The sequence below is a fragment of the Eulemur rufifrons genome, chromosome 30 (genome assembly GCF_041146395.1).
Source record: "Eulemur rufifrons isolate Redbay chromosome 30, OSU_ERuf_1, whole genome shotgun sequence".
Taxonomy (NCBI): Eukaryota; Metazoa; Chordata; class Mammalia; order Primates; family Lemuridae; genus Eulemur; species Eulemur rufifrons.
Window position 1 is genome coordinate 96,039,232 of NC_091012.1, and position 72,089 is coordinate 96,111,320.

The 72,089-nt window shown below is 40.1% G+C and overlaps 1 protein-coding gene and 1 pseudogene across 1 annotated transcript; both read right to left on the reverse strand.

Moving 5' to 3' along the window:
* Nucleotides 1–1,881: 1,881 nt before the first annotated feature.
* On the reverse strand, nucleotides 1,882–21,952 carry LOC138378983 (Y-box-binding protein 1-like; annotated as a pseudogene).
* A 12,694-nt stretch (nucleotides 21,953–34,646) lies between these two features.
* On the reverse strand, nucleotides 34,647–37,293 carry LOC138378531 (zinc finger and BTB domain-containing protein 44-like). Its single transcript, XM_069463860.1, is given in 3 exon segments — nucleotides 34,647–34,720; nucleotide 35,220; nucleotides 35,944–37,293. Coding segments are annotated over 3 exon segments (1,425 nt in total).
* Nucleotides 37,294–72,089: the final 34,796 nt, after the last annotated feature.

The following is a 72,089-nucleotide window of genomic DNA, read 5'->3' on the forward strand; positions in this document are numbered from 1 at the left end:
GCTAGAAGAGATTTTGAATGTTCTCACCAGAAAGAAATAATAAATGTTTGAAGTGATGGGTTTTCTAATTACCCTGATATGATCATTACACAATGTATACATGTATTGAAACATCACATTGTACCCCATAAATATTTACAATTATGATGTATCAACTAAAAATAAAATAAAACTTTAAAGAGATTATTGTGTTAATATTAGTAATTATTACATTTCTGTGGCACTTTAATAGTCCACAGAAAACATTTCTCAAATATTGAATTATTTGATCCTCACAGCAGTCTTATAAGGTAGTTCACATATGTTCATTAAACACCCGCTATGTCCTTTAGAGATGGAACATTTAGATTCATTCATTTATCAAAAATATGTGCCTCCTATGGGTCTGACCCTGTTCGAAGTACTAGGAATTCAAGAATGACCAAAGAAGGTCTCTGCTCTCATGGAGTGAAGGAGACAGCTAATAAAAAAATAGGAAATATATATGTGTATATATATAATATTAATGATTATTGCTATGAAGATAAAGGAAAGAAGTTAATGAGATAGATAGTGAGTAACTAGGGTTGCTATTTTAGATAGGGTTGTCAGGGAAAGCCTCACTGAGGAGGGAACATTTAGCAGGAACTGAGGTAAGAGGGATCATTCATTCATTCAACAAACACTTATTGAGGTCTACCATGCACCAAACATGGACATACACAGTGGTAACTCAGTCACTATGCTCAGCAAACTTAGTCTAGTAGAGAATATGGATGTGTAAGCAAATCCAGCAATGCAATATGGTACATGCTGTAGGAGAAGTGTTTTAAAAATCTTATGAGAATCTAGACAAAAGAACAATTCATTCTACTTGAGGTAAAGATGGGAGTTCTAAGGAAGCACTTCAGAAAAATGATATTTGAACCTAACCTTTAAAGAATGAATAGGGGATTGCCAAGTGGACAGGGTTGGAAGAGGAGAAAGCATTCCAGGCAGCTGGAACAGTATGATCAAAGACCCAGGGTTGTAAAAAGTATCATTTTGATGAATATTTCATTCTGCATGAAGTGCTTGTTAGAAGAATAAATAAGGCAGATTAGGTGTGGTGAAAATATCCCTTTCTTAGCTAACTTGAGAGAGAAAGAGAGAGGGAATCTCCTTCCTCCCCTCACCCCACCATTCCCACACAGTTTCTTTACATACACGTCATCCACATTCACACACTTAATCCATTTAGGTTGCTGTAACAAAAATCCCATACACTGGGTGTCTTAAACAGCAAGCATTTATTTCTCACAGTTCTGGAGGCTGAGAGCCCTAGATCAAGCTGCTGGTAGATTTGGTGTCTGGTGAGGGCCTGCTTCTTGATGCATAGACACTGTCTCCTTGCTGTATCCTCACATGGTGGAAGGGGTGAGAGAGTTCCCCAGGGTCTCTTTTATAAGGGCACTAATCCCATTCATGAGGGCTGTGCTAAATCACCTACTAAAGGCCCCACCTCCTAATACCATCACCTTGGGGGTTAGGATTTCTTTTTTTTTTAAGACCTTTATGAACAAGTGATTGCAGTTTGTTGACTTTTTTGAAAAAATCAAGTTGTAAACTTTTATTACAAATTAAAAGTGAAGTTCTTAAAAATCTCAACTTGACCAGATATAAAACAATTTAAAAACCTTTAAAGGCATATTGAGAAAAAGCAGACTTTAAAAAAAAAGTTTGTTATTAACAAAAAAGATGTCCTTAGGTAAAAATAATAAAAACACTATGCTGTATAGATAATGCAGATACTTCTAGTTATCTGGTCAACGGGCAAAAAGCAAGCACTTAGAGTCTTCAGCTCCAATCTCTTGTTCATTTCTTATTGCTGGAATTTCATATTCCTTTCTTCATGTTGGATGACTACATCGGAGGATGGTAGAGATGGTAAGCCAGCATTTGCCCAGCCCTGCCCTGCTCAGGTTAGGGAGCAGACGAGTTCTCAGCTGGTGGATCGGCTGCTTTTCTCTCTTTGCCATGTTTTGGTTTAGGGTTTTCTGGGCATCTGTGTGTTGGTAAGTGAAGTTGTGGTGGTACCAACATTGAGGCGGCTGCTGATCTTGGGTCTCATTTCCTTGATCCTCTTTATCATTGCCGTCCTCTCTGGACAGGCTTTGACAAGGAAGGCTCTGTGGAATTGTGGTCTATAACCCTGATACATATTCTGTCTTAGTGGTCTACCTTGTTTTCCTGCACCCTGGTTGTCAGCGTCCACTTCTCCCTGCACAGGAGGGTGGGAATACTGTGGTGGACGCCCACAGGGTCTCCGCATGTAGTAAAGTGGGAACTTTTGCCTGCCTTAGGGGCAGTGGCGTTGTTGGGCCTGGCCTTCAGGAGCATTCTCTGATCCCTCGTTCTTTTGCCCACTCTCACTATGCTGCTAATTGCGTGGAGGACCCTTGCGATGTGGATAGCATATATAATGGTTATGGTCTGCTGCATTTTTACTGCCTTGAACTGGAATTCCACCACGGCCTGTAAGGTTTGCTGCCTCCACACCCTTTTCTCCTTCAACAACGTCAAACTCCACAGTCTCTCCGTATCCTACACTGTGAAGGTACTTCCTGGGGTCATTCCTTTTTATGGCAATCTGGTGTACAAATACATCTTCCTTGGTGTCATTCCTGTAGAGGTAACCATATCTGTTTCTTGCATTGAACCATTTTACCCTTCCCAAAACCTTCTTTGTGATGATCTTCTTGTCTCCGCCAGCAGGCGGCGCCCAAGCCACTGCTTTCTGGGCCACTGGCTGAGGTGCCGGGCTTGGCGTAGGCGCAGCGCTGAGGGTGAGGGCGGGGGCGGCAGAGTAGGTGGGGCCCCGGGCGGCTGCTGGGTCTGGGCCTCATGGTTGCGGTTATGGTGACTGGGGCCGGCTGCAGCAGCTGCGGTTCCGCCCGATGTGTCATGGTAACTAGGCTGGCGGCTGTGGGGCTGCTCGGGGCTCTTTGAGGTCCACTCTCTGCTCCCACTCCCGGTGGAACTCAGGGGTTAGGATTTCAACATATGAATTTTGAGGGAACACAAATCAGTCCATAACACAGACACACACATGCACTTTTCCATATTTTGTAACTCACTGGCTAGATTCCCCATTCTTGATAAACGGTGTGTGTCCGGGCGGGGGGAGAGAGGACTTCATAAGCTCCAAACTGAGGAAACTGTATAAATAGATGGAAATTAAATATCACTTTTATGCTTCTTCTGAGTAAATAATCTCTAAAGCAGGTAATGCACCCCTAAAAACAAGAGGAACAGAGAAAAACGGAAAATTGAGAAGTCCAGAAAGGGTCATTCCAAAGTCACAAGACTTTGGCTGTTGGCAAAGCTGGAAAGTATGCATTTGTAAGACCCCCTAGGCTGCCTATATAATGGCTCCCAACTGCATACCAGAGGTGCTACAAAATGGGATGTGGGGCAAGCCATGAGCCAGTCTTCAGAGAGCATCTGTTTGCACCATCCCTTGCTAGTTGCTATTTGTAATAAGCAGTGGGGTAAAACTATTTCATAATTTGTGTAGACATTTGAAAGCCCAGAGGATCAAATATCTTAAAGGGTGTTGGTGGATCTCAGTCAGCTATAATCAGGTAAATAAAAATAGGGTGAGAATTAATTTATGTTAAATTATATTTGAAGGTCAGTAGTGGGGATTATCATTTCAAAGTGCTGTCAATCTTTTTTGTAAAGTGAAGAGTTTTTAGAATGTGAGCATATAATTTTTTAATTTATCTTTATGCTTTAAAAGTCTGGGTTCTAAGGGTGTAGGTCTTGGAAATAAGGACTGAAACCTCAGTAATGTTCTTATTCACATTTCATACCCAAAGGTCTTGCTAAATGTTACTTGACCAACTGAAAGAACCACCAACAGATTTCAAGATCCATCATTTGAAATTGAAAGGACCTTTTGAATTAACGGAGCTTGTAGTTTTCAAAGTCTTTTTGGGTGGTGGGGCACAGAATCCTTTTCTCAAAAAGAGGCCTGATGTGGAAATTTGATATGTAAAACAGATAAAAACAGAACTATTCTGAAACAGCAGGGAAAGCCTTCTCACCCAACCCAAGACACCTCTTTGAAATTCCTCTTGCAGATAAGAGAAACTGAAATCCAGAGAGAGAAATGTCTCACTCATGCATTCACAAATTTACTCCTTTGTCAAATGTTCAGTGCTTGTCTGCTATGTGTGTGGCCCTGTGTACTATACGCTGGGGATACAAAAGGGAACAAGAAGAGATGGGATCCAGAGCACAAGTGATCTTAGCTAAGAGCTAAGACCTTCTTATTTCGTAGCATAAGAGAAGGCAGAAAATATGGCTGAAGAGGCAGTAGGGTGTTGTGGGAGGGAGAAAAGTTTGCTTTATATGGCTTCCATTTTCCAAATCAAGTATGAGGCAAGGTCATCAGCTGAAATTGAGGGGGTAAAGATTTGCGGGGGGTTTGAGGAAAGGGAAAATAGGATGTAATCTTCTCAGGGAATAGAAAAGTCAGCCTACTAAAAACACATTCCACAATTGCCAGGCAGAAGTCCACATCAAACGTAAAACTCTTCACTCTTTAACTGAGCTTGAGCAAATGCCCGCAAAGAAGATCAGACAAGAGAAACTGCTGACAACTAGCTTTCCACCAGCCTCATACTTGGGCCACGGGAAGCCCTGTTTTCCTCCTGTAGGCATCACTCAGTGACAGTCCAGTGCAGGGGACATCCATCTTGTAGGTCTTAATGCCTAACTCACATTTAGCAGGGCTACTATCTCAAAGAAATAGTCATGAATAAGTTTATCAGATGCCTTATTTTTACTCTCCCCTACAACTCTTCGCCTAGTTAAGTATATAAAGATTACTGCCATGGATCCATGAGTTCTGGGTTTAAATTCTAATTTTGATGCTGGATAGCTATCAAAAATTTCCTTTTCCTCTCTAGATTTTAATTTCTTTGTCTGTAAAATGGGAGATAAGGAAAGGAAGTTTATATTAGATCTACGCTGACCAATTTGTCCCTGTTTGCCCAGGACTTTTACGGTTTTAAAACCCCACATCATGGGGACCTCCTCAGTACCAGGCAAACTGGATGGTTGGTCATCTTAATTAGATCAGCCTTTTCCAAAGTGATATTAGATACTATAGGCATTTTGTAGAAAAAGGGTTCCAGCTTGAAAGAAACCTGGAAAAATTCTGCCTCCACAGGTCTCTTTCCTGAAGAACTTTGAACAACGTGAATCTCAGTGAGAGAGCTGGTGTGTAGTATTTTCCAATCTTATTCAACCATAGACCTTCTTTCCCGCAGAGTATCTTGGAAGATGAGCGTTCTATGGAATATATGTTGAGAACCACTGGATTTGATAGTCGGTAAGATTGCTTACAGTTGATAAACCAGTGTTTATGATCTGGGGGTAGCAAAGTATGTGGACTTCCACAGGAACTAATATGGGCAATTTGAAGACTGGCCAGCCCTTTGGAATGTATTTGGGAAGATTTTTTTAGTTCACAGATTCTATAGATTGACCACATATTTCTTTTGAATCATAGGATTGAGGCTATAGAAAGTTTGGTTCTATCACAATATGGGGAAATAATACACCAACATACTAAGTCAGGGTGGTAGGGTTATGGTGATTTTTATTTTCCTTTTTCTATACTTTTTTATGTTTTTCAAATTCTCTAACAGAAAAATGCATGACATTAATATCCACCCAAAAACTTACTTTAAAAAAATTGATTCTGCAAGCCCAGACATTTATTTTAGAGCCCCCATAAGGCATTTAGAACTAACCTCTGGCTTGATTTGCCTGGTATGTATTGAGAGGCAATAGAGCATAGTGGTTAAGAACAGAGGCTTTGGAGTCAGATCTGGGTATGAATCCCAGCTATGATTCAGAAAAATAGCCTCTCAAATTCTCAATTTCTTCATCTATAAAATGGAGGCTGTAGTACTGTGTACCTCATAAGGTTATTCCAAAGCTTAAAAAGACTATACTTAGCACAATGCCTGGCACATAGTAAGTACCCAATAAATAATAGGTAGCATTTCCATTCTTGTTTTTTTTTTTTTTTTTTTTTTTTTGACAAAGTCTCACTCTGTCACCCTGGCTAAAGTGCAGTGGCATCACTATGCCTGGCTAATTTTTCTATTTTTTGTAATGATGGGGTCTTGTTGTTTCTCAGGCTGGTCTCGAACTCCTGGCCTCAAGTGATCCTCCTGCCTTGGCCTCCCAGAGTGCTAGGATTACAGGTGTGAGCAACTGTGCCTGGCCTAGAATTTCCATTCTTATTGTTGTTATTATCATTGTTCTTCCAGAGGAGTGGAAAGATTGTGGCCTGAGAATCAGAAGACTTGGTATTTAGTCCTGGCTTTAGCACTGCTGAGCTGTGTGACTTTAGGCCAGACACTTACCTTCTCTGAGACTTTGTAAAATGATGTGATATGGAAGGGAAAGTGTTGGTTTTATAGTCAGAAGACTAGAGTACTAGCTCTGCCACTATCTGGCTATATGATTGTATGCAAATCACTGCCTCTTTCTATGCCTCAGTTTCCCCATTTATAAAATGGAGAATGGAAAAGTGATTGGATGGTTTCTAATGTTCTTTCTAGCTCTAACAGTCTAAGAGCAAAGGGTGTTGACTAGCTACTTCCCACCATTGTTCACATCAGTCAGTCTGTATCAAGCAGTCACTGTGTACCTGTTCATTCATTTGACAATCATATATTCAGAATTAAATAAACACTGCCACCCTTTATAAATAAAGATGATAGCTTATCATCTGTAATGCTTGTTTTAAACATTCTTTGGTGTTCCTAGAGACTGAAGTGTGTGCTTACCAACTTTTTCACTATTACAAGCAATGCTGAATCCCAGGTGCCCACTCTCCTTATCACTCCTTTATCAGATATAGCAAACCTTGCTCCCAACCCTCACACTCACTCTTTTTTATTTATTTATTTATTTTTTGAGACAGACTCTCACTCTGTTGCCCAGGCTAGAGTGCCATGGTGTCAGCCTAGCTCACAGCAACCTCAAACACCTGGGCTCAAGCAATCCTCCTGCCTCAGCCTGCCCGAGTACCTGGAACTACAGGCATGTGACACCATGCCCAGCTAATTTTTTCTACATATATTTTTATTCATCCATATACTTTCTTTCTATTTTTAGTAGAGACGGGGTCTTGCTCTTGCTCAGGCTAGTGTGGAACTCCTGAGCTCAAACATTCCGCCGGCCTCAGGCTCCCAGAGTGCTAGGATTGCAGGCGTGAGCCACTGCACCAGACCCACACTCACTCTTTTTATCACCTGTGCCTCCTAAGCCTTGTGCCCTGGATGGGCCTCTGTTTTACCACCTGTACAGTGAATAGAGCTAGAGCCAAAGGGCTCTAAGGACCTTTCCAGATCACTGGCCCTAGGAAATGGCCTGTGCTGGATGTAATCATTTATTACCAAAGAAGAAACCAAAATGAATCCTCAGTGGTGACAGAAATGGAATCTTCACGTCCTGGTTCATCTCAGAACACTCTCCAATCTCCGCAGATACTAAAGCCAGGCCAGAGGTTTCACAGCCTGCTTCGTACCATAAGCATGGCTGATCTTACCTGGGCCCGTAGGTTGAGGCCTTTTCTGGAGCCAAAAAGGCCCCTGGACTCCTCAGATTCCTCCCTAACGTGGCTACACAGAACCTGAAAACACACCATTCAGATGATTCCTTTGGGGTGAGACACTGTCCCCAGAAACATAAAAATAACACTTCGGGGCAAGTCACTGGCACTACCTCCTAGAGAGCATGCTTGGGATCTCCGAGATTACTGAGCAGTGAGGAGGCTTGTTAGATTAGGTAGCTGTGATATTTTGTGGAAAGTCCCCAGCTGGGAGTCAGAACACCTGGATTGTCTCTGCCTCTAAATCACTCTGAGATGCTTGACAAATCACTCCCCAGGACCTACTTCCTCTTTAGGGAAATATGAATAATACCTGCTTTGCCCAATGTCTCTGAAGTTTAAGGAGAATCAAAGGAGAGAATTTCAAGTAATTTGTCAACTAAGTGCTCCTAAGCACCTGTGAGATTCTTTTGCCAGAAGCCCCAAATCTCATAGCTTGGGACTTTAACAGTTCTTTCAGCAGCGTGCGTGACCTGAGAGTTCTGCAAATGCAGTCTCTAGTCAGCGATGAGTTTGGAAAGTAGAAACTCTGTGGGCATGAAGCAGGAAAATTAAGGAAACCACCTTTATTTTTCTTAATTGAAAACTAGGCCTGAAGCTTTGGGGATTGTGTTTACTTGTAGCCACAGATGGCCTTTCTTTCTTTTTCATATTAAGGGGAAATTTTTCTTGCACCCTCCTCAGGAGACTGCATCTGCAAATCACTGCAATCAGTTTTTGCAAAACCTCCCTACTGTCTCTAGTCTTCTTCCTGGTAAACTCTTGTTGGGGGAGGGGGAACCCCTGGAGATTAAGAGCCCAACAGTAAACATTCATCTTCTTGGGAGGGCAAGGTGAGTTAGCATGCAAGTTGTTTTCTGGCTGCTCTTAGAAACTTTAAGAATGCAAAGAGCTGAAGAGAGTTAATCTCCACTCCCTATTCAGATTCCTTTTTCGATCTAGTAAATCCATTGTCTTCAACTGCATCACCAAATCAGGCTTGTGGGCAGTGCTATTTCTTATTGGGATTGTGTCTACAATAGTAGTTTGTATTGATTCTACCACTCTCCCTGAGGGAACATCCTCTACTTCACGGACCTTACATTGTTTCTTTCTTTCTGCCCATCTTCCTTTAAAGCAATGTTCATTCAAATTAGTCTTCTAGAGCCGAGGAAAGGGAGGGGTATCTGGCAATTACTGTTCCCTTTACTTGGACTGGAGCCAGGCCTCCGAGTAAGGTTTCAGTTGTCATTGTTAGCAATAGCTCTCCAATGAGGACTTACTGAGAATAGATGACATGGAGTGTTCACTGGGTGCTCTTCACTGTAAAATTGCCCTCTACGGTGTATAGCCTTTTGCTATGTATAAGGAATTTTCGTATTCATTATCTCATTCGATTCTCATAACAGCTTCCCAAGTCAGGGCAGGAATTCTGATTTTCATTTTACAAATGAGGAAATCAATCGAGGTGAAGCCAAGTTAACTGACTAACTCAAGGTCACAAACAGCCAGTACATAAGACAGTTAGGACTCAATCTCTCATACTTTCCAGTCTACCTTGCTGTCAGCAAACTGGTGAGGCAGGGTAGATGCTATAGGGAGGCCCATTGAACTAGGAGCCAAGATTTCTGGGTTCTAGTCCCAACTTGATTGCCCAATTTGTCTGTGCTTTTGAAAAGTCACTTCTTATCCCTAGGGTCAGGCTCTCTGTCCTGGAAAATGAGAGTAGTAGCTGAGAAAGTGTCACACAAACCTGAGTTCACATCCAGGCTTGGTCACTTACCAGTTGTGTGACCTTTGACAAATTGCTTAACCTCTCTGAATCTATTTTCTCATCTGTGAAATAATAAGATAGTACCCATTTGTAGCTTTGAGGTGAGGATTCATTGAGATACTGCATATAAAGCTTTTAACAAGGTGCCTCAGTTGGAGTAAGCCCTCAGTAAATGTTATCTGCTATTATTATAATTATTACTGTTGTTATTACACTAGAGCTGACTTACAAGGGCACATCCACCTCTGAAATTTTCTAAGTCCAAGGTATGGTATGCCTGCAAAAAGAGAACCTTAGAAGAATTAAAAATATTGATCAGCATAAGACATTATTACTATTGCCAAGGAATTTGCAGATTTTTACAAAATATTAAGACCCCTGCTTTCCAGAGGTGGAACTTGGTAGAGCCAAGCAGCTGTGTGACCCTAATCAATTAATCGCCATCAAGTACCTACAGGCCCCATGTTGAGTGCTGTAGTCAGTTCATTGCTGTTCTCCTGGGACTAACTGGATTCTGACAAAGACTCTATTCTTGCCAAACTTTAGTTAGGCTCCTCTGAGCCTTATTTTCAACTTAGCGTTGTCCTGGGCCCTATCTTCTGCCTGTCTAGTCCAGTTGTAGCAAGAATCCTGCTAGATTAGCTTAGAGAGAATCCCCCACCCTTGATATCTGATCACCCTGACCTGCCTTCAGCAAGAATTCCGTTTTGTCAGGTTTAGCAAGAACTCCCCTTAACCTTGTTATCTCCTTTTAGTAATGTTCCATCCACTGACTTCTTCATTCTTCTTGTTGGTCATAAATCTCCACTTGTCCCTGCTGCATTTGGAGGTGAGCTTGACCTTTCACTGATATTGGGAAAGTTTTGACACCTATCATGATAGCCCTATATGAAATAGTCCTAAATAAAATTTTCCTTACCATTTTGACAGAATAGTTTTTTCTTTAGCATTTCTGGCTATCTCCACTGTGTTCATAGTCTGTACTATACCATGTAGCACTTGATGAAACCCTGTTTGGTATTCTCGATTGCCTCTTGCATGTAAGTCCAAAACCATTGCCTTGTACAGTGTTCAACCCCTATTAGAATCCTGCACTCAGGGACCTCACTTCATTAGCAGAGATGCCAGTGAAAGGCCCTTCATTGTGTCTAGAGGAGAGGTAGAAAGGGGCAGGGAGTGGGCCAGGAGTGGTGGTTCTCACCTGTAATCCTAGCACCCTGGGAGGCCAAGGCGGGAACATCCCTTGAGCTCAGGAGTTCAAAACCAGCCTAAGCAAGAGTGAGACCCCGTCTCTACTAAAAGAAAAAAATAGAAAAATTAGCTGGGCATGGTGGCATGCGACTGGAGTCCCAGCTACTTGGGAGGCTGAAGCAAGAGGATCACTTGAGCCCAGGATTTTGAGGTTACATTGAGCCATGATGATGCCACTGCACCCTAGCCAAGAGTGACAGAGTGAGACTCTGTCTAGAAAGAAAAAAAGAAAGAAAGAAAGAAAGAGAGGCAGGGAATGAAAGAAGCAGGCTTCTTTCTTAAGCACCCCAGTAAAATAGGCATCCAGTGATTCAACCAGCTTTGGTAAGTGCTGCTCCTTACATTTGGACAGAGAGAGATATAAAGGAGGAAGGTATCTTAGCATAAAATGCTCCAGGCCAGGATCTATTAATATGAACAGCTTGGAAGCCTACCCCATCCCCTTCTGTTTTCTTCTGGGTGGGGTGGGAGACTGTGGTGGGGTATCTTGTTAGGAAAGGAGGGAGGGAATCACTAAACTGTTTTCAGTTCAAATTCAGGGGCAGACACAGTTGGGAACAAGCTTAGGTTGCTGGTACTTCTGCTAGGAGTGGGCCTCTTAGCAGCTAAATTCTAGCCTCTGGCTAAATCAGTGGACTTTCCCATTCTACAATAAGACTAAGAGAATGAGAAGAGTGTGTCCTTAAGAGTGTCTAGTACTATCGTGGAAGCAAGGGATTGTTACAAAAAATACAAAATAGTTTTCCATCTTTGTGGGCAGAAAGTAAACTGGACTGGAAGTTAGGAAGAACTGAGATCCAGCTCTAGCTCTGCCTCTCACACATATGACTCTTTCCTACCTGGGCCTCAGTTTCCTGTAAAAGAAGAGAGGGGTATCTCTGATGTACAGCCTGCCTAGTCCCTGTGGCCAATTCCATCATAGTCCATACATAGGATCTTCTGGAGAGACAGTAGGAATCCTGGCGGTCATTCCAGGATTCAGAGCTCTGGGGGTTGGTTCTATCCTCCAAGTTCTCAGCAACTTGCTTCACTCACCTCCTCAAATTCTTTTCTGGACCAAGGCAGCTGCTGTGTACAAATGAGAGAACCAAGTCATTTCTTCTCAGGCACCCCATCTCTCCATCTCCATAAGTGAGAGGCAGAACAGCTGGTTCATAGGATCAGCAAGGCCGAATTACCACACTGAGATTTGAAGCCTGCAGGAAGGAGGCTTTAGGATGAGAACATCCTAGCTCTGGGAAGCCAGGGGTTCAGACAAAAAAGGTCTCATCTTATAGACGTGGCAGCAAGGTCTATGTGAGGTGCGAGTAAAGAGCTGAAGAGATGAATTTAAGGAGCTGGGAAAGGGGGAAAGAACTGGGATCTTGAAGAATGTGGAATGTCATGGGGGCCCAAGTTGAGGATAAGAGGAAAGAGCAAAAGATCTAGGGTTCAGGTGACCATGGGCAAGTCAGTGACCTTTCCCGGGTTTGACTCCTATCTGTAAGTGGAGATTCATAATGACTGCTCTGCTTGTCTCTTGGAGGAGGAAGTTTATTTTGAGGAGCAAAGTAAATAATATATATGTCAAAGGGCTTCATAAATTATAAAGCTTTATAAAAAGGAAAGTTTTAAAATACCACTGATAGTGGACGTACTAGTGAGAGGATGGTACCGTGAAATAACAAGAGACAGCTGGAGTATAATGGAGTGAGCACAGCAAGGGGGAGCTGCCAGGTAAAATACAGCATGCCCAGTTAAATTTAAATTTCAGATAAACAATGAATACTTTTGTAGTATGTTCCAAATATTACATAGGACATATGTACACTAAAACAAATGTGTGACTTATCTGAAATTAAAATTTAATTGAGCAGCTATCTGTATTCTTATTTGTTAAATCTGGCAACCCTATACCAAATGCTACCTCTTTCACTTACTTTGGACATCTTACTTCATTCCACCCAGCCTCAGCTAATCCTACCAACCTCCTATGCTGATTGTAAGGATCAGAGGAGGTAATGGATGTGAAAGTAAAGCATCACATAAATGGAAGGTGTTCTTTTATTTCACTCTTATACACTTTCTGCTTTTCTCTTATCAAGACAATCCAAGCTAGAACCAAATATTTTCTCTGGCACTTAAATCAGTGTATACAGTAGGAACAATGGAAGATTTCTGTGGTAGACTCAATAATGCCGCACCTCACACATCCCCCTATATATGTCCATGTCCTAATCCTTGAGACCTGGTAATATGTCACCTTGCATGGAAAAGGAACTTTCCGATGTGATTAAGGATCTTGCAGTGGGGTGATCCTCCTAGACTACCTGCATGGGCCTGATGTGGTGACAGTGGTCCCTATAAAAGGAAGGCAGGAGGAGTCAGAGCCAGAGAAGGTGATGTGAAGACAGAAGTGGAGACTGAAGTGATGCACTTGAAGATGGAAGAAGGGCTCACAAGCCAATGAATACAGGCAGCCACCGAAAGCTGAAATAAAAAGAGATTCTCCCCTCAGAACCTCCAGAACGGCCCTGCTTACACCTTGATTTTAGCACAGTGAAAGTAATTTTGGACTTCTGACCTCCAGAACTTCAGATAATAAATTTGTGTTAGTTTAAGCCGCTTAATTTGTGGGTAACTTGTTACAGCAGCAATGAGAAACAAATACGCTTACCTGGAGACTGCTTCTAAGTTGGATCAGATCTAGTCTGAGATGGAAAGGCACAGATCAGAAATCAGTGGCTATGAGCCCTAACTGCATATTACATGATACAGAGAGCTTTTAAAGAAAATTTCAATATTTGCTCTCCTATTCAGATGTAGCTGGACTGGAGTAAGACCCCATCTGTATTTTTTCCAAGTTCCCAGATTATTCTAAAGTACAATGAGAAATAACCACTGTTGGCTGGGCACGGTGGCTCACTCCTGTAATCCTAGCACTTTGGGAGGCTGCGGTGGGAAGATCACTTGATGCTAGGAGTTCGACACTAGCCTCAGTGAGACCCTGTCCCCACAAAAAACAGAAAAATTAGCTGGGCATATTGGTGTGTGCCTATAGTCCCAGCTACTTGGGAGGCTGAGGCAGGAGGATCATTTGATCCCAGGAATTTGAGGTTACAGTGAGCTATGATCATGCCACTGCACTCCAGCCTGGGTGACAGAGCAAAGACCCCATCTCTAAAAAGAGAAAGAGAAATAAGCACTGTCATAGATGGAGGTGGGAAGGATCATCACTATCTAGTCCATCTTCCTATTCTGCAGGAGAAACTGAGGCCCAGAATGGTGAAGTGACTTGCCCCAGGTCACACGGAAAGCTGATAACCAAGCCTATAATAGAACAAAAAAGTGACTGATCAGCCTGGGTAAGGACTGCTGACAAAATCACCAAACTGGTGGTAGGCAAATCAATATCTAAGGAGGTGAATAGGATGGACATCTTTAAATTCAGTGTCTGCAGTGGCCTTTCTTATTATTCCAAAGATCTGATCTATACTAAACCTACAATCACTTCTGGGTCCTTGAGGTCTCTAATTCGGGCTTCAGTGGCTACAAGGCCAGAAGAAGCTATTCATGAGTAAATTACGAATAACTCTCCCCACCTGATTGTCTGGTGTCAGAGGGAGTTGTTCACTAGCAATTGTAAGAACACTGGAGTATTAAACCATTGATATCACTCTGGGGAGGCTTTGCACGTTTACTTCCTTGCAAAGTATTTTAGGTTCATTATCTCAGAGGTCAGACCATCTATTAATACCAGCAGGCTTCAGCCCTGGGGAAGGGACAAGGAATTCTTTCCCACTGCCTTTAAACTTCATAACCTGCATTCCTTTTCTAGAAATCCTACTTTCTCCTGTGAGGTGCAGGTGCAGTCCCCATTGACCTCTAGCTGTCTTTAAAGTTCTCCATTTAATACTGCTCTGAAAAAGGAGGAAATATGTATGTATGTATGCATGCATGTATGTATGTATTTCACACTGATACTCAAAGTCCCACAGCTCTCAAAATGAGCTGAAGCCCCAGACTTCCTCATTAATCTTACAGGTAGCCAGCCTCCAGAATGGGAGCTTAAATGGCTAACACTGCAGTAAACATTAACCAGCACAAGTGAAATACTGCCTTCTTATCAGTTTCCCTCAACATATAAACATAGGACACATATTTTAATGTATTCAGAAACCTTAAGACCACCTTAGGACTGATGAGAACACTCCCACTGAAGATATAATTTTCTCAACTGATCAGCTAAATCACACTCTTTCTACGTGAAGCCTCCTCCTCTTTATGAAAAAGCAATGACAGCAGTCACAGTGTGCTGTTATTAAAAACCAGGCAGAAGAGACACTTATATATCCAAAACACAACTCTTTTTTTTTTTTTGAAAGCAGAAAATCACCTTTAAGCTTTATGACAGGGTGTGAGCTTTGTTTTCCCATTTACTTGGTGCTATCCTGAACAATGAGCTTCAGGATACGGCAAGAGGTCCCAGACTAGCGTTCTTGGGGGATATGGACCAGAGGATGGTCCATATGAAGAGTTGCCAGCCAACGGGGGAGGAAGGGGAAATAGTTATACTGGGATATAAGGGTGGTATACAGGGAGGCCCAAACAGGCCAGTGCAGAGGCCTAGTGACTGGTGTAGGGATGGTAATGATGCTGCACCGTGGGCATTCGTGGGTGGTGAAAGGCAGGACTAGGGTGACATCAGGTTTGGAGTGGAGCCGTGGGCCTTGTGAGGCATTTCTTCTGGGAGTGGGATTACAGCTTGACACAGTAGGTTCAGCGTTTTCAGGTTAATCCTTTCTCTGACACCGAAGGCACCGGAAGCAAACAACGCCAGCATAGGCTCCGAAGACGATGACGGTGATAAAAGACAAACGCACGATGACAAAGGGCAGGTCGACGGATCCTAGGATGAAGAGAAGAAAGAGTTAGGTAGTTACACATTTCTGAGTCCACTGCCAACCTGTGCAGCAGAGGGAAGACATTTTATATCCTTGGCAATCCCAGAGCATGTCCCAATGCAGGCACCTTTCTTCAGGAACTTATACTGAACCTGTCCAGGAAGGAAGATGCTATGTCCACAGAAGAAATCCTCAGGCCGTTTGAGTCAAGGGAAATGAATTTTGGTGTAAGTAGGCATGAGTAATACAAGTGCTCAGAGGGAAGTCATCCAAATGATATTTATGGGACAGTGAGATATGGCTTACCAGTAATTACCCAGGAAAAGTGGTAAAGCATTGTTACGGACCGAAGGCATCTGTCCTATAGCCCTAAAGAGCAAACGCTATGCAGAACCTCTCTCAGGAAGGGTATCATATACCAAAAGGCAATAGTAGTTCCTTTGAAAGTCACTATGGTAAGTGGAAAGAAGACTTGAGATGAGCAGCTATAAGCCCTGGGTCCTACTCACTGGCGGAGCAACTTATAGCTTATGTGGCCTTGGACAAGTCAGTTAATGTCTTTGAGCTGCAACGTATACCTCAGTAAAACTGGGACAGCATCTACTTCATAGCTTTGTCTGGACTGAAGAAGCTAAAGTGTGTGAAAACTTTTATAAACTGTAAAGTAATTGTAAGGAATCTTTTCCCTTCATCTTTGGGGTACTTGAGATGGGGTGTTCACTTCTAAGAATAGGGAAAAAGGAAAGGATAGGCTTTTACCTTTAGTCTTGGCTACCGAGAAGGTCAGAGCCAAAGTCGGGTGTCCTGAATAGAGTAGCACAGGGTTGTCATTACATTTTTTTCCCAATCTGTCTAGATTTTCATCTTTTACTTTAAATAAAATGAAAATGAAAGGTTAAAAGGAAAATTAAAGGTAATCTTGTTGCGTAAAATCTGTGGTGACTGAACCTGGAAATAGTATGCTCAGTTCTTGTCCCTATCCCCCAAGAGAGATTTAATTGGACAAATGGAGGTCTTGAGAAGAGCAGTGATGGCCCACCAATCAAAGGACATACTCAATATATGAAGACTCTAGTCTGGAAAAAATGAAGGTTTAATGAAGCAAGATCAAAATCCTCAAACTTACTGAGCATTTGGAAAATACAAGGGCTTATCTCATTACAGAGCATTGGAACTCTCCACACTCAGAAAATATTCACTTGGCACCACTGCAAGAATGGTTATAAACAGACTGTTGAGAAGGGGTAGCCGATTTGTATGTCATCCTTGTCCCAAGAGATAGTGCAGGAACTGAGATTTTGGGGTGTGGCTCAATTTTTGTATGGCAAACCCATAACAGGTGGGGAAGAGAAGAATAAGCTTTTCAGGGGTGAGGCTCACATTTGGGGTTTGCCCTTGGGGAGGCTCTGCAGGCTTCTATATCCCACGTGCCTGAGCTTTCTGGAGCCTGGGTCTCACCCATCATAGCTAGTCTGATGCTCTGGTCCACTGTAGGATCAGACGTGACAGAGACATGGGTCCTGTCCTGCAAGGAGCTCTGTCCAGTTGGGAAGATGACTTGAAAACAACCAATTACAATCATGCCACAACCAGGTCCATGTACAAAGATATATCAGAGTGTGTGAGTGGGCAGCTCTATCTGAGATGGTTAATGTGTGGTTCCCTGAGGACAGGTGTAGCTTTCAATGGGAAGAAAATGGTGAAATTAGAAATCAGAGTTAGTGAAGATAGAAGCAGAGTTACTCTAAAACATAAATTGTACAATACAGAAGACCATAATGGTTTTAGGAAGCTACAAAAAAGTTGCTATTGCTAGCACAATGTTCATAGTTTTCTAAGTATTTTTGTAGAAAATACATTCAAATGATTAAAAAATAAAAATCATAAACAATGATATGCAATTGAGAAATCTCATTCCTTCCTTCATCTCTGTTAACACAGTACCACCTTGAAGCCCCTCAAATATAATCACTTATTTTTTTTTTTAGACAGGGTCTCACTCTGTGTCCTGGGTTAGTGTGCAGTGGCATCATCATTATAGCTCACTGCAACCCCCAGCTGCTTGGCTTAAGTGATCGTCCTGCCTCAGCCTCCAGAGTAGCTGGGACTACAGGTGTGCACTACCATGCCCAGCTAATTTTTCTATTTTTAGTAGAGACGGGGGTCTTGCAGTTGCTCAGGGTGGTCTCAAATTCCTAACCTCAAGTGATCCTCCCTCTTCGGCGTATCAAAATGCTAGGATTACAGTCATGAGCTACTGTGTCCAGCCTTGTAACTTTTTTTATTGATGTCCTGTGTATCCCTCCAGTGTTCCTATGCGTAAACATAGGCAAATACAAATCTATATTCTCACATCTGACCCACTCCACAAAAGGTAGCACATACTGTTTTGCACCTTGCTTTCTTCTACCAAACAATATATCCTGGAAATCTTTCCATATTAGTTCATAGAGAACTTCTTCAATGTTCTTTTTTTTTGGCTGTCTGCCATTGTGTCTCTGTGTCATGATTTATTTAACCTTTACACTACTAATAGACAGATGGTTTGTTTCTGATTTTTTCCCATCATTTATTAATTCCTTCAAACACATAGGTACTGTTATTATATCCATCTTATAAGTGAAGAAGTTGATACTCAGAGAGGACAGATGAAATGCTGATGGTCTCCACTGCTAGTCAGTAGTATAGCTGATACTCAAATCCAAATTTGTTCATTTGGAGATTGAATGAAAAACCCTACTCTTGCCACACCACCCTTGAATTAGATATGTTTACCGGCCCATACAACCACCATAGCAGGCCAGGCGAGGTGTCTCATGCTTGTAATCTTAGCACTCTGGGAGGCTGAGGAGGTTGGATCAATTGGGGTCAGGAGTTCGAGAGCAGCCTGAGCTAGAGCAAGACCTTGTCTCTACAAAAAATAGAAAAATTAGCTGAGCACAGTGATGGTGGTGCATGTCTGTAGTCCCAGGTACTTGGGAGGCTGAGGCAGGAGGATCGCTTGAGCCCAGGAGTTTGAGGTTGCAGTGAGCTATCATGACACCACTGCACTCTGGCCAGAGTGACAAAGTGAGACTCTGTCTCAAAACAAACAAAAAAACAAACAGCAAAATAAAACAAAACAGAACAGAAGCAAAAATAACAACACAAAACAAACAAATAAAAAGCCACCTGAGGCCGGGCGTGGTGGCTCACGCCTGTAATCCTAGCACTCTGGGAGGCCGAGGTGGGCAGATCGTTTGAGCTCAGGAGTTCGAGAGCAGCCTGAGCAAGAGCGAGACCCCATCTCTACTAAAAATAGAAAGAAATTATATGGACAGCTAAAAATATATATAGAAAAAAAATTAGCCGGGCATGGTGGTGCATGCCTGTAGTCCCAGCTACTCGGGAGGCTGAGACAGGAGGATCTCTCGAGCTCAGGAGTTTGAGGTTGCTGTGAGCTAGGCTGATGCCACGGCACTCACTCTAGCCTGGGCAACAGAGTGAGACTCTGTCTCCAAAAAAAAAAAAAAAAAAAAAAAAAAAAAGCCACCTGAGCATGTTGAGGTAATTGGAAGTGAGTACAAATGCAATCTCTTTAATAAAAAACCCTGATAGCATGCAAGGATTCCAGACGTCTGTGGCAGCTGTGGTGGAATGGGGAAGCCACCAAACTAAGAGACTTACTAGTTATCAGTAAATATGAGGCCTACTAGTTATCGGCAATTGTGAGTACCACATGAACTAGTGATGATAAAAGTTCTTCAGAAACTATAAAGTTCCATATTCTTATATGAGGTGGTTTATGTCAGCCCAACATTCCAAGAGCAATATCTGTATACCCTTTTTAAAGCTTCAGAGTGTCTCGACTCCAGGACAAGACTGTTTTGAGACATGGCAGATATTGGCATAGTATCATCTAAGTGGCACCAAGCAGGCACTCCTCCCCAAAGCAATCTCATTTTTACGGCCTGCCATTGTTCCAGAAATGCCATCAGGAAATATTTCAGCCTTGGGGAGAAATACCTCTAGCTTACACCATCAAAGAAAGTTATGACAACTGAGAGAAAGGCCATGAAGAAATGGGACAAGTGACTGTCTTTTCGTGGGAGGCAAGACAAATCTGATCAATATTTCCTGAGTATATTTATGCCAGGCACTGTGCTCCTCCCTATTGTAGGAAATGCAAAGATGATTAAGACGCTATCTCTGCCTCAGTCTAGTGGAGACAAGTAAAGAAGCAGCTGACGACTAGAAAGGTGACTCTGACAAACACGTACTAGAAGTTTGGGAATTTTGAGAAGAATGAGTTTCATTCTGGCTTCTTGGAAGGGCCAGAATTTAACCAGGAATTTCAAGGAAAGGCAATACCATTTATTTAGCACTTATTGAATGCCAGATGCTGTGCTAAGCGTTTTGCACGCGTTCATTTAATCCTCACAATAGCCTTATTTTGCAAATGAATAAACCGAGGCTCAAAGATAAAGTAACTTGCCCAGGTGAACCAGTTGCTAAACAGCAAGAGACAGGATTTAAATTCAATTCTGACTCCAGCTCTTAATCGCTGTGACTTCCTGACTCTTGAGAGACAATAGAGGTAATGGAAGTTCCAGGCAAAAGGACAAAAAGATGAGGAGGGGAGTAAAAGAAGAAAGGGTACATTCTGGAAGAGGTAGGGTCTGAGAGGGAAAATAGGCAGGACTTCTTAGTACTTCTGCCTAGAGGAGTGGTGGGGCAAGCTCTGCAGGGGTCGAAGTGAGCACCTCTGCTCTGCTTTGTGGGTTACAGGAGGGATCTTCTTGCACTTCAGAAGGGACCCTGGAACGGGAGCTCAGCCAGCTAGGCAGGCAGTTTATAGTAGACCCTCTGGGAGGGGGGCACCAGAGTGACAAGGGAGACATTATCATCTAGATTTAAAATATATGCATGTGCGAGGCATAATGTCAGGTGTTGCCCCCTCAGCCCTCACCCATCCTGCAAGGCAGGGTTAGAACTGGTTTACACAAGGCCACTCATGGCTGTGGTCTAGTATCCTCCTAGGCCTGCTGGTCCTTTCCAATACTTTTTTGGGCTGCCCTAAGCCCTAAGATCTGGGGACTTGCGCAGTGAAGCCACTACACAGAGGACACGTTGGGTTGGAGGAAATCTGACACTGAGAACCCCCACCACCACCACCACCTCTATGGGTACTTAATTTTCCTGGCTAAGGACATCCTAGGCCAAAGGAATGCATAGCTTCCAGGGCAGCCTTGGGTTTGGGGACTGGGGAGAACTGCTTTGCAGGCATCCTAGGACTTTCGGTCTATTTGGGGGCATGGGAGACAAATAGGAGTGTGTAGGTCAGGCAGGGGACCCCAAGATGTGCTCAAGAGCACCAAACAATTTTCCACTTGAGAAAAATTATCTTAAAATTTGCTTTGTGGGAAGAAGGGTCAGATAACCCTTCTCCTCCATATCTTGTCCCTGTCCCAATTCCCACAATCCTCCCTTCCCCCACAGATCCTTGGAGTGGGGGAAAGGGCAATGTTTTTCAGCACGAGGTCTCTGCTATCTGGCACAGAGTGGGTGCTTCATAAATATTTGTTAGACAGACAAGTAAATGATACTTTGTTAGACAGACAAATAAATAAACTGAGACCAGTCAGGAATACTGGTGAGGGGTTTCTCATCAATAGTGGTTTCCCCTAGCCCAGGCAGTCCAAGGCCTCCACAAGAGCTCAGGTGAGGGTGTACAATCAGAGAACTCCAAACACCTGCCTCACAAGCATTTAAATTAGAAAGGAAATTTATGAGGCAAAGAGTCTTGAGGTTTAATTTTTCAAAGTAGGCCAAGGTTGCAGGGTTCAAGACCACCCTGAAGCCCGCTCCTCTAAGGTATAAAAAAAAAAAACAAAACCTTGTATTTTATAGGAACCATGTGATTTCCTCACAGCCCCCTCCCAACCTGATGAAAGCAGCAGGCTTATGAGAAAGCAGCTTCTGAGAAGCAAAATGCCTGACCTAAAGTCACACAGTTGGGATGTGGTAGGACTGGGGTTCCAACACAAGTTGTCTGACTCTCCATCTACCATTCCACCTACTTTGAATTCTTCTGGCACAGATACATAAACCCAGTAGAAAGGGGACATATCCCTCCCCAACCCACAACCCGTATCAACTCCCCTCTGCTCCGCCATCAGACCCGGGATTACCTTCTGGAGGTGGAAGCGTAACCTCATTGGAGTCCCAGGGCACGTCCTCTGGACACACTCCCTGATCCAGCCGAGCCGCGAGGGTGTCACAGCAGTAGCGCACAGAACATTTCCCACAACAGTAGATGGCAGTGGGATCATCATATCCCCTTGGGCACTCGAAGCCCTCATGCAATAGCTGGGCACTGTCAATCCAGCTGTGGCAAAACTCGCCGTCAGGCCTGACTCCTCCGGGCATAGCCAGCAACAGGATACTGGCCCAGAGTAGCAGCCCCAAACCTGACCACTGAGTCTTCCCCATAACAAATAGCCTAGGCAGTCTCCCAGACACGTGGCTCTGGTCCCCCAGTGCTGCCCTGCTGCTCAGCAGACACAGCTTGCCTTGCTTGAAAGCTCAGGGTAGATCCCAAGTGGCTCCTTGCTGAGCGGCCTGAGCTACTTATCCTGCTCTCCACCCCTGCCCAGCCCCCACCTCCACCCCTGCCCTGGCCACCTGCTGCCTCCATCCGCAGCTCAGAAGCTGGGTTTCTGCACACTGCTCTCCCCTCCCCCCTCCCTGTGCTGGCTGCCTCCTTTTTTCCCACCAGTGCAGGCCAAGGGGGTGTGAATGTGCTTGCTTGGGAATTGCTGGAGACCCAACTGTTAAAACCAGAACTGTGAATATTTTTAGCACATTATGAGATCTATAATGCTTATTGAAATCATTTTCAAAATCTATAAAATGGGAAATAGCAGTAGATGACCTCCCAAGTCCTTTCAGCTCAAATGGCATATGATTTGGGACTTATTCCATAGTAAATACATGGTAACAAAAATTCTCACCTGTTCTTTCAGTGACCCCCAATTCTTGCTTCTCTGTTTCCTGACTCACTACCCCAGTCCCTCTACCCTCAGACTCCCCCCACCCCACCTATCTGTCTCCACTTGGCTCCTTCTGGGGTTTTGTCTTTATAACCCTTCCCCACCACACGCACATACACACACCTTAATCCTCACACAGCTCCTTATCACAAACATTAATGTTTGCTGAGTGTCTTCTAGGTCATAGCACTGTGCTACCTGTTAGAATTGACCCCCATTTTCCCTAATTTTGCCAGCATACCCTTTCTTTAGGGGCCAGAGCTGCTTATTCTGATCTTTGCTAAGAAAATAAAACTGTATCTCTTCTTTCACCTATTGCCTTAAGTGGAATGACATCAAATTTTCCTCCAGATATTCAGCTTCCATAATAATCCTTTCAACTGTGTGGTGTTGGCCATTTACAAAGCATCTTCCCTTCAGTTATCTCTTGCAATCCTTACAACAACCCTGTTAGGTAAATGATCTTCCACTTTACAGATGAGAAAACTTAGAGAGTTTTCTCTCTAAGTTTAGAGGCCGAGGCACGATAATCACAAGCTCAGGACTATGAGACCAGCCTGAGCAAAAGTGAGAGCAGGTCTCTACAAAAAAAAAAAAAAAAAAAAAAAAAGAAATGCAAATTGGCTGCATGTGATGGTAGGTTCCTGTAGTTCCAGCTATTTGGGAGGCAGAGATAAGAGGGATGCAGAGGCAAGAGGATCTCTTGGGCCCAGGAGTTTGAGTTTGCAGTGAGCTATGATGATGCCACTTCACTCTAGTCTGGGAGACAGAGTGAGATCCTGTCTCAAAAAAAAAAAAAAAATCACATGGCTCCATGACTAAAGTGTAAAAAAGGGTATTAAGAGAGAAAATATTGGATGCATTTTTAGTAATCTTTCTAACAATGACATAGAATCCAGAAGCCTTGGAAAAATGGATAAATTTATTTGTATAAAATTCAAATTTTCTGCATGGCACCAGAAGGCACAATGGTACAATAAATATTTGTAACTCTTATCACAAAGAGTTAATTTCCTTAGTGTTTAGAAAGCTCCTAGAAGTCAATAGGAATAAAACGAAAAACTCAGAGAAAAAGTACAGGAATAGAATAGTTCATACAAAAGGAAATGCAAGTGGCTTTTAAATGTATGAAAGATGCTTATAACCTCACTCATAATCAGAGGAAAGCAAAATCTAACTGTGCTATAACATTTTTCACCTATCATATTGGCATAAAAGAAAAGATTTGTAAGTACTGTATTAGCAAGGATGTAAAGAAATAGGCATTTCTCATACATGGCCTGCGGGAATATAAATTGGTAACAACCACCAAAGTGGGCATTTTGTCTATATCTATCAACATTTTAAATGTGCAAACCCCTTGACCCAATTCCACTTGTGGTAATTTATCTTATAGATATACTTGCACATGTATAAAATGGTAGATATACAAGGAGATTCATTGCAGTGTAGTTTGTAAGCAATCTAGATGTTTACCAAGGGGCTCATTAAATAAATTATGGGACATCTATATGATAGAGTACTATGCAGTCATTGACAAGTATGAGATGATTTCTGTCCTGATACAGAATAATTTAACTTTAAAAAGCAGGATGCAGAACAACATGTATAGATATGCTACCATTTGTGTGGAGAGTCAAGAAACCCGTAATAGTAATCGTCTCTAGGAAGGTGAATTTGGCGGTTCAGAAACACAGGACGGAGAGAAACTTTCTCTTCACTATATAGATTTTTGTAATGTGAATTTCATGTTATTGGTATTCATTACCTATTCAAAATATGAATTTAAAAAGTAGCGGTGTCTTAGCAGGAGACTGTAGGTATTCTTCCCTCTGCACCATGGTGCAATTTCCAACTCCCACTCCACTTACTTCTTGCTCAGTGGCTGAATTTACCCTTGAACTTGAGAAGGAGGGAATCCTCCCCAACTCATTCTATGAAGCCAGTATCACCTTGATACCAAAGCCAGGAAAGGATATAACAAAAAAAGAAAGCTATAGACCAATATCCCTATATCCCTTATCAGTATAGATGCAAAAATCCTCTATAAAATAGTAGCAAACAGAATTCATCAGCACATCAAAAAAAAAAAAAAAATCAATCAGGACCAAGTGGGCTCCATCCCAGGGATGCAAGGTTGGGTCAACATATGTAAATCAATAAAGGTGATTCACCACATAACCAAAAGCAAAAACAAAGACCATATGATCATCTCAATAGATGCAAAAAAGCATTCGACATAATCCAGCACCCTTTCATGATAAAAACCCTCAACATACCCTTTGACTTGAAAATCACACACACAGTTCAATACTCCGAATCTCATATAATTTTTTTGAGGAGGAAAATATAATGTATGTGGAGTGCCTAGCAAAGTGTAGGCATTCAATAAATGATGGCTATTGCCCAGGCACATATGTTCTGAATCCCAACGACCCAGATTTATACTCTGCATCCCTTCTGTTTTTTCCCTTCAGCTGTCATCAGGGGAACCTGCACTTGCCCATTAGGTGGCTTAGTCAGTCTTTATGCCATTTTCCAGTGTGTTCCTTTCAGCAAGTAAGGGGAGCAGCCGGCAGAAGCAGTACCTCTTTAATGGAACTACCTCTCTCAAGGTAGCAGAAAGAGCCCAGACCTGGGAGTCAGATCTGGCAAATCCCCTCCCTGGCCACCAGGAGCCCCTGGGCCCAGATTTCTGTGTGAGGAGATCCACTGAAAACTCTCACCCCGCTGGTTGCTGGCACCTGAGCAATTATAGCTGTCATTTATTGAATGCCTACTCTTTGCCAGGCACTCCACATACTTTACCCCCTTTCTCCTCAAAAGAATTGTATGAGATTCATAGTATTATTCCCATTTTATACATGAGGCAATATAGTCTCAGAGAGGCAAAAATCATCTACCTGAGGTCACACAGCTAGCTGATAGCACCACACGGTATTCAGTCAGAAATGTCTGACTCCATCATGGAAATTCCTCTCCTGTGCACATCAATCCTTGAATCTCACTCTACCTGCATCCTGTGGGGGTGGGGTCTTTCCTGAGCCCTGCAAGCTCTAGCTCACACATGCAAGATTTTATCACCTTCCTGCAGAGACCACCTAGTTGGCAAGCTCTTTCCCAACCCCTGTGGCTCTCCTGTCTTTTCCTGCTGCTTGGGGGCAACCTCAGAAGCCTCTGAGCAAAGTGGCTCAGTCTCTTCACCTCCCTGAGCTTCATTCCTCATCAGTTAAATACAGTTAGCCATACACGTCCTCTGGCCGCCACGTGGGATCTTGTGAGGATCCTTTGATAAAATGTTGGGGAAACTGCTTTGGAAATTCTTAAGCACTAGACTCTTCCTGAGGCTTTCTGGCTCTTCCCATTTCTTTCTTTTCTTTCTTTCTTTCTTTTTTTTTTTCTTATCATGACCAAGTGCAATGTATTTCAGATACTCAAGTTTCTATGTATTTCCTAAAAGTTTTTGAACATTTTAAAATTGATCAATGTAATCTATCATATCAACAGGCTAAAGAAGAAACATCATATGATCATATGAATTGATGCAGAAAAGGCATTTAACAAAATCCAACATTCATTCCTGATAAAAAACTCTCAGAAAATTAGAAATAAAGGGGAATTATTTCAACTTAACAAAGAACTAATAAGTGAGTTTGGCAAAATCACAGGGTACAAGTTCAACACATGAACATCATTTACAATTTTATATATTAACAATGAAGATTAGGAAAGTGAAATAAAAAACACAATATCATTTATGATAACTCCAAAGATAATGAAATATTTCGATCTACACTTAATCAAACAGGTATAGGTCCCGTATGCTGTAAATTACAAAATTCTGGTAGAAGAAATCAAGAGACCTCAATAAATAGAGAGATCTATGTTAATGGAGTAGAAGGTTTAACATAGTAAAGATGTCAATGGTCCCCAAACTGAGCTGTAGATTTAATATAATTCCATTATTCCTATTAAAATTTCATTATGACTGTATGTCTGTAATCTCATTCATGCTAGTTAATAAGATTATTTTTAATCTTTGTAAAATTTAATAGGAAAATGACATCTTCTTACATTTCCTTGATAACTACTAGGGCTGATTTGTGTGTGTGTTGACCATTTTTGCTTAACTTTGAAATTATCTCTTTCATATTGATTTCTACTATTTTTGTATTCATTTGTAAGAATTATTTCTATACTGGCTTATAAGACTTATTTACATAGTAGGGGTATTAACTCTATCACACATTGCAAATATTTAACAAGTACAGAGCACAACATTTTCCCAGCGGGAGAGGAGAGGAAGAAGCAGGAAGATGTATTAGTCATTTTTAACATCTTCCTGCTTCATCCTCTGCTCTCCCGCTGGGAAAATGTTGTGCTCTGTACTTGCTCTCCCTCTGCTGGCCTGGCAGCAACATAGCTTCTGTTGGTACTGTCTAGAGCTAGGTCCTACCTTGTGCCATGGTAAGGGGATTAGTTGCATGCTTCAGCTTGTACTTTACATGGACAAGGTGGTCTATAATCCTTTGAGAATCAATACTCTCCTTAGCAGTTGCTTAGTACTGGCTGAGGTAATGACACTGTGCCAGCCATTGCCATAAAGGTACAAAGATCCCATTTCTGTAAAAGATCCCTTTTCAAAGACAGTTCCAACTTGTGCAACTACTGATTTCTTATGCAAGTCTAATAAAAAAAATGGGACAGTCTTCAAGCACTGCTGACAAGATCATTTTTTTCATATAAATGAGATTCATTTTTTATGTAAAATATGCCTTTGGGACAAAATCTTCAAGGACCACTTTCAAGAAGTGTGTAGCATTGCATTTCAACAGCTTTGCCTTTATAGGGAACATCCTGCTCCCAGAGCTATTTTCTGGGTTAATTGGGCCTTGCAAATAGCTTAAGACTCACTCAGCAGCTGAAATGCCTTCAGAGGCCACAGAATGTTGGCTGGCCCCAATCATCATTTTCCGGTCTACGAGATCTACGAGGTCTGTCCAGAAAATATCCAGCCACATAATACGAAAAATAGAGACATTGAAGAAGATACAAGATACAAGGAGACATTGTACCTAGGACAATGACACCTCATTCCCCTTCCAAGTAGGCATTTTGGGACCTCACATCATCCTCCCAGTGTCTCTTAACCTAACCCGCACACGTTCAACATTCTCAGGTGTTCTGCTTGTTGCAGGTATTCCAGAGTGCTGATCCCTTTCAAGAGATTCTTGACCATCTTTGAAGCATTTGTACTACACTTTTATTTGCACTGCACCCATTGCATGATCCCTGAAAGCCTTCTGAATTATCCGGATAGTTTCCAGGGAAGAACAGTCAAGCTTAATGCAAACTTTGATGCAGATTCATTGCTCTACTAGCTTAGGCACACAATACACATGCTCAATTAATGGTGTCTAGCGCCCCACTGACTAGTAAGGTCAAGTTGCCATCGTTCAGGCATGCGCATTACAGTCCACGCTCCTTGGCTGCCAGGTTACATAGATGGCACACAAGCTGTTCTCATTAGATTAACAATGGCTCGATACTTTCCGGACAGCCCTCAGACATGTGTCCTATCTCTCCAGCTCTTTCTACTGATCTCTAAAACAGTTGCTCCAAAATATGCCTACATGAAATGGGGTCTAGTTGCCACTAAACGGATTCAGTGTAAGGCCTTCTGTGACTATTTTCCAACATATGCTAGACAATTCAGGAGAAATCAGGAATATGAGGAGAGCATAAATTAATTTGAACCATTAGAAATTGTTGGTATTTGACTGCTATTGACCTACAAAAATGACAGTTTCTTATGGCTTGATATAATAGTGAGGTAAAATGTCTTGAAACAGCAGCAGTTTTTCACACTTTTACTTTATTGTTGATATTAGCAGACCCTTTCTTTATTCATATAAAATTTTTTTTTCTTTTTTTTTTCAATTTAATTTTACAGAATCAAAGAGTCTAACAGTATATCTTGTTAGATACAGTATGTCCTCATAATGTATACATTATTTCTTGTACAATGATATGAAATAATATGGGAAATATTCATGATAAATTATTAAGTGAACAGTGCAAGTTAAAAACAATAGTTTCATATTTTTTCCCCACCCCCCTTTCCCGAGTCAGCACCTTCAAGTGTTACCACTCCCCAAACGGTGCGCAATGCACTCATTGTGTAGGCATACCCCCATCCCCTCCCCCACCCCCCACCTCAGTCTGATGTCCAATTGGTGTCGTTCCCAGATTTGTATTTAGGTGATGATCAGGGAAACCAAACCTGAACAATGGATAAGAGAGGAACTGCTTTTATTAGAGCAAGGAGTCAAGTCTGAAAGCCTGGATCCCCATCTACTTGGTTCCCCCTCTCCTCCCAGACAGTCCCTAAGGCATCTCTATAGAATCCTAGGGCTTCCTAGGATACAGTGTGCAAAGCACTGCATTGGAGGATAATGCAAAACCTTATTATGTGATTCAGACTCCACATGCAGATTGTTCAGAGGAAGAAGTCACTGAGGGCTCCAGGTTTCAGGGAAAACTTCCTGAAGGAAGTGAGACTTGAGTATACGTTGGAGGATGAGGACAATGTAGGTCACTTGAGTAGGTAGGATATTCCAGGTACAACAGCATAAGCAAAGGCATGATGGCAGGAATGAATATAGTCAAGTATGCCATGGTGAGGATGCCTTGATGGGAAGGGTGCAGTCTACTGTAGTGATTGAGTACGAAGGTAGTGTGGTGGATTTCAGTAGTGTTCCAACTGTGCTTAGAAAATCCCTAGGGGTTCCCTGTAGGTAGGTTCATGTGAAAGCAGCGTGGTTAATGTCACAGGCTATGAAGCCAGACTGCCTGAGTTTGAATCCCATCATTTACTAGGGTCTGTGGCCTTGAGCAAATAGCTTAACCTCTCTGGGCCTCAGTTTCCTCATCTGAAAAATAGAGATAGTAACAGTTTCTGCCTCATATGGCTATTGTGGGGATTAAATGAATTAATGCATTGTAAGTGTTCAGCTCAATGCTGGCCACAGAGTATTGTCAGCTGTTATCAAGAAAGACTCTAGGCCGGGCGCGGTGGCTCACGCCTGTAATCCTAGCTCTCTGGGAGGCCGAGGTGGGCGGATCGTTTGAGCTCAGGAGTTCGAGACCAGCTTGAGCAAGAGCGAGACCCCATCTCTACTAAAAATAAAGAAATTATATGGACAGCTAAAAATATATATAGAAAAAATTAGCCGGGCATGGTGGTGCATGCCTGTAGTCCCAGCTACTCGGGAGGCTGAGACAGTAGGATCGCTTGAGCCCAGGAGTTTGAGGTTGCTGTGAGCTAGGCTGACGCCACGGCACTCACTCTAGCCCGGGCAACAAAGTGAGACTCTGTCTCAAAAAAAAAAAAAAAAAAAAAAAGAAAGAAAGACTCTAGTATACAGAGTTCTAGGTCTTTCACCTCTGCTTCAACCAAAAGAGTTTTGTTTTTTGTTTGTTTCTTTGTTTATTTACTGGACTCCCACGTGAAATCTTTGTTTGAAAAAGGGTTCTCCTTTTATAAAAATATTGCAAATCTCTGGTATAATATAATAGAAAGAATACTGACGTTGTAGTTCAAAAGATCTACAAAAGTTGTCTTTTTAAATTGATTTGTAGGGGTTCTTGATGTATTTTAGATGCAAAGGTTTTGTCTGTTTTTTATGTTGCAAATATTTTCTCCTAGCCTGTGACTTGTCTTTTAACATTATCTATGATTATTTTCTTGTACAGAAATTTTATGCTTTGATGTGGTCTAATTTACCAATATTTTTCTTAAGTTTTTAGTTTTCTGTGTCCTCTTTAAAAGGTGTTTCATCCCCTAAATCCATAAGCATATGTACCTATACTTTTTTTCAAATACTTTGTTATAATTTTGGTTTTGGTGGTTAAATCTCTAATATAACTGGAATGAATATATTTATATGAAAAGTGGTTAGGGAACTAATTAATTTTCCCCCAATGACTGACGAGTTGTCCAGAAATATTTATTGAATAATTTGTTTTTCATTGATTTGTTACGTCACCTTTATCATGTACTAAATTCCCATATGTACGTTGGGATGTTTCTGGATTCTTTATTCTGGTCCATTTAGGTATTTGTCCTTTTTTACCAATACCACACAGTTTTCATCACTATATAGCCTTATTATCTTTTTTGGTATCTGCTAAGGCAAGTCCCTCATCTTTGTTCTTTTTAAAAATTATTTTGAGCTAGGCATGGTGGCTCACGGGTATTATCCCAGAGGAAAAATAATTTTTTAAAATTATTTTCGCCATTCTTCCATATATAATATACTACATAAATTTTAGACCAAATTTGTCAAGTTCCATCTTAAAAGTCTTGTTGGGATTTGGATTTGGTTTGCATTGAATTTATAAATTAGTTAGAGAGAATTAACATTTTTATGATTTTATACCTTCTTAATATGTCTTATATTTTTGTCTTCTTTTAAGTCTTTCAGTAAAGTTTTATACTTTTCTCCATGAAGGTCATGTACAACTTTGGTTGGGTTTATTCTACGTACCTGAAAAATTTCATTGCCATTTTAATGGTAACTCATTTAAAATTACACTTTCAAGCTGTTTATTGCTGGTGTATAGAAATGCAATGGTATGTTACATATTGATCATATATCCAGCAGCATTGCTCTCATTTATTACAGTATTTTTTCTGTAAATTATTTTGACTTTATTTGATTTTTATGGTAAACACATTGTTTATGAATACTGAGTTTTATTTAGTCTTTTCCAATTTTTAGTACTTTTTATCTCTCTCGTTGGTGTGTACTTTTGTATCTTATTGTACTGGCTAAAGCCTTTTGAACATCATTGAATAGTAGTGGTGATAGTAGAAGGTGTTAAATAGTAATGGGCCTCCTTATCTTCTTCCTGACTTTAGAAGAAATGCTTCTAATGTTTCACATTTTTTTTTTATTGTTGAGACAGAGTCTCACTTTGTTGCCCAGGCTAGAGTGAGTGCCGTGGCATCAGCTTAGCTCACAGCAACCTCAGACTCCTCGGCTTAAGCGATCCTACTGCCTCAGCCTCCCGAGTAGCTGGGACTACAGGCATGCGCCACTATGCCCAGCTAATTTTTTCTATATAGATTTTTAGTTGTCCATATAATGTCTTTCTATTTTTAGTAGAGACGGGGTCTCGCTCTTGCTCAGGCTGGTCTCGAACTCCTGACCTCGAGCGATCCACCCGCCTCGGCCTCCCAGAGTGCTAGGATTACAGGCGTGAGCCACCGCGCCTGGCCTAATGTTTCACTTTTAAGTGTGATGTCTGCTGTGCACTTTTGGTAGAAACCTTTTATTGGATTAAGGTAGCTCTCACCTGTGGTGGAGATTGTTAATTGTCTACCCAACATCCGGTCTCCCATTCTTCCTTACTCTAACTTTGTTGGAGGTAGAAACATACTCGGATTTTAAAAAGTCAATATATCCTTACCTCCCCTCCCCCTTACCTCCTTGCATATAAGGGTGGCCATGAACACAGTACTGGCCAATGAGATATAAGCAAAAGTTATTTTGATGGGGCTTTGTGGAAAGCTCTTAAAACGTGTGTGTGTGTGTGTGTGTGTGTGTGTGTCTGTGTGTGTGTCTGTGTTTTCTTCAGAGGGAAATAAGCTCAGATGATGAATACAATTTGTCTTTGTATTTGTTGCATCTTTCTCCTTGAAATGTGTAACTAATGACTAGAGAGCATCAGCAGCCATCTTGTGCCCCACCATGAAAGAAAAGCCAAAAGAAACATAAACCTTATCCTGGCAATTTTGAGCCACTGTACTAGCCCTGGCCTGCCCATCTCTGCAATTCTTGGTATGATGAGAGAGGAAAAAAAAAAAAACTATCGGATTTAAACCATTGTTATATTGGATCTCTGTTACATAAAGCCACATACAGTTCCAAAATGATATGCCCTTTTGTCCTAATATACTAAGTTTTTTGTCACTCATTTTTAAAATAGGTAATGCTTTCACATGGTTCAAAATCTGGAAGTTACAAAAGGTTATATGATAGAAGTGTTCCTTCCACCCCTTGACCCCCAGTTCCGTCCACCCATTCTCCCTTCCCAAGAACAACCAATGTTATTTAGCTTCTTTAATTTGTATATGTGTATGTGAGTACTGAATATACTGATGAAGTAAATACATAAGTGAATAATGTTGTATATTTTTTTCTGCCCTTTTCCCCCACATGATTTGTCACTGTACATGCTGTTTTTTACCTTGCTTTCTTACTTAATATAAAGCAAGGCACTTTAAAAATTAAAAGTGCTTTTAAAAGTCCCAAAGGTGAAGACTTTTAAAACCATCTTTTTGTTATTGATTTTTAACTTAATTGCACGATGATACAAGAAATTAGCCTAGGTGAAATAAATCCTTTGATATTTGTAGGTACTTGATTTATGGCCTAATACACAGTCCAATGTTTGTAAATGTTTCATGAGTGCTTGAGAAGAATGACCATTCTCTAATTGGTACAGAGTTTTAGGTGTCCACTTGATCAAGCTTGTTATTTGTTGTTAAAATTTTCTATATTCTTACAAATTATTTTTCTGAATGATCTATCAGTAATTGAACAGAGAATATTAAAATCTCTGCCTATGAAGGCAGATTTTTAGATTTTTCCTTCTAATGTTGTCAGTTTTTGCCTTTATTTTTTATTTATTTTTATTTCAGGATATTATGAGGGTACAAACATTTTGGTTACATTTTATGTCTTTGCCTCACCCAAGCGAGGATTAGAGGCATGCCCTTCCCCTCTACAATGCTCACTGCGTCCCTTAGTTGTGAGTTTACACCCCTCCTACCCCCTAATCCCTGGAGAACATTACTACCGTGTGAGCACCATGGTGTTGATCAGTGAGTGCCAATTTGATGGTGAGAACATGTGGAGCCTATTCTTCCGATCTTGTGATACCTCACTGCGGATAATGGGCTCAAGCTCTATCCAGGAAAATATAAGAGGTGCTAGATCACTGTCATTTCTTATAATTGAGTAAAATTTCATTGTATACATATACCAAATGTTAATAATCCACTCATGAATGGATGGGCACTTGGGTTGTTTCCACATCCTTGCAATAGTGAATTGTGCCACCATAAACATTCGGGTGAAGATGTCTTTATTATAGAATGACTTTTGTTCTTGTAGGTAGATGCCTAATAGTGCTATTGCTGGATGGAATGGTATTTCTATTTTTAGCTCTTTGAGGTATCTCCAAATTATTTTCCACAGGGTGGTATAGTTTTTGCCTTTTGAAGCCGTTATGATATATATTTCTTTTTGTTATTATTTGCCTTGTATGTTGTTTTCCATCCGTTTGGCTTTCAATCTTTCTGTGTCCTTATGTTTTTAATGTCTCTCGTAAACTGCAAGTACCTAGCTTTTGTTTTATTTTTTTATTAGTTTTTTTTAAGATTAAGATCAGAGATTCTTTAATGGCCCCAGATAAAAAGTGTACCCAAGTCTGGAGTTATAAACTACAAAGTTTCATGTTTTTAGCTACAGAAAAGGTGATATTCATTAATTTAAGGTTTTTAGTTTTTCGTCAGTCTTAGCAATTTTCCCAAAGCAGATTTATGAGTTGTAGATGATCATTTTATAGCCTCTTCTCATCTTTGACATTATTGCTTACATTCTGCAAAAACTATAGTAACTGCTTTTAATAAACTTAGCAATGTCTAAAACTATTTTGGAACGTACGATGTATCGTTGTCATATGGGATTTTGTAAACAATCTTACTTGGGTTAAGAATGTAGCCTCAACAGAGAATTCTTTATTTTGTCCAAAACAGCACAATAAAAACACCCCCAACAATACATAAACCTACATATAAAATATAGAATATCTCCAATATTTTTCCTTTATATGGTAGCACGCCAGTATATGCAAGAAAACATACTGGTGATGGGGTAAGGGGAAAACTGACGGGCAATGACATAATAATCAGGCATTAACATTTAAAGACCAGGTAAACATCAGTTTTAGTCAGAAAAGCAGTAATTAAAACGTTCCTGTGAAGCTGAGATTTACATACTTCATTCTCCATTCCTGGTCATTTCATCTATAGCCTGACTATTCTCAATCATGCTTCTTGGCCTGTGGAGTGGTACTATAAAGGCACAGGGGATGCCTCTCTCAATACCAAATTCTCACCATGAAAAATCATAACAGAAACCACAAAGTTAAAAAAAGTATGCTGTATTTTAGAAGTATTTGCCCTAATAATTTTTAAGAAAGCTTACCATAAATACTTTCCAAAACAACAGGCTCAAGAAAACATTGTACAACATCCTGTATATATTCATAAATATCTACTCAGGCCATTTGTAAATTGTGTTTAATCTGTTTCTTGAGTACCCTTTGATCTCAGGAAGGTCAATGATCATGTGATTTCTTTTCTACCTAATGATCTGTTGCTAGCCTACTTTTAACAATGGAAGAAGAAACCTGTATGTGTTTTAAAGTCAACTGGTTCTCCTTACGTCTCATAGTTTCTATTATGCTTCAATGTTATGTTACTGTGTACTTACAGAAGCAATCTCTCAGTTAGGAAAATTAAACATCAGTTGCAGGGCTTATAAAGTAAAAAGGGAAACTCTTTCCCAAACCCTTTTTTTGTTTTAAAATTTAAATTAAATGTACAAGACCAAGCACGGGCACTTTCCAAAACCCAAAAATGAAGCCAAACCACAAAATTACTCAATAGTTATAGAAGACAGCTCTGATTTTGGGGGGTCATCTCTGGTGGCCTCAGCCAAGCACTGGTCTTTGGCTGCTCTGGCATTTCTTTTTTTTTTTTTTTTTTTTGAGACAGAGTCTCACTCTGTTGCCCAGGCTAGAGTGAGTGCCGTGGCGTCAGCCTAGCTCACAGCAACCTCAAACTCCTGAGCTCAAGCGATCCTCCTGTCTCAGCCTCCCGAGTAGCTGGGACTACAGACATGCACCACCATGCCCGGCTAATTTTTTCTATATATATTTTTAGCTGTCCATATAATTTCTTTCTATTTTTAGTAGAGATGGGGTCTCGCTCTTGCTCAGGTTGGTCTCGAACTCCTGAGCTCAAACGATCCGCCCACCTCGGCCTCCCAGAGTGCTAGGATTACAGGCGTGAGCCACCGCGCCCGGCCTGCTCTGGCATTTCTTCCTCCTTCTCTGCCAGCCCACCAAGAGACCCCAGGGGGAAAGTGCTTTCGCAATTCTGGGTGGAGGAGACCTTCGAATTTACAGGCATTTGAACAGAGCAGTTGCTTTCAAAACCGTGTTCTCCAAGATCATACTGAACAAGGGTCTCTTCTCGCTCTTGGTTTAAGTAGTCCGGTACTAGGAAATCACTTCATGCTTTAGGCGATGCATCTTTAGCAAGTAAGCCCTGGTGAACTTTTTCCCACAGCGGGCACACTGAAATCGTTTAATTCCTGAGTGGATGAGCATGTGCTGTTTGAGATTCTGGATACCGGTGAATCGCACCCCACAGGTCGGACACTGAAAAGGTCTGTCTGGACCATTTGGACTTGGTCGTTCTGTAGTGCTGGTAGAAGGAACAATGTACAGTTGGTGGGGATGCTGAACATTTTCCAATCGATCATCATTATCTGCATGAGCATTAGTGCTAGAGGTGCTTTGAAGTGTAGGTAATCCCTCGGTAAGGCCTTTGTCTACTGAGCCTATAGAGGGAGACTGTGGACTAATCAGAAGGTCCTCTTGGACTTGTTCACTTCCCGGCACTGTCTGCTGATCACTCAGGGAACTCTGAGACGCACTGACAGGCTGGGACACTTCCTCATGGACCTCCTCATCACTTAACCTTTCTACTTTGACTCAGACATCTTCTTCTGTACCCAGAGGTAAGGTAGTTTTTGTGCTTTCACAGGTCACGTAATCAGCAATTCTTCTACCTGTCTCAGACGGGCCAGGTAATTCTAAAGTCCGGGTATTTTCTGCCTGCTTAACCTTCTCTGGTTGAATCCTTCGATCAATTCCAACAGGAAAAGTCCAGGGGAAAGCTAAAGAAGAGTCAACTGGCTGATTCCTATTTTCTGAGTAGGAAGCTGAAGAATTCAATACCTGGGGTGAACTTGTTTGTGTGCTACACTTCACAGGACTTTCAGGAGACATAACAGTGTTGCTTTTGCGCTTACTCCGGGATTCTCAGCAGACAGGAATGGTTCTTTCTACCACACTGCACTCTGAAGACACTGGAGAAATGCTTCCATCTCGAGAAGGAAAACTGCAGTTAGAAGTATTTTCTTCTCCAGCGTCTAGACCCTTTTCTGGTTGGCTGTTGGGTGTATTCCATAAAATGCTTGATTTCATGAATTCTGAGCAGGTGCTAGCAACACTAAACATTTGCATATAGCTGGCTGCAGCTAGAACATCAATAATAATTTCTGTGTTAATTGACAAAGTGGCCGCGTAGGCCTATTCTAGGAGGGGTATAAAGCCAGTCACGGTAACATGATGCAGATCCAACACATTCTTGCTCTCATCCCCTGCTTGGCCTACAAGTTTGGTGCAAAAGAAATCACTGCAAGCTGCTAGTACTACTTTATGTGCCCGGAAGATTTTGTTCTGGACACCAATAGTGATAGCACAAAAATGTCCATCATTTCACAGCATATTTAGATTTGGAAGCATTTCCTGGCTGTGGGAAGAGGAGCTATGAGTAAATGTTTTCACACCCATCTTTTCCTTCCTCTTCTACACGTGCTCTTCAAGGATGCAAATGAATCAGAAATGTCCTGCGGGTGGCGGTGCCACGGCCCGGAGACCTGCTGCTCCTCCTCCTCCTCCCCGCCAGGCTGAAGCAGCGAGGTGGCGGCGGTGGCGGCGACAGCCCGGGGTGGGTTGGGGAGGGGCGGAGCGCGCGGCTGGCTCCCTCTCCTCCCTCGGGAGGCTCAGGGGACCCTATCTCGGGCCGCCGCGCCTAGGCCCGTGAGCAGCCTGTGGCTGGGGCATGGCGGCACTGCCCACCGGCGTGCCTGTGACGTGGGAAAGTGCAAAGCGGCGGGGAGGACGGCACCGCACCCTCTGCCCCGCCCTGGCGCTCGGAGGGGCCTGAGGGGAAGAGCCAGGGGGCCCGCGACCGTTGGCCCAGAGCAGGCGGCGATCTGGGGAGCGCGGCGACGGCTCGGGTTTTCCCGGCGGGGCGGGCTGGGGAAGGGGATGAGGAGTGAGGGGAGGGGTGGGGGAGGTTGGGAGGGAGCCGCCACCGCCGTTGCCGCCTGTTTCATTCCTTATTCCAAGCTACCATTCTCTAACTTTTAACTAGTGAGTTTAGCCCATCGACATTGACTATAATCATAGTCAATGATATAGTTGAATTTATTTCCGTTATTGTATTTTGATCTTTCTATATATCATGCTTTTTCCATGTTTCTGTTCCCCCTTCTTTCCTATGTTCTCTTATATCGATTTTTTAAAATTCTATTTTTCTCTCTATTGGTTTGAGAGGTAAGTAACCTACTTTTAGTTGTTAATGATTATGCTTGAAATTCTACATGCACAAATAACAAAATCTAAATGTAAGCAATACCTTGAACATCCTCCCCCAAAATGCAAGGGTACTTTAACCCTCATCACCATGTTCTGTTTTACGTACTTTTGTTGTCTACTATTTTTATTCCCTTTTGAAACTGATACTATTTTTTAACAGCTTTATTAAGTTGTAAGTGATATCCAATAAATTGCACGTTTAAAGTGTACAATTAGATAACTTTTGACATATGTGGATAGCCATAACACCATCATCACAGTCAAGAAAATGAACATGTCCCTCACTCCCAAATGTTTCTTTGTGTTCCTTTGCAATCCCTCCCACCCACCCTCAGGCAACCACTGACATGCTTTCTGTCAGTATACGTCGCTTTGAATTTTCTAGAGATTTATATAATGTAACCATACAGTATATATTTTTGTTTATCTGGATTTTTTTCCATTCAGTAGAATAATAATTATTTTGATATTCATCCATGCTGTTGAGCATGTCAGTGGTTCATTCCTTTATACTGCTAAGTAGTGTTGCACTGTATGGATATACCAAAATATGTTTATGCCTTCATCCATTAATGGACATCTAGGTTGTTTCCAGTTTTGTGTTATTACAAACAAAGCTGCTATGAGCATTCATGTACAAGTCTTGTATGGACATATGCTTTCCTTTCTCTTGAGTAAATATCTAGGATCCGAAAGGACAGATCATGTGATAAATACATGTTTAACTGTTTAAGAAACTGCCAAACATTTCCTTTTCCTAAGGAAAATTCACGAATGTTCTGGGAAAAATTTTCAAAGGGATATGAAGGAAATACTCTAAAGAGTAGTGCTCAAGTACTAAATATTTTTATTTAAAACTGCTCACCTAAGATTGATTCTCTCAGACTTTAAAATTTATTAAAATACTCAATATTTAAGTGTCATTGCACAAATGGAGGTATGATGATCATATTTTGGCTACCTGTGTTCATATTTTTTCCCTTGAGCTTATTTTGTTACCAATTCATATCTTGTGTATAATTATTTTGCAAGCTATTTGGTCAACATTCCATAGAATATGTTCTGAGGAGGAATTTTGATAAGACAGTTTATTATAAATGTCTCCTAAAAGATATGATTTTATCTGTACTAGGTGTACCTTATTGGTTGGTCTTATCACTGGAAACTGGAGCCTTTGATGAACAAAATTAATACTGAAATAAGAATTGGTTTTATATTGTGTCATTTAGACATTTTCAAGTACCAAGTGGTAATACTAACTTGGATTGAGGCAGAAACACCTATTATATGGCTTGAAATTATTTCAGCCTTGCAGGCCTGACGGTATAGTGAAGAAAATGATCATTATACATATATAAACATCTTTAAATGGCCTTTTCTCTAACACATATGCTTTTAAAATACTTTACTAAATTTACTGTCATAAATTGTTCATATTTCTTAATGAAACAACTTGTCACATGAAAAAAAATAAATTTATCTTTAAAAGGGAAAACAGAAAGGAGACTTTTACAAAAAGCATTGTCTGCCCTACACTATGTAAATGCAGCATGCCGCTAATGAGGGCTCCTTGAGGCTCCACTTACCAGGAGATACTTGTAAGTGGAGCAAGGTACTCCACAGATTGGCTTTCTGTTCACTTATTCCTTTGTGTGTTAAGCAAGCATACTGTCACAGATGGAGGCCATGATGGAATGGACAGGGTTTTCCTGCCAAGACCATCTTCCATCACGTATAAGTGAGTGTACCTAGGACAGCCCACAGAATTCCATAGAAATATTTCACCCCAGCTTCTGGGTTCCCCCTCCTGAGCCTAGATTTGCCTGGGTCCTGGTGTCATGCAAATGGTTTAAACAGACCTCTATGGATAAATGTTGATGTTGGATAAAGAACTGAAAAATATGCTCAACTTTTTCATCTTTTCTATTTTATTTTTGTGATTTATATTGTACACAACCCTGGAAGTAACTATTTTATCTGTCTTTTTATGTGTCTTTTATATATCTGTTTTTGTAAACCAGGTAATTTATAGTTATTCTGGAGTTTGGACAGGGTTTGTTTCATTTGTTAGCTTAGGTTTTAGTAAAAAGGAAATGACTGTCTCCCCTCTGGCTGGGTCTTAATTTCAAGTGCATGTTCTGGAATGCAAGCATAGTTCTATCAGAGTAGAAGAGCAGTCTGGAAACAATGACTGCACACACTGAATCAGTTTGGGGCCTAGAGGTGGAAATAGAGCTCTGCTATTATCCTTTGGTTTTTGAAATTCAGAGCCCCATTGCTGAAGGGAGAAAGTCCTCCCCAAGTCCCCTTGCTGACAGCCAGAGTGCATATTTGAAACACTGAATGGGATACTGGTTTAATCTTGATTCAATGTTGTATAAATCATGATAATGATGTATGTGTTCACCTGGTTGATTTTTAATGTAACTCCTCCAGTATTTCATACTGGTAGTAGACACAGGTGTGACCTTTGCATATCTCAAGAGTAACATTGCCTAATGTTTTATAATAAAATACATTATGTGTGTTTGGATTGGTGAAAATAAAAGAATACATTTTAAAAGAGAAATAGTAAAAGGACTGCCAAACTGTTTTCTAAAGTGATTTTACCATCGTACATTCTAGCCATCAGTTCCTCCACAATTCTGCCAACAGTGGTATCACACTGTCGTTTTAACTTGAACTTCTCTAGTTACTGATAATGTTAAGCACCTTTTCATGTGCTTATTTACCATCCATGTTAGCTTTTTTGGTAAAGTGTCTGTTCAAAGCATTTGCCCATGTTGTTATTGGGTTGTTTATTTTCATACTATTAAGTTTTGAAAATTCTTTGTATATTCTGGATGCAGGTTGTTTATTAAAATATGTTATGCAAATCTTTTATCACTGTCTTTGGCATGTTTATCTTTCTCTCAAGATTTTAATTTCGATGAAGTCCAACTTTTCCTTGTTTTATGGATCATGCTTTTGGTGTCGTATCTAAAACTTGCCTAACCCAAGTGAGCTAGAGCCTCCATAACAAGATACCACAGAGTGGGTGACTTAAACCTTTATTTTCTCAATCTGGAGGCTGGAAGTCCATGATCAAGGTGCCAGTGGTGTTGGTTCCTGGTGGGACTGCTCTTCCTGATTTGCAAATGGCTGCCTTCTCGTTGTGTACTCACATGGACTTTCCTCTGTGAGTGTGTTTGTGAGAGGGAGAGAGAGAGAAAGAAAGAGAGAGCAAGAGAGAAAGAGAGAGCAATCAGAGAGATCCCAGATGTTTCTTCCTCTTTTTATATGAACATCAGTACTACTGTATTGGATTAGAGCCACACACTTAGGACTTCATTTTTTACCTTAATTGCCTCCTCAAAGATCCTATCATTGGAGATTAGGGCTTCAACTTATGAATTTGGGAGAAAAGACACAATTCAGTCCATGCCACCAAAAACAAAGATTTTCTCCTAGAAGGTTTGTAGTTGGAGGTTTTACCTTTAGATCTATGAATCACTTAGAGTTAATTTTTGTACATGGTGCAAGGTATATATCAAAGTTCCTTTTTTGCATATGGATATCCAATTGATCCAGCACTATTTGTTGGGAAGACCATCATTTCATCACTGAATTGCCCCAAAATCAGTTGTCTTTGTATGTGTGTGTTTATTTTTGGAGTCTTAATCTGTTACGATTATCTGTGTATCTATCCTTATGCCATTACCACACTTTTCTTCAAAATTGTTTTGGCAATTCTTATTCCATGTGAATTTTAGGATCAACTTATCTATTACTGCAAAAGAGCCTGCTGGGATTTTAATTGGGATTGCATAAATCTATGAATTTGAAAAAAATTTAGAATATCTTAGCAACATTACAATCTTAACAATATTGAGTCTTCCAATCTATGAATAAGGCATCTCTCCATTTATTTAGGTCTTCTGTAGTTTCTCTCAGCAATGTTTTATGGTTCTCGTTTTATAGATGCTTAGGTCTTTAACATCTTTTGTCAGATTTATTCCTAAGTATTTCCATATTTTTGATGCTATTGAAAATGGTATTTTTTGAAATTGCAATTTTTTTTGAGGCAGGGTCTCCCTCTGTCCTCCTGACTAGAGTGTAGTGGCACCATCATAACTCACTGCAACCTCAAACTCCTGGGCTCAGGCAATCCCCCTGCCTCAGTCTCCTGAGTAGCTGGGACTATAGGTGTGCACTACCACACCCAGCTAATTTTTCTATTTTTTTTTTTTTTTGTAGAGACGGGATCTCACTCTTGCTCAGGCTGGTCTCAAACTCCTGACCTCAAGCAGTCCTCTTGCCTCAGCCTCTCAGAGTGCTAGGATTACAGGTGTGAGCCACTGCACCAGGATTGCAATTTCTGTTATCTCATTGTCATATATAGAACATAAGATCTATCTTTATATTGATTATGTGTCCTGCAACTGTGTTAAGTTCACTTATTTATTGATAGTAGATTTTTTTGCAAATTTCATCAGATTTTCTATAGATAATCATGGTGTCCATGAATAAATCAGCTTTACTTCTTCTTTTCTAGTCTGGATGATTTTTATTTATTTTTCTTGTCTTGTTGCATTTGCTTGAACCTCCAGAACAATGTTGAATAGAAGTAGTAGAGCTGACATCATTTTCTTGTTCCTGATCTTACAGGAAAAGCATTCAGTCTTTTACCACTATGCATGATGTTAGCTATAGGTTTTGAGTTGATGCCTTTTAACAGTCGAGATGATTCCAATGTACCCCTATTTTGCTAAGAGGTTTTTATTACAAATGGATTTTGAACTTTGTCAAATGATTTTTCTGCATATCATATTTTCATGTGGTTTTTCTTTTTAGTCAATTATGTTGATTGATTTTCAAGTATCAAGCCAACTCACCATTTCTACTTGACCATAATATATTGTCCTTTATTTTATTAATATATTGTTGGATCCAATTAATGAAATTTTGTTTAAAATTTCTGCATCTATGTTCATGAGGGATATTTGTCTGTAGTTTTCATTTTTATACTGTCTGCCTGCTTTGGTATTAGAGTAATGCTGATCTCATAGAATAAAATATGAAATATTCCCTTCTCTTCAATTTTCAGGAAGAGTTGCTGTAGAATTGGCATTATTTCTTAAATAATTAGAATTATCAGCTAGTCAAACCATCTGGACTTGATATTTTATTATGGGAAGTTTTTAAACTGGAAATTCAATTTTTAAAACAGATTCAAGCTATACAAGTTATCTATTTCTTTTCTTTCACAGTTTTTGCCTTTCAAAGAATTTGTCCATTTCATATAATTTGTCAAATTTATTGACATAAATTTGTTTATAATGTTTCTTTGTTATCCTTTTAATATCTATAAAATGTGTATTGATGCCACCTCTCCCATTCTCAATATTGGTAATATGTGTCCTTTCTCTTTTTTTTCTGATAAGTTTGGCCAGAGGTTTATCAATTTTATTGCTCTTCTCAAAGAACCAGCTTTGATTTAATTGGTTTTTAAAGTTGTTTTTCTGTTCTCTATTTTACTGATTTCCAATGTAGTCTTTATTATTTCCTTTCCTTTCCTTATTCTCAATTTAATTTGCTCTTTTTTTTTGTATTTTCTTATGGATGAAGCTGAGGTCATAGATTTCAGACCTTTCTTCTTTCTAATATAGGCATTTTAGTGCTACAAATTTTCCTTTAATTACTGCACTAATGGCACCCTACAAATTTTGATATGTTGTTTTTTAAATTTTGTTCAGTTCACAATACATTCCAATTTCCCTTTGTATTTACTTTTTGACCCATGGCATATTTAGGAATATATTATTTCTAGGAATTTTCCACATACCTTTCTGTTATTGATTTCTAATTTAACTCCATTGTGTTCAGAGATTTGTATGGTTTGAATCTTTTTAAATTTATTGAAACTTATTTTATGGCACAGAATCTCTTGACAAATGTTTGTGTATTCTTCCATTGTTGGGAGGATCGTTCTATAAATATCAATTTGGTCAAGTTGGTTGACATTGTTCAAAGCTTTTATATCCTTGCTGATTCTCTGGATAATTATCAATTATTGAGATAAGGATATTGAAATATCTGGATATAATTGTGGATTCATCTATTTCTCCTTGGAGTTCTCTCAGTTTTTGCTTCACATATTTTTTAAGTTCTGTTATAAAGTTTAAGATTTTTATGTCTTCTTGATAAGTTGTCCATAAATAAGTGAATAAATAAACAAACTGGTATATTCATACAATGAAATACAACTCAACAATAAAAAAGAATGAACTATTCATTCATGGAACAACATGGAATAATCTTAAAAATAATTAGACTGAGTGAAAGAAGACAGCCAAAAAAGAGTACATACTGTATGATTATATTTATATAAAATGCAAACTAATAAATGACAGAAGGCAGATCAGTGGGATGAGTGGGGAGGTTAGGCAGAGGGAGGGATTATGAAGGAACGTAAGAAAATTTGAGGGAGGTGTCTTAGTCTGTTTGTGCTGCTATAACAGAATACCTGAGACTGGGTAATTTATAAAGAACAGAAATTTATTTCTTACAGTTCTGGAGGTTGGGATGTAAAAAATCAAGGCACCAGCATCTGATGAGGGCCTTCCTGCTACATCTTCACATGACAGAAGGTAGAAGGGCCAAAAGGGGGTGGACTCTGTGTCCTCACATGGCAGAAAAGCAGAAGAGAAACTACCCACTACCACAAGCCCTTTTCATAGCAGTATTAATACATTCATGAAAGTGGAGTCCTCATGACTTAAACACCTTCCATTAGGCCCCACCTCCCAATACTGTTGCATTGAGAATTAAGTTTCAACATGAATTTTTGTTGGGGATTAAAACATTCAAACTATAGAAGAGAATGATGGATATGGTCACTAGTTTGACCATGTTGGTTTTTTGATGGTTGTATATATATGTTTTCTGCTGTTATCAGGTGGAATGCTCCACAAATATCAAATGAGTCAAGTTGATTGATAGTGTTATTCAAGCCTTCTATATCTTTGCTGATTTCCAACCTGTTTGTACTGTCAAATATTGTGAGAGGAGTATTATAATTGTGGCTTTGTCTGTTTCTTCTTGTAGTTCTGTAAGTTTTTACTTTATGTATACTTATATATGTATGTGTATATATACTTTTAGATTGAGACATAATTCACATATCATAAATTTCACCCTCTTGAGAATACAATTGAGGAAAGAGACAAGATGGCTGACCAGAGACACCAGCTGCTAGATCATCTCAGAAAGAAGGAAATGTTTTAGATGAAAAAGAAAAAAAAAAAAAAACAATGATCATAGATCAGGTACAATCCCAAGGGAAAAGTGCCGGAGCCTACCAGAAATTCCATGGGAAGAAGTTGTGGAGCAGAACAAGAAGGAGCAAGATATCAGCAGAGATCAACCCCCGAGAGGCTTAGAGTCCAGCAAAAAGGGTAGGTGGAGTGGTTTGTTTCTCTCTCCTTCACATCTCTGGCATTCAGCAGGCTTCTGAGCTGCTGGAGAGCCTTTCTACCGCAAAAGTTGGTGCCACCCAGTGAACAGGGAGCTTCTTGAAGACAAAGCACCATGCTGCCAGCCTCCTTGGGGCACTTCCTGTCACCACAGACCTGAGCTGAGACGGCAAGCACCATATTGCTTCTCCAGCCACCATGTGCCTTTGTCCTCCCCATGGGATATCAGCCCTTCAGTTTTTGTTTTGCTCATTCCCACACAAACATTTCCCACCTCTGGCCCAGACTGTAGGAGCCACAAGGGGCCAGTGGGTCCTGGGTGATCTGCATGACCCCAGAGCCTGGATATTCTGGGTGAGCTACTTTCCATAGAGAGGGACAGAGATGACCAGAGGACTAGCTTCCTCCATTCAGACTCTTTTCTTCCTCTTCCCCTACCCCACCCATGGCTGCTGAGAGAGATGCTGAGCCAGGGCTCTAAGGAGCTGCTGCTTCCCCTCTGTTGGGGTTTTCACTACGAGTGGAGCTCAAACCTTTCCTCCTTAAGACCTGTAGAGTGCCAAGGGGGGCATTGACTGGGAGCTCCCTTCTCACCAGCCACCCCCCCCCCCCCCGGCTGCTTGGCTGGCTTGCCTGGCTTGCCCGGCTGCTCAATCAGAGCAGGGCACACCCCAATGTGGAGGGACATCAAATCTGCTTAAGCACACCATAGGCAACATGGGACTAGCATGCATCTCCCAGGTACAGTCAGGGATTGATCTTCAGGGACCTGGGGACAGGCCCACAGGCCAGATCCCATATCCCCAGGACTAGATCTTGTTGCTTGGGGGCAGGGAGGGGATATTTGCGAACTAATCTTGGGAGGCATGGGAGCCCACATGGACAGAACTGAAAAGAGAGCACAGTGTGGGTCCCAACTGTAGTTCACTTGTAGAGCACCCTCCCCACACACACAAACACAGGAAGGCTATGCTCTCAGCCCAGGGTGGGACGCTAGATAGGGAAGCTCCCAGCCCACAGGGGCATGGTGGAGGAGCTCAGCTAATTTGAGCTCCTGCCTACTGGCAGATGTTGGAGGGAAACTGCAGAGCAGGGGTTGAGGGAGAAGAGTGAAACCCACTCCTGAAAGTCAGATTATGGATCTTAGATGGCTCTGCCCCCACAAGCAGACTTTCTGGCTGGAAGGTGCCACTTCAGCCCCTCTGTGGTGGCTTTCCCCAGAAGCCTTGGATTGGACATTTGACTGCCACTGAAACAGCTACCTTACCATATTTTGTGGAGGCTGAGGGATACCCACCCAACCCAGTACTGCCCAGGCTCACTCCCCCACCTTCCTTGACTGTGGTGGAGAATAAGGATTCACCTGGAAGTTGCAGGGACCCACTCACTACCTAGGACATTTGAGTGCTTCTCCTACAGTGCTAGGGCTGGTCACAGGTCCCCAAAACAACACTTGTTCCTTCTGACAAGCACCACCTATTGACAGGGAGGTCAATTTGCACAGTCCTTCACAGCATTTACTGACTCAGTCATACAGGCTGTGGTTGATTTTTAGCCACAGGCACCACCTACTGTCTCAGAGATTGAACTGAACATGCCCATACAATCCACACTTAAGAAGATCACAGCATTGGGGAAAGAGAAAGGATTTCAAAGATCTCCATCCTCCCTCATATAAGAGAGATAAAGAATCTGCCCACACACATAGCTCACCACTGCTACAGCCTACAAACAACTAGCAACTGAGAAAATCACCATGCTAAGGACATCTATAACCAAGGCAACCATCTAGAACCTAGATGCCCATAAAAGGACCCACAAGCAAAGCCAAAGTTTCTTACCAAACATATGCTACAGACTTTCCCTTATGAGGAGAAAGAAAAAAAGCCCCACCTAAACAAAATAAAATCCAAAACAAGAAGTGACAGCTGCCCCAGATGAGAAGGAATCAGCAAAAGAACTCCAGAAGTATGAAAAATCACAGCAAAATGACACCCCCAAATAGAACACCAGCTCTCTAGCAATGGATACCAACCAAAATGAAAATGTTGAAATGACAGATAACGAATTCCAAATATGGATTGTAAGGAAGCTCAATGAAATCCAAGAGAAAATAGAAAACCAACTCAAACAAACCAGAAAAATAATTCTGGAAATAAATGAAAAATTCACAAAAGAGATTGACATATTAAAAAATAGAACTTCTGGAAATGAAAAATTTATTTAAGGAAATACAAAACAGAGTGGAAAGTTTTTAGAATAGACTAGACCAAGCAGAAAAAAAGAATATCACAGCTTGAGGACAACTCTTTCAAATTAATTCAGTCAGTCAATAATAAAGAACAGAGACTTAAGCGGAATGAACAAAGCTACAAGAAATATGGGATTACCTAAAATGTCCAAATATAAGAATCACAGGCATCCTGAGGGTGAAAAAGAAAATGCACAAGGGCTGGAAAACCTATTTGAGGGAATAATTGAGGAAAATTTCCCTGGTCTTGCTAGAGATTTAGACATCCAGGTGCAATAAGCTCAACAAACACTGGGGAGATTCATTGTAAAGAGGCAATCACCAAGACACATAGTCATCAGACAGGCCAAAGTCAGCATAAAGGAGAAACTCTTGCAAGCTGCAGGGCAAAAACATCAAGTAATTAAACAGGAAGACCCATCAACCTAACCACAGACTTCTCAACTGAGATGTTACAAGCCAGAAGGGATTTGGCCCCATCTTCAGTCTTCTTAAACAGGACAACTGCCAACCTAGAATTTTGTGTCTTGCAAAATTAAGTTTCATTTATGAAGGAGAAATAAAGACTTCCAGACAAGCAAACTCTAAGGGAATTTGTCATGTCTAAACCTGCCCTGCAGGAAATACTCAGAACCACATTATACATGGATCAGCACAATTGAGACACACCAGTTAAAACCACGCAAAAGCTGAAGCTCAGAGTTCATATAAAATAATAGCACAAGAGATAAAACAAAGTAAGAAGGTACGACTCAATAGGATGAACAGGACATCATCCCACATATCAATTCTATCACTCAACGTGAACAGTATGAATGCCCCACTCAAGAGACACAGGCTGGCTGAATGGATGAAAAGATACAACTAAAATATCTTCTGTCTCCAGGAAACACATCTAACCAACAAGGACTCATACAGACTCAAGGTAAAGGGATGGAAAAAATATTTCATGCAAATGGAAACCAAAAGAAAGCAGGTGTAGCCATTCACATAGCAGATAAAATTGACTTCAAATCAACAATAGTAAAGAAAGACAAAGATGATCATTATGTAATGGCAAAGGGAGCAATTAAACAAGAAGACAACAATCCTAAATATTTAGGCACCAAACACAGGAGCACCCAGATTCATAAAACAATCCCTACTAAATCTAAGCAAAGAGATAAACAGCAGTATTGTAATTGCTGGAGACTTCAACACCCCACTGACAGAACTGGACAGATCATCCAAGAAGAAAATAGGCCGGGCGCGGTGGCTCACGCCTGTAATCCTAGCACTCTGGGAGGCCGAGGTGGGCGGATCGTTTGAGCTCAGGAGTTCGAGACCAGCCTGAGCAAGATTGAGACTCCATCTCTACTAAAAATAGAAAGAAATTATATGGACAGCTAAAAATATATATAGAAAAAATTAGCCGGGCATGGTGGTGCATGCCTGTAGTCCCAGCTACTCGGGAGGCTGAGACAGGAGGATCCCTTGAGCTCAGGAGTTTGAGGTTGCTGTGAGCTAGGCTGACGCTACGGCACTCACTCTAGCCTGAGCAACAGAGTGAGACTCTGTCTCAAAAAAATAAATAAATAAATAAATAAATAAATTAGCCGGGCATGGTGGTGCATGCCTGTAGTCCCAACTACTCGGGAGGCTGAGACAGGAGGATCCCTTGAGCTCAGGAGTTTGAGGTTGCTGTGAGCTAGGCTGACGCCACGGCACTCACTCTAGCCTGGGCAACAAAGTGAGACTCTGTCTCAAAAAAAAAAAAAAAAAAAAAAAAAAAAAAAAAAAAGCAGAAAATAAATAAACACTGGACTTAAACAGGACTCTAGAACAAATGAGCCTAACAGACATTTACAGAACATTTTACCCCCAAACTGCTGAATATACATTCTTCTGATCGGCTCATGGAACACTCTCCAAGATTGATCATATATTCAGCCACAAAATATGTCTCAAATTAAAAAAAAAAGAAATTATACCATGATCTTCTCAGACTATAGTGGAATAGTGGAATAAAACTAGAAATCAACTCCAAGGGAAACATTCAATTATACACAACATCATGGAAATTAAACAACCTGCTGCTGAATGATTATTGGGTGAATAATGAAATGAAGATGGAAATCAAAATATTCCTCAAACTGAATGACTAAGGGACACAAGCTACCAAAATCCATGGGATTCAACAAAAACAGTCCTAAAGGAAAAATTCATAGCCTTAAATGCCTATATCAAAAAGACAGAAAGATGAAAAATTAAGAATCTAATGACATGTGTCAAGAAAGAGCAATCCAAACCCAAAGCCAGCAGAAGAAAAGGAATAACTAAAGTCAGAACAGAACTAAATGAAATGGAGAACAAAACAACAATAGAAAGGATACATGAAACAAAAACTTGGGTCTTTGAAAATGTAACCAAAAGTGATATACCTTTTACTAAATTAACCAGGAGTAGAAGAGAAAGGACCCAAATAAGCTCAATCAGAAATGGAAAAGGAGACATTACAACTGATACCACAGAAATACAAAACACCATCTATGAGTACTATGAAAAATCTCTACACACATAAACTCAAAAACACAGAGGAAATGGACAAATTCCTGAAAACACACAACCTCCCAAGACTCAAGCAGGAAGAAATAGTATACCTGAACAACAGACCAATAACAAGCAGTGAGATTGAAGCAGTAATAAAAAACTTCCAACAAAAAAGCCCTGAACCAGATGGATTCAGTAGCTGAATTTTACCAGACCTCCATGGTACCCATGTAGCAGAAATTATTCCATAATATCGAAAAGGAGGGAATCCTCCCCAACTCATTCTACAAAGCCAGTATCACCTTGATACCAAAGCCAGGAAAGGAAACAACAAAAAAAGAAAACTACAGACCAATATCCCTTATGAATAAAGATGTAAAAATCCTCAATAAGACACTAGGAAACCAAATACAATTGCATAACAACAACAACAACAAAAATCCATCATGACCAAGTGGGCTTCATCCCAGGGATGCAAGGATGGTTCAACATACATAAATCTATAAATGTGATTCACCACATAAACAGGAGCAAAAACAAAGACCATAGGATCATCTCAATAGATGCAGGAAAAGAATTCAATAAAATCCACCACCTTTTGATGATAAAAACTCTCAACAAACTAGGCATAGAAGGAACATATTTCAGAATTATAAAAGCCATATATGACAAACCCACAACCAGTATCATACTGAATGGGGAAAAGTTGAAAGCATTCCCACTAACTACTGGAACAAGACAAGAGTGTTCACTGTCGTCACTTCTATTCAACATAGTGCTGGATGTCCTAGCCAGAGCAATCAGGCAAAAGAAAGAAATAAAGGGTATCTAAATTGGGAAAGAGGAGATCAAACTATCACTTTTGGCTGATGATATGATCTTATATCTAGAAAATCCCAAAGACTCCAGCAAGAGACTCCTGGAGTTCATAAATAAATTCATCAAAGTCTCAGGTTGCAAAAATCAAAGTACACAAATCAGTGGCATTCCTCTATCCCAATAACAGTCAAGCTGAGAGTCAAATCAAAGACTCAATACCATTCACAACAGCTACAAAGAAAATAAAATACCTAGTAATATACTTAATCAATGAGGTAACAGATCTCTGCAAAGAGAACTATGAAACACTGAGGAAAGAAATCGTAGATGATTCAAACAAATAGAAAAACATCATGCTCATGGATTGGTAGAATCAACATTGTTCAAATGTCCATACTACCAAAAGTGATTTAAAGAGTAAATGTAATCCTCATCAAAATACCAATGTCATATTTCACAGATCTAGAAAAAATAATTCTACACTTCATTTGGAATCAGAAAAGACCCCAAATAGCCAAAGAAATCTTAAGCAAAAACAACAAATCTGGAGGCATCACATTACCAGACTTCAAACTATACTACAAGGCTACAGTAACCAAAACAGCATGGTATTGGCACAAAAATAGAGACATAGACCAATGGAACAGAACAGAGAACACAGATATAAAACTCTACCTGCAACCAACTGATCTTTGACAAAGCAGACAACAACATACACTGTGGAAAAAAGCCCTATTCAATAAATGGTGCTGGGAAAATAGGATACCCATGTGTAGAATGAAACAGGATCCATATCTCTCACCACTCAATAGAAATTAATTCAAGATGGATAAAAGACTTAAATGTAAGGCATGAAACAATAAGAATTGCCTAGATATCAACCTAGGCAAAAATTTATGAAGAAGGCCCCAATGGCAATCACAGCAACAACAAAAATAAATAAATGGGACTTGATTAAAAATCTTCTGCACAGCTATGGAAATAATCAACAGAGCAAATAGACCACCCACAGAATGAGAGAAAATATTCATGTGCTATACACCTGATAGAAGGCTAATAACCGGTATCTACAAAGAACTCAAGCAAATTAGCAAGGAAAAAACCAAACAACTCCATTATAAAGTGGGCAAAAGACATAAACAGAAGCTTTTAAAAAGAAAATAGACAAATGGCCAATAAGCATATGAAAAAAAGCTCAATGTCACGTATTATTAGGGAAATGCAAACTAAAACCACAATGAGATATCTCACCCCAGTTAGAATGGCTTTTATTAAAAAGTCCAAAGCCAATACATGCTGGCATGGATGCAGAGAGAAAGGAATGCTATACACTATTGGTGGGACTTCAAATTAGTACAACCTCTATGGAAAACAGTATGGAGATTCTTCAAAGAACTAAAAGTAGATCTACCATTTGATCCAGCAATCCCACCACAGGGTATTTACCCAAAGGAAAACAAGTCATTTTATCAAAAAGACACCTGTACTCAAAGGTTTATTGCAGCACAATTTACAATCTCAAAGATGTGGGACCAACCCAAGTGCCCACCAGTTCATGAGTGGGTTTACAAAACGTGGTATATATATTCCATGGAATACTACTCAGACACAAAGAAAGATGAAGTAAGGCCTTTTGTAACAATTTCGATAGAACTGGATACCATTATCCTAAGAGAAGTATCTAAGGAATGGAAAAACAAACACCACATATACTCACTATTAAATTGGAACTAACCAATGAGCACACATGTGCAGAGAGGGAAGTAAAACTCAGTGGAAATCAAGCAGGTGGGAGGGAGGGGAAGGGTTGAGAGAAAACCTACCTAACAGGTACATGAGCATTATCTGCATGATCGGCACACTTATAACCCTGACTCAAGCATAACAAAATCGATACACATAACCAAAAACATGTGTAGCCCCATAATATTTTGAAGTTAAAAAAATACTCATAGAAGAACTAAAGGAACTAAGACAGTTTGGATCTTAGTAGAAATTAGAAAACAAAAGAAAACAAAACTCTGGTATGTGGAGTCCAGAAATACAATGATGCTTACTCTATATGGAAAGTTAAATTATAATGAAAGGGTGTATTCAAAGCAAGAAATGAATAAATAAGTGACTATTTATTCATTGAATAATCATTCAATAACCCTGCTATGGAAAATAATTTAAAAAAAAGAATATAGTTCAGTGGTTTTAGTATACTATTTACGGAGTTGTGCAACAATCACCGTATCTAAATCAGAACATTTTCATAATTTCAAGAAGAAACTCCATATGTATCTCTCCAGCTAGTCCCTGGTAACTATTAAACTTCTAATTTCTCCATGTATCTACTTTGTGTCTGTATGGATTTGCCTATTCTAGGCATTTCATATAAATTGAATCATACAACATATAGCCTTTTGTCTCTGACTTCTTTCACTTACCATAATTTTTTCGAAGTTCATTCATGTTGTAGCATATATTTCTTTTTATGGTCAAGTGATATTCCATTGTATGTATTAGGTTGGTGTAAAAATAATTACGGTTTCAGACTGAGAATTTTAAATCTTTTAAATCAGGATCAAACAGATCTTCATTAATTAAAATAGGAACCATTACAATCAAACATTTTTGCTAATGAGAAATATTTTTGTTTATTTCTGCAATGTAAAAATCCATGCTTCAGGATTCAACGAACTCTTGGAAAGCATTTTCTGCATCCTGCTGGTTATGGAAGCATTTTCCCTGCAAAAGGTTGTTGAGATGCTTTAAGAAGTGATAGTCAGTTGGGGAGAGGTCAGGTGAATATGGTGGATGAGGCAAACCTTTGTAGCCCAATTTGTTCAACTTTTGATGCATTGGTTGTGTGACGGACATGTGGTCAGGCATTGTCATGGAGAAGAATTGGGCCCTTTCTGTTGACCAATGCCAGCTGAAGACGTTGCAGTTTTTGGTCCATCTCATCAATTTGCTGAGCATATTTCTCAGATGTAATCGTTTCGCCAGGATTCAGAAAGCTGTAGTGGATCAGACCAGCAGCAGACCACCAAACAGTAACCATGACCTTTTTTTTGGTGTAAGTTTGGCTTTGGGATGTGCTTTGGAGCTGCTTCTCAGTCCAACCACTGAGCTGGTTATCACCGGTATAAAATCCACTTCGCGTCATGCATCACGATCCAATTGAGAAATAGTTCATTGTTGTGTACAATAAGAGTAGATGACACTTCAAAATGACAATTTTTTTTATTTTAGGTCAGCTTATGAGGCACAGATTTATCGAACTTTTTCACCTTTCCAATTAGCTTCAAATGCTGAATGACTGTAGAATGGTTGGCACTGAGTTCTTCAGCAACTTGTGTAGTTGTAAGAGGATCAGCTTCGATGATTGCTGTCAATTGGTCATTATCAACTTCTAGTGGCCAGCCATTGTGCTCCTCATCTTCAAGGCTCTTGTCTCCTTTGCAAAACTTCTTGAACCACCACTGCACTTACGTTCATTAACAATTCCTAGGCCAAATCCGTTGTTGATGTTGCAACTTGTCTCTGCTGCTTTACAACTCATTTTGAACTCGAATAAGAAAATTGCTTGAATTTGCTTTTTGCCTAACATCATTTCCATAGTCAAAAATAAATATAAAATAAACAGCAAGTAATAAGTCATTAGCAAAAAACCATAAAGTGAGAAATGCACATTAAAATCATGTATAACATAACCACATTTATTTAAGAATTTATTCCAATATCCAATGGCAAATTTCAAAAATGCAAAAATCTCAATTACTTTTGCACCAACCTAATATAAACCATAATTTGTTTATCCATTCACCAGTTAATGGACATTTGGGTTGCTTACACTTTTGGCTATTATGAATAATGCTGCTACAAACATGTGTGTTCAAGGTTTTGTATATACACATGCTGTCATTTCTCTTGAGTGGAATTGCTAGGTCTAATGGTAATTCTATCTTCAACTTTTTTGAGGAACTTCCAGACTATTTTCCAAAGCAGCCATATCGTATTACATTCCCACCAGCAATGTATGAGGGTCTCAATTTCTCTACATCATCATTAACACTTGTTATCATGTGACTTTTTTATTACAGTCATCCTAATGGGCATGCAGTGAAATCTCCTTGTGGTTTTGATTTGCATTTCCTTATTGACTAATAATGTTGATCATCTATTCATGTGTTTACTGGCTATTTTTATATCTTCCTTTTTGAAATATATAGTCAGATCTTTTGCTCATTTTGTAATTGAGTTATTTGTCTTTTCGTTATTGAATTGTGTTATTTATACTGGTTTGTAGTTTTCAACGTACAAGTCCTTTTACAAATTATTTTGATAAACAGAATATTGTTTTACTACTTTGTTTCTTTATGATCATTTCTTTTTGTGGCTTGTAAAGAACTGACTTTTTTTTTTTGTTGTTGAGACAGAGTCTCACTTCGTTGCCCAGGCTAGAGTGAGTGCCGTGGCGTCAGCTTAGCTCACAGCAACCTCAGACTCCTCGGCTTAAGCGATCCTACTGCCTCAGCCTCCCGAGTAGCTGGGACTACAGGCATGCGCCACTATGCCCGGCTAATTTTTTCTATATAGATTTTTAGTTGTCCAGATAATGTCTTTCTATTTTTAGTAGAGACGGGGTCTCGCTCAGGCTGGTCTCGAACTCCTGACCTTGAGCAATCCACCCGCCTCGGCCTCCCAGAGTGCTAGGATTACAGGCGTGAGCCACCGCGCCCGGCCAAGAACTGACTTTTTAACTCAAAATCATAAAGATATGGTTCCATATTATATTCTAAAATGTTACAGTTTTGTCTTTAATAATTTACTCCTTAATCTAACTGAAATTTATTTTTATGTGTTGTGAAGTAGCATTCCAATTACATTTCCCCATGTTGATAATCAATTTCTCAGCACCATTTATTGGTGATCCGTATGCTGGCTCCATCATAAATAAGGATTCATTTTGTGCATTGATTATTTTATCAGCCCTCTGTGCTGTTCCACTAGATTATTTGTGTATTCCTACACTAAAATCACACTGTCCCAATTTCTATAGTCCTATGGTAAATTTTGCCATTTGATAGGGCAAAAACCCTAACTGGTTCTTCATATTTAGGAATGTCTTGGCTATAGTTGGCTTTTTTTCTCTTCCATAAAAATTTTAGAATTAGCTTGACATATGCCATGAAAAATACTGTTGGAATTCTACTGCAGTTATACTCAATGTATACATTAATTTGGGAAGCCATGGCATCTCTATGATACTGATTTTTTCTTTCCATGACAGTATACCACTCCATTCATTTAGCTCTTCTTTAATATCTTTCAATAAAGTTTTTATAATGTCCTACATAAACATCTTATGCATCTTTTGTTAAATTTGTTCTTAGAACTTTATGTTTATTACCACCTTTGTAAATTATCTTTAAAAAAATTATGCTTTCAGGCCGGGCGCGGTGGCTCACGCCTGTAATCCTAGCACTCTGGGAGGCCGAGGCGGGTGGATTGCTCAAGGTCAGGAGTTCGAGACCAGCCTGAGCGAGACCCCGTCTCTACTAAAAATAGAAAGACATTATCTGGACAACTAAAAAAAAAAAATCTATATAGAAAAAATTAGCCGGGCATAGTGGCGCATGCCTGTAGTCCCAGCTACTCGGGAGGCTGAGGCAGTAGGATCGCTTAAGCCGAGGAGTCTGAGGTTGCTGTGAGCTAAGCTGACGCCACGGCACTCACTCTAGCCTGGGCAACAAAGTGAGACTCTGTCTCAACAAAAAAAAAAAAAAAAAAAAAATTATGCTTTCAGTTTACACTGAAGTAGAGAAATGTGTTACACTTTAGCATTGATTTTGTATCTATCATCCTTGTTATAAAATATCTTACTGATTATAATAATTTGTCAGTAACTTTTGGGGGATTTTCTATGTAGACATTCAAATATGTCAATAATGACAGACTTGTTTATTACTTGTTTTTTCTGATACTAACTTGAACACTTTAACATGTTTAAGATGTCACCATTAAGTATGATGTTGCCTGTAGAGATTTTGTTGCTACCCTCTGTCAGGTCAAGAAAGTTGCCATCTATTTCTAGTTTGCTAAGTTTTTTTTTTAACATCATGAAAGAAGGTTGAATTCTATTATATGCTTTGTCTATATCTATTGGAGTGATCATATGGTTTACTCCCTTGCTTTAATCTGATAATGTTGTGAAATACTTTACCAGATTTTCTGATGCAAACATTCTTGCATTCCTTGGATAAACCTAGCTTGATCATTTATGTTTTGATATATTGTTGGATTCTGTCCACTAATATTTTATTCAGTATTGCTGCATTTGTATTCACAAGTGAAATTGACCTGTGATTTTCCTTTGTCATTTAGTTCCTTTTTTTTTTTTTTCTTAGACAGAGTCTCACTCTGTTGCCCAGGCTAGAGTGAGGTGGGGTCAGCCTCGCTCACAGCAACCTCAAACCCCTGGGCTCAAGGGATCCTCCTGCCTCAGCCTCCCAAGTAGCTGGGACTACAGGCATGCGCCACCATGCCTGGCTAATTTTTTCTATATATTTTTTAGCTGTCCATATAATTTCTTTCTATTTTGAGTAGAGACAGGGTCTTGCTCTTGCTCAGGCTGGTCTCAAACTCCTGAGCTCAAACAATCCGCCTGCTTCAGCCTCCCAGAGTGCTAGGATTACAGGCGTGAGCCACCTCGCCCGGCCCCTCTTTGGTTTTTATATCAAGTTTAAACTAGCCTCATAAAAATAATTGAGAATTATTTCCTCTTTTCCTATATTTTAGAAGATTGGAATTATCAGTTCCTCAAATCACCTTTAAACCATCTCTGCCTTATGTCTTTCTAAGGAAGATATTTTTCACTAAGAGATTAATTTTTAATTATTAAGGAATTATTCAAGTTTTAACTTATTCCTGAATCATTTTTGGCATGTTTTATCTTTCTAGAGAAATGTTTGTATTGTTTATGGTATCCTCTTAGTATCTTTATAGTCTCTTCAGATTTTGCAATTGTGTATCTTTTCTAATTCTTAATATTGTTGTTGTTTTTTTTTTTTCTCTTGGCCAATCTTGCCAGAGGTTTATGAACATTTTTAATGCATCAACTTTTGGCTCTGTTAATACCCTCCATTGCATATTTGTTTTCTATTTCATTTGTGACTACTGTTATCTTTATCATTCTTTCTTTTTATTTTCTTTGCTTTTATTCCATTGGTCTTTTTCCTAATTTAATAGGTTACATGCCTAGCATCTTTATTTTTAGCCTTCCTTGCTTTCTAATATATAAACGTTTAAAGCAGTGTTATTAGATACGTATAAATTGAGAATTGCTATATCTTCAAAGTAAATTAATCTTTTATAATTATGTAGTGGCTTTCTTTATTTCTAGTAATGTTTTTTGCCTTGGTCTTTTTTGGTTACTATTAATAGAGGTATACTTGCTTTCTTTTGGTTACTATTTGCCTTGTACATTTTTCCCCAATCCTTTTACTATTATCAGTTTCTCTGTATCGTTATGTTTTAAGTATGTCCTTTGTAACAGAATATAGATAATTGTGCTATTTTATCCATTCTGAACAAACTATATTTTAATTGAATAATTTAGAACATTTACCTTTATTGTTATTACTGATATATTTGGATTTATTTCTATCATCTTATTTTGGAATTTCTTTTTTATTCACTTTTTCTATTTTTTTTCTTTATTTTTCTACTTTCTTTTTTTCCTCTACCACTTTAGAGGTTATACACTCTTATTTTTTTACTTTTAGCAGTCACCCTAGAAAATTTAACATGTATGCTTAACAAAGTAAAAAAAATAATCAACATCTATATACTCCTCCAGAAAAATACAGGGACGTCAGAAAATTTTAGCTCTGTTTACCACATCCCAACATGTGTTTTCTCCCTAGTATTTTAGTTCTGTTTTTTAACCCCACAGATTAGACATAATTATGAACATTGCATTCAGTCAATATTTAAACTCTGCCCATATATTTACCTTTTTACTTTACCCATTCTTCCTTCCTGCATCTGAGACCTTCCATTTGGGGTCTCTTTCTGCCTCACATGTATCCTTTAAAATTTTCTGGGTCAAAAAAGGTCTTTTGATGGCAAACCATCTCAGTTTTTGTTTTGTTTTGTTTTGTTTTGGTCAAAAATGTCTTTATTTTTCACTCATTCTTGAAAGGTAGTTCACAGGGAATAGAATTCCTAGTTGACAATTATTCTTTTTCAGCACATTGGTAATATAAACCCATTTTTTTCTTTTCATTGTTATGAGAAGTAAACTGTCAGTCTAATTGTCATTTCTGAGTAGGTAATGTATATTATTTGACTTTTTTTAGGATTTTCTCTTTGTCTTTAGAGTTCTATCATTTTGCTATGATGTTTCTAGGGTAAATAACTTTGCTGGGATCCATTAGGCTTTCTAAATCCAAAGATAGGTGCCTTTCACCAATTCAAAAAATATATATATATATATGTGTGTCTATTCTTTTTTCCTGGAAACCAATTAGTTGCGTATTTAGAGCTTTTCATTCTGCCTTTCTCATCTCTCATTTACATTTTCCACTTCTATGCTTTCTGTGCTACATCCTAGGCTATTTCTTCAAATCTGTCTGCCAGTTCATTCCTTTTTATATATGTCCTTTGAATTTTCTTTTTAATTTCAATTATTATATTTTTATTTCTGAAAATTTGTATATATGTATGTGTGTGTGCTTATACATGCCCCTTTAACCTCTCTCTTTGTCACAGTCCTCAGGTTACGGATGACCTGATTTATAGTGTTCCATACTTACAAATGGGTTCCCAAGGCTCCTCATAATGATAATTTATAAATAAATAACTAAATTAATAATTTGGGAACTAGTTTCTTCCATGTGTGTAAACAAACCCACATGATGTAAGCAGTTTGTTGATGCAGCATCTTTATACTAGTGGCTAGTCTCCTTGTTTATACGGCCACTCATGCACAGCATCACTTTTGTCTTAACTTTTTAATTCAACTTTGTGAGTCTGTGTTTACCATTATGACCATGCCTCCAATGCGAAAATTCACTAAAGTCCAGGTGAGCCTGCACGAAGAGAAAGGTGATTACAATGGAAATGAAAGTAGTAAATAGGTGAAAAACCATACCATGCTGGTGGATCGGAAGAATCAACATTTTTAAGATGTCTATACTACCCAAAGTGATTGACAGATTCAATGCAATCCCTATTAAATTACCAACATCATTTTTCACAGATATAGAAAAAATAATTATACACTTTGTATGGAATCAGAGAAGACCCCATGTAGCAAAAGAAATTTTAAGCAATAAAAACAAAATGGGAGGTATTAATTTGCCAGACTTCAAACTATACTACATGGTTCTTAAAACCACCTGGTATTGGCACAAGTGCAGGGACACAGACCAGTGGAACAGAACAGAAAATCCAAATATAAAACCATCCTCATATAGCCATCTAATCTTTGACAAAGCAGACAAAAACATACTCTGGGGGCAAGAATCCCTATTCAATAAATGGTGCTGGGAAAATTGGATAGCCACATGTGGAAGACTGAAACAGGACCCACAGCTTTCACCTCTCACAAAAATCAAATCATGGTGGATAACAGACTTAAACCTTAGGTGTGAAATGATTAGAATTCTAGAAGAAAACGTAGGAAAGACTGTTACAGACATTGGCCTAGGCAAAGAATTTATGAATAAGACCCCTAAGGCAACCACAGCAACAATAAAAATAAATGAATGGGACCTGATTAAATTAAAAAGTTTCTGCACACCCAAAGAAACAGTCACGAGAATAAACAGACCACCTACAGAATGGGAAAAAATTTTTGCATACTACACATCAGATAAAGGACTGATAACAAGAATCTATTTAGAACTCAGGAAAATCAGCAAGAAAAAAATCAAACAACCCTATCAAAAAGTGGGCAAATGACATGAATAGAAATTTTTCAAAAGAAGATGTAAGAATGGCTAACAAACATATGAAAAAATGCTCAACATTCCAAATCATCAGAGAAATGCAAATCAAAACCACAATGAGATATCACTTAATTCCAGTGAGAATGGCCTTTATCAAAAAGTCCCAAAACAACACATGTTGGTGTGGATGCGGAGACACAGGAACACTTATATACTGCTGGTGGGACTGCAAACTAGTGCAACCCCTGTGGAAAGCACTATGGAGATACCTTAAACAGATTCAAATAGACCTACCATTTGATCCAGCAATCCCATTATTGGGCATCTACCCAAAGGAACAAAAGTCATTCTATGACAAAGACACCTGTACCTGAATGTTTATAGCAGCACAATTCACAATCACAAAGATATGGAAACAACCCAAATGCCCATCAATTCATGATTGGATTAGTAAATTATGGTATACGTATACCATGGAGTATTACTCAGCTATAAGAAATAACAGTGATATGACATCTCTTTGGTTCTCCTGGAGAGAGTTGGAACCCATTATATTAAGTGAAGTATCCCAAGAATGGAAAAACAAGCATCACAGGTACTCACCAGAAAATTGGTTTCCCTGATCATCACCTAAATGCACATTTCGGAACGATACCAATTGGATATCAGACTGAGGTTTGGGGTGGGGGGAGGGGATGGGTGTATGCCTACATGATGAGTGCATTGTGCACTGTCTGGGGAATGGTCATGCTTGAAGGTGCTGACTCAGGGAGCTGGGGGTGCGAGGAGTGGATGGGTGTATATCTACATGATGAGTGCAATGCGCACTGTCTGGGGAATGGACACGCCTGGAGCTCTGATTTGGGGGGATAGGTGGTACATGGGCAACATATGTAACCTGAACTTTTGTACCCCCATAATAAGCTGAAATTTTAAAAAAAGTAAATATATGGAGTTATGAAATAGAGAAATAAAATTTAAAGACACTTACAAAAAAAAAAAAAGAAATAATCAAATGTTCAGAGAAAGACCAGATGCCATCATTCACTGGGAAAGCATTATACTTCAGCTGCTCGACTATCAGAGCAATAATAAAGGATAAAGTAAGAATAATGGAACATGTGAAAGGCAGTGCTCCAAAGAAACCATCAGTGATTATGCTGATTAATTATTGAAATGGAAATTAATGGATTAATTATTGAAATGGAAAAGTTATTATTGATTTGGTTAGGTGACCAAAATAAGCATAACATTCCTGTTAGCCTAGTGTTGATGCAACATTAGGTGAGTGTTAACCTTTAATATTCTATTTGAAAATTTCTCCTATCTTCTTTCTAAACTTTTTGTATGAGTTTGTTTTTATATTCTGTTTGTTTGAATTGAAAGAGTACAATAGTTTCTGTAACTTATTATTACAGTACAGGGGTATTGTTATTATTATTATGATATTACACTTTATTATTATTACCACATATGAGCCAGTGTACTATTATTATTAGTAGTAGTACCATATATGTGCTGCTCATCAGGGATCCAAGTTACATACAAATCTGACCTAAAGATGTTCTCAGGAACATATCATGTCCATAAACCAGGGACTGCCTGTATATATACATATATATGTGTATGTGTGTATATATGTGTGTGTATATATATGAACAAAGTGGGGAAGGAGAAGACCAGCCAAGGCATATTTGGCTTCAAACTCCAGCCCATTAGTGGAGACTCCCCGTAGATCACACCTGAATTAGGACTGATTTTTAAGCCTCCTTCACTCATTCTAAATGTCTATCCCCTTTAACCTTTCTCTTTGTCACAGTTCATGTTTTGAGGACCAGGTCAAAATCTGCAATTGTGTAAGGTGGTCTTATCACTTCTGAATATGATTTTTTTTTAATTTCCAAAGCCTGAGAAAGTTTTCTTACCCCCGGCCCATCCTAAAATTTCTAGATCCTTCCCCTATTTTTGCACAAATGTGATTTCCAGAGCCAAGACACAGCACGTGCAGGCAGATTAAAATAGTTCTTTGAACACTGGATCTGTAATTGGTTTAATTTCCATGCCCATGGAGATGACTCATCCCCTCTAGAGCTCAGGCCCTACTCCCTCTTTGTGTGTGTGTTCATGTGCACGTGTGTGTGTGTGTGTGTGTGTGTGTGTGTTTATGTATATGTATTTGGCCATGGGAGAGCCCTACCCATTTCTCCCAGGCTCCTAACATACCTGATCAAGGCCTAGTATCTCCTCGTTTTCCCAGAGGGTCAGGATAAAGAAGCAGAGAGAACATAAAGAAGCAGCCACGGGGTCACAGACTATTTCAGAAATCCACACAGAGGAGCGAGGCCAATTTTAATGTGAGCCATCTGTAGCCTAAGAAATATATCCCTGGATCTGCCAGGAGCAGATTCCTGCCTATCACTGGCAGCTTTGAATATTCCATTTTGTCCTTGCCCAGGTCTGGCTTCCTTTTCCTCTAAGGTGGGACTTTGTGGAACAGAATCCTGGTCTCCTCTATTTGAGGTTATAGTAGTAATACTTATGATGATGATAGCTAGAACTTATTGAATGCTCACTCTATGCCAGATGCTGTGCTATGTGCCTCCCAAGCATTGTATCATTTCATCATCTCAAGAGTCCTATGAGGGAAGCATGACTCTTGGACCCTGTATGACAAGAATTAAACAGGCTCAGAAAGGCTAACCAAATTGTCTGAAGTCATCCAGGCAGGAATCGCAGATCTTGGATCCCACCCCAGGCATGTCAAATTCCAGGCCAAGTGCCCTTTTCTTCTCTAGCACACTGCTTCTATGTGTATACACCTCTCTGCATTTGTTCATGCAAAACTCTGCCCTCATTATTTTCATTTGCAGTCAGTTCTTTACTTCCAGCACTAGTACAACTCCAATCCCTGAACTCCCTCTGGAGAAGTGCCAGCCTACACTTTGGAACCAGCAGGGCCCTTTCTGATTGACTCAGGATGTTATATAACCTCTGCCAAAGAGCATGGGTCCTTAGACAATTACTGCAGATAGGTGCCGCCTTCTGGATCTCTTCCTGTCCTGGCTACATGCTTTGCCATGGCCCAGTGTCAAAGACTTGCTCCTAGGCACAGTCAAAATGCCAGAGCTCATGGCCCAGTCCTGTGTCCTTCAAGCCCCCTCTCTTCCAACCTGGCCATTCTATCCACTTTCTCTAGCCTATACTAAGTGTTCAGTAAATTTAGGTCCCATAACAAGTGATCAGGAAGTTTAGTTATTGGTTCCTATTAGCATGATCATGTTACTGCTCTTTATCAGAGTCTATATGCTTGGACCCCAGCCTGCACCCTACATGTTATCTATCTCTAAGACCCTGGCATGCCCTGTCTCATCCCCAACACAGACAAATGCCCCTATCCTGTTACTTGTGCCCTGATTTTTGCAGATTTTGATTCCTTTACACAGCTTTTTGTCTCCCTTCCTTCTTGACACTTGGGAAAGTTCACCTAGCTCCAGTCTCTGCTCCCCCACAGACCCTCTGATTATACTACTTTCTGCTGCTTCAGTAAAACAATTCCTCTGATCTGATGCAGCTCCTAGGCTCTCACCTTGCTGCTACTTAGTGTCCTTTGCTCCATCTGCTGACCCATATCATCTCTCCTTTCCTTGCTTTCCACCTCTGGTTTTATCTTTGGTTTTCTCACACTCTTTCTCCCTCTGTGGTCTTTGGCTTTCTCCTTGCTCTTTGAACATGACACTTGATACTGCAACTCCAGCATAGGTTGTGTCTCTTCTGCATTATTTTCAGCATTTCATTTGCCTCAAGCTATAATGAATAACCCAGCATCAAATACAGGACTTGGCCCATAAAATAATGGTGATGTATAACAGATACTTATATTGTATTTACTACATGCCAAGCATGGTTCTAAGAGCCTTTTAGTTAATGAATTTTTAATCTTCACAACCTCATAACCTGTAGGTACTACAATTGTCTTCATTTTATATATGAAGAAAAAATATTAAGTACCTTTTCCAAGGTCACATACCTGGGTAGTATAAGTCAAACCCAGGCAGTCTACTCTTAACCACTGCTCTATCCTGTCTTTCTAAGTGGGAGCACAGAAAGCTCCCAATACCTTTTTGTTTTGTGAACAATGCCTTCTGATCTAACCTCAACCCTCAAGGCCATACCATGGTGTCAGATCCCAAGGCCAGAATTCCTGCTTGGTCTTCCCCAGCCAATGCAGAAGGGATCCACTCATTCTCTCTGGATGACATGTGGCATTGGCAAAAATAGTGCCTTCTGAGAAATTATGAAGGGAGAAGGAGATACAGTCATATCAGAATAAAATTAGAAATGTGTTAGAGTGTTCATGGACCTTTCTCACCTACTATCTTATTTGAGTTTAAAAACTCTTCTGATTCAGCACAGCTCCTAGAGCCCCATACCGTGGTGTAGACCATCCATTCAATGCCCCTACAAGGCCAGACAGGGCATGGGGGAACCACTATAGGAGAAGTTATGGAATTAGAATCAGGAAGACTTTGTGGCTGACTGAGGGAAGGTGATAAAAGCTGAAGGATAGGAATGGGGGAAGTCTAGAGTTAGTTTCAGATTCTGAACTTGTGTTCCTGGGTAAATGAATGGTGATGCCATTCACCTACATAAGTTGGAGGAGCAGGTTTGAGGAGGTCAATTTTTTTCTTGCTGATTTTCCTGAGTTCTAAATAGATTCTAGTTATAAGCCCTTTATTGGATGTGTAATATGAGAATATTTTCTCCCATTCTGTTTACTCTCATGATAGTTTCCTTGGCTGTGCAGAAGCTTTTTAATTTGATCAGGTCCCATTTATTTATTTTGGTTGTTGCTGTGATTGCCTTTGGGTCTTCTTCCTAAATTCTTTGCCTAGGCCAATTTCTATCAGTTTTTCAACATTTTCTTCAAGAATTCTTATGCTTGCGTGCCTTAGGTTTAAGTCTGTTATCCACCATGAGTTGATTTTTGTGAGAGGTAAAAGGTGCAGATCCTGTTTCAGTCTTCTACATGTGGCTATCCAGTTTTCCTAGCACCATTTATTTAATAAGGATTGTTTTCCCCAGTGTATGTTTTTGTCTGTGTTAAGTTTATCTGACAAGCTTCTGAATTCCTTCTCTGTGTCATCTTCATGTTCATTGAACTTCTTCAGGACAGCTATTTTGAATTCCTTTTTTGAAAGGTCATGTATCTCCATCACTCCAGGATTGGTCGCTGGTACCTTATTTAGTATGTTTGGTGTGGTCATGTTTTCCTGGATGTCATTGATGCTTGTGGATATTCATTGATGTCTGGGCATTGAAGAGTTATGCATTTATTTTAATCTTCACAGTTTGGGCTTCTTTGAATCTGTCCTTTTTTTTTTTTTTTTTTTTTTTGAGACAGAGTCTCACTCTGTTGCCCAGGCTAGAGTGCTGTGGCGTCAGCCTAGCTCACAGCAACCTCAAACTCCTGGGCTCAAGCAATCCTCCTGCCTCAGCCTCCCGAGTAGCTGGGACTACAGGCATGTACCACCATGCCTGGATAATTTTTTCTATATATATTTTTAGTTGTCCCCATAGTTTCTTTCTATTTTTAGTAGAGACGGGGGTCTCACTCTTGCTCGGGCTGGTCTCAAACTCCTGAGTTCAAACAATCCGCCCACCTTGGCCTCCCAGAGTGCTAGGATTACAGGCCTGAGCCACTGCGCCCGGCCTGAACCTGTCCTTGAGAAAGCTTCCCAGATATTCAAAGGGATTTGAGTGTTGTGACCTAAGTCTTTGGTCAATACAGCCATATCAGCACCAGGAGGCGCCCCAAGTCCATTAATGCAGCAACTCTTGCAGATTCCTGGTGGTACCACCTCAGTAGACTTGGGTAAGATACAGAATTTCCTGGATTATCAAGCAAAGTCCCTCAGTCTCTTTCTTCACTCCCTGTGCTGGGCTGCTGGAGTTGGGGGAGGAGTGATGTGGGCACTCCTTGTTGACTACTGCAGCTAGGATCGCACCAGGTCACACCTGAAACCTGCCCAGTCAGTCTCAAAGAGAATTGAATGTTGTGATCTAAGTCTTTGGTCACTACAGCTGTATCAGCACTGGGGGCACCCTGATTCCAGTAGCACTATGACTCTTGCAGATTCTTGGGGATACCATCTCAGTAGACTTGGGTAAGATACAGGAGAATTTCCTGGATTAGCAGGCAAAGTCTCTCACTCTCTTCCCTCACTCCCTCTGCTGGGCTTCTGGAGTTGGGGGAGGAGTGATGTGGGCACTCCCTCATGGCCACCACAGCTGGGACTGTGGCAGGTCACACCTGAAGCCAGCTTAGTCTCACTCAAAGCCGATGATGGCTGCTGCCTTGCTACCTCTAATGTTTATTCACAGCCCAAGGGCTCTTTAGTTAGCAGGTGGCAAATCCTGCCAGAATTTGGTCCTTCCCTTCAGAGCAGAGGGTTTCCTTCTGGCTGAAGGTGGATCTAGAAATGCCATCCAGGAAGTAAGACCTGGACTCAGGAGCTTCAAGAGTCTGCTTGGTACTTAATTTTAGTGTGGCTGAGCTGGTACTCAAGTTGTATAACAAAGTCCTCTGAACTTTTACCTTTTCTTTTCCCTAGTAGAAGACGACTCTCCCTGAGCTGTAATGACTGGAATTGGGGAGGAGTGACACAGGCACTGGCTTGGTCACCACCACTGATGTCTCACTGGGTCATGTACACCCCAAGTCCACTGGCTCCAAGCCAGCACAGCCAAAGGAATTGCCCAAGGACTGCAGCCTTTGTGGCCTGACTGCCACAAAGGCAGTTTTTGTCAGCCAGTAATGGGGCTAGCTGGAACTCAACTTTCAAGGCAGAAGATTTCCCTCTGGCTAGGCTGGTCTAAATGCTCCCTCCGTGGACACTGGCAGAATTCTGCCCTGTGCTATGTTCCCTTGTGACTGGGAAGCCCTGAGTTTCAATGCAAAGTCCCACAATCACTTCACTCTCCCTCCACTGGGCACACAGATTCTCTCTGCACTCAGCATGCTGGCATGGGGCTGCTGAAGAATGGGGTAGGGATGGCATAGGCAATTCAAGACTGTCTTTTCTTCCCTCTTCAGTGCCTCTTTCCTTGATATAATGTTAAAACTAAGTGTTGTGATTGGTCACCTGATTTTTGGCTCTTCTGAAGGTGTTTCCTTTTGTGGATAGTTGTTGAATTTGGTCTTCTTGTGGCGGGATGATTGCTGGAGCTTTATATGTGGTCATTTAGCTCTGCCACTTCTCTCCCAAACTCCCTCTGTTATTGATTTCTGATTTCATTCCATTGTGTTCAGAGGCCATACTTTGTATCATTTCAACACTTTTAAATCTATTGAGGCTTGTCCTTTAGCTTAGAATATGGTCTGTCTTGGAGAATGTTTCATGAGCACTTGAAAAGACTGTATATTCATACACACACACACACACACACACACACACAGGGCTTTAAATCAAGGTGACAGCAGTAAGGGTGGGAAGTAGTCAGATTCTGTAAGATTTTTTAAAATTCTTTATTAGCTAATTTTAGTTTTTAAATAGCATTAATCCAGTATAATTTATATACAACACAATTCACCTATTTTAAGTATATGATTCGACAATTTCAGTAAGTTTTCAGAGGTGTACAAATATCATCACAATCCAGATTTTAATATTTCCATAACCTCAAAAATATACCTTGTCCCCATTTATAATTAATCCCCATTCTTCTCTCCTCCAGCCCCAGGCAAACACTAATCTACTTTCTGCCTCTTATAGATTTGTCTTTTCTTGATATTGTATATAAATGGAATCATACAATATGTAGACTTTTGTGATTAACTTCTTTCATTTAGAATAATTCTTTCAAGATTCGTCCAGGCCGGGCGCGGTGGCTCACGCCTGTAATCCTAGCTCTCTGGGAGGCCGAGGTGGGCGGATCGTTTGAGCTCAGGAGTTCGAGACCAGCCTGAGCAAGAGCGAGACCCCATCTCTACTAAAAATAGAAAGAAATTATATGGACAGCTAAAAATATATAGAGAAAAAATTAGCCGGGCATGGTGGTGCATGCCTGTAGTCCCAGCTACTCGGGAGGCTGAGACAGGAGGATCACTTGAGCCCAGGAGTTTGAGATTGCTGTGAGCTAGGCTGACGCCACGGCACTCACTCTAGCCCGGGCAACAAAGTGAGACTCTGTCTCAAAAAAAAAAAAAAAAAAAAAGATTCGTCCATATTATGGCATGTATTAGTATCTCATTTCTTTTATTACCAAATAATATTCAATTCCTTGATTATACCAACTGCTATGGTCTGAATGTCTGTCTCCCCAAAACTAGTATGTTAAAATTCTAATTCCAAGGTGATGGTATTAGCATGTGGGGCCATTGGGAGGTGATTAGGTTATGAGAGCTCTGGTTAGGATTCGTATCCTTACAAAAGAGACTGCAGAGAGGTAGCTAGCCCCTTCCACCATGTGAGGACACAGCTAAAAGGCACCATCTATGAACCAGGTAGTGGGCCCTCACCAGGCACCGAATCTGCTGCCACTTTGATCTTGGACTTCCCAGCCAAGCAATAAATAAATTTCTGTTGTTTATAAGCCATCTGGTTTATACTGTTTTGTTATAGCAGCTCAAACAGACTAAGACACCATCTTTTCTTTTTTTCTGGTTAGTAGACTTTTTTTTTATTATTATTCTTATTTCAGCATATTGTGAGGATACAAAAGTTTAGGTTATGTATATTGCCCTTGCCCCCCCACCTCCTTGAGTCAGAGCTTCAAACGTGTCCATCCCCTAGACAGTGCGCATTACACTCATTATGTATGTATGCACCCATCCCCTCCCCCACCCACATCTGCCCAACACCTGATCAATGTTATTCCTAAATGTGCTCTTAGGTGATAATCAGTGAAACCAATTTGATGGTGAGTACATGTGGTGCTTATTTTTCCATTCTTGGGATACTTCACTTAGTAGAATGGGTTCCAACTCTTTCCAGGAAAATACAAGAGGTGCTATATCACCATTGTGTCTTATAGCTGAGTAGTACTCCATGGTACACACATACCACATTTTATTAATCCACTCATGGATTGATGGGCACTTGGGTTGTTTCCACATCTTCGCAATTATGAATTGTGCTGCTATAAATATTTGGGTGCAGATATCTTTGTTATAGAATGTTTTTTTGTTCTTTTGGATAGATACTCAATAATAGGATTGCTGGATCAAATGGTAGGTCTACTTGTATCTGTTTAAGGTATCTCCATATTGCTTTCCACAGAGGTTTCACTAGTTTGCAGTCCCACTAGCAGTGTATGAGTGTTTCTGTCTCTCCACATCCACCCCAACATTTGTTGTTATGGGACTTTTTGATAAAGCCCATTCTCACTGGAGTTAAGTGATATCTCATTGTGGTTTTGATTTGCATTTCCCTGATGATTAGAGATGTTGAGCATTTTTTCATATGTCTGTTGGCCATTCTTCTGTCTTCTTTTGAAAAATTTCTGTTCATGTCCTTTGCTCACTTTTTGATAGGGTTGTTTGATTTTTTTCTTGCTGATTTTCCTGAGTTCTAAATAGATTCTAGTTATCAGTCCTTTATCAAATGTGCAGCATGCAAAGATTTTTTCCCATTCTGTAGGTTGTCTATTTACTCTCATGACAGTTTCTTTGGCTGTGCAGAAGCTTTTTAATTTAATCAGGTCCCATTCATTTATTTTTGCTGTTGCTGTGATTGCCTTTGGGGTCTTCTTCATAAATTGTTTGCCTAGGCCAATGTCTATAAGAGACATTTTCTTCTAGAATTCTAATAGTTTCACTCCTAAGGTTTAAGTCTGTTATCCACCGTGATTTGATTTTTGTGAGAGGTGAAAGGTGTGGGTCCTGTTTCAGTCTTCTGCATGTGGCTATCCAGTTTTCCCAGCACCATTTATTGAATAAGGATTCTTTTCCCCAGAGTATGTTTTTGTCTGCTTTGTTAAAGATTAGATGGCTACATGAGGATGATTTTATATCTGTATTCTTTATTCTGTTCCACTGGTCTGAAGACACCATCTTTTATTTATCCATTCACCAGTTGATGAACATGAAGATTTTTTGTACCTTTTGGCTATTATGACTAATGCTGCTGTGAGCACTCAAGTACAAGGTTTTGTGTGAACATGTTTTCCTTTCTCTTGAATATGTACGTAGGAGTGGAATTGATGAGTCAAATGGTAACTGTATGTTTAACTTTTTTGAGAAACAAACTGTTTTCCAAAGGAGCTGCACCATTTTGTATTCCCACCAGTAATCAACTAGGGTTCTAATATCTCCACATCCTTGCCAACACTTGTTACTATCTCTCTTTGATTATAGTCATGCTGGCAAGTATGAAATGGTATCTCATGGTGGTCTTAATTTACATTTCCCTTGTGACTAAAAATATTGAGCATCTTTTCATGTACTTATTAGCCATTTGTATATCTTCTTTGGTGAAATAGCTTTTCAAATATTTTGCCTATTTTTAAGTTGGGTTATTTATCTTATTATTGTTGGGTTATAAGAGTTTTTTATATAGTCTGTATACAAGTTTTGTTTATCAGATATGTGATTTGCAAACATTTTCTCCCAGTGTACAGCTTATCGTTTTATTTTCTTAACTGTGTCTTTTAAAGCACAAAAGTTATAATTTCAATGAAGTTCACCTTATCATTTTTTTCTTTTATGGATCATGGTTTTGGTGTTGTATCTAAAAACTCTGTCTAGCCCAGGGTTTCTGCTTTGGTAGAAAGAGCAAGCCAGGCTCACTTCCTGCTGAGAGATCATAGATTGCTACCTAGAGGAAGTAGCATTTGAATCAAACTGTGAACTAGTCATCATTATTATTATTGTCAGTATTATTGCTATACCCTTAAAATGAGGGGATCAGGACTCTGCTCCACAAAGTCCCACCTCAGAGGAAAATGAAGTCAGACCTGGGCAACTACAAAATGGAATCTTCAAAACTGCCA